The following is a 72,089-nucleotide window of genomic DNA, read 5'->3' on the forward strand; positions in this document are numbered from 1 at the left end:
ACGATAACTTTAACAGTCTAAATTCATTTGGTTATATCATATTTTTTCTTACACCTTTCAGTTTATATAACATCTGTTTAGAGCTACGTCTAATATATATATATGTTTTATTAAGCAATTTGACCTCATTGTGTTTGATTTATTAATATAAAATATGCTTATCGTTCAGGTATATGTATTATTAACTTAGTAAATGTACGTACAGCAATGTATCGGACAGGTAACCAGTTGTTCTCTCTGTACTTGTAGCATGCAAGGGTTAATTCATATTCTTTTATTTATTAATTTCCCTATTTCTTGGATATACCAAGTGTTATATTTACATCTCAGCAACATTTACGATGTATCTTCGTATGAGATGTGTATTAGGCCTAAATATATCGTGAGTAGTATGAAATCGGGGCTTTGTCCTTGGGAGGTATTTACCGGGCTTCCCAAAACGCACATCAGAAAAAAAAGAAATCCATAATCACTGAGATTCCAACACATAGTCTTTGGTCACTTTTTTCGTGAGGTGATGTATAGAAAGGTTGGGGCTCGTGCGTGGGTGGCTGGATTATTTTGCTATTAGATAAAGTTCGAACGTATGCAGTTAGGAATACACACGGGATCGTAAGACATATAACGTGCAAAGCAACCAGCAGCAGAGAGGGTGAACAGACCACTTAGGGGAATGGTCACCCTTGTGTTTAGACAAAAAAAAATAGTGACCATTCATAGAGGTCAATACCACGTCTACGATTATTGTTTGTCCCAAACAGAATTGTAGACAGGACCCTCTCTGCTGCTATGTTATTCTGAATAATCCTGGGAATCTTCATCTGAATCCTGGGAATTTGTTCTATGTTTCAAGTAATATTCAAGTTCTGATGGTGGTTTTTCTATTTTTGGATTTATGTTCTTTCTTTTTCTGTAATAGTTTATCAAACTTCTGTATCGATCTCCACCTCAATTTTTGCAAATCTGATATAATCCTCTAACGCCGTTGCTACATCCAACACAACTTCGTGGACCAGCATGAGGGTTTTTCTTTATAAGATAATTATGCTTTTTGCAATATTCTCCACGACATTTTTTATCACATTTGTTAGTGGTTCCTTGACGCAGCCACGCACAGTTGTTCATTATATTAATGATATCTTTTTAATTCAATTTAATTTTATCATCACCCCTTCTGCTGATATCAATTAAAAAATTGTTATATTAAAAATAATGGTACATCCAGAATCTCATACTGCAAGAATAGCACGAGAACGATTAGAAGCAATTAACAAATTTCTTCCCGTTCGAGATTCATTTAGAAAAAGTCTACAAGCGCAGCAAGAAGCACAAGTTGAGTACGAAGAAGAAACTAAAAAAAACTGTTTAAACCCGTCACTGCAGCTACTGAACAAGTTACAGCTGTCATCAAAGAAGATCTTCTTCCGGTATCAAAACAAACAGCAGAACAAACTGAAAAAATAGCAAGAAGAACTAAACAAACAAAGAATATTTTACGAGATCTTCCACCTGGCATAGCCAGGGAAATAGCTGCGGCTCAACCTCCACCTGTCGGCGAAGAAATACTTGAAGGTATTGGAAAACTTCGTGCTGAAGCCGCCGACGTGCAAAAAGAACATACACCTAAATTCAAGCCAGTAAAAGAAAATATAAAATTAATTGCAAAATTTAAGGAAGGGGTTGTTGAAGAAATTAGGAATACTGAAAGAGAATAATTACCCGAAAAAATATTAGATTATATATCTGACAAATCTGGTTTTTTAAAATCCCGTTATGAAAAAGTAAAAACTGAAGATCTTATTAAATATATATATCGCATACATGCAAACAAAAGACGGGTTGAAGGTGATGATTCGAAATACAAAGATCTTTATAAAAAAGTAGAAAGACTTTATAGAGAGAGACTAGAACAAGAACAAGAACAACTCTCCCAGTATCAACTTCCTCCACCTTTACAACGTAAAATAATTTCTGCGCCGGCAATGACATATTCACCGGTAGATTCACCACATGGATTTCGAAGAAGTGACTCACCTGACATATCCCCGGTCACCACTGAAGTACTTTATCCGGTGATGCAACCACCAGTATTTAAAACACCTCAAGATGAACCTAAAACAGGATCTGGTTTATGTCCTGATAATATCATTAATGATGTGTCACGGTTAGAAGTTCTCATAGGAGGAAAACGAGCTGGAAATAATTCACCAGAAATAATTAATGAAGCAGCTGATATTTGTCGGCGATTATTTCAAGGTGGTATCATGGATATCGGAGTTTACCGAGAACTCATCGATGAACTTGTTGATGACTAGTTGTTAAATAAATGGTAAATTAAAAAAGATGATCATACATAATAATCATCGTAAACCCGTGCAGGTCAGAGCGGTAAACTCACGATTACCAATCTATAAAGCTACTTACGGAGATGGACTTGGTGATGTTGTGCGGGGATTATTCACAAGGATGGCTTCAAAAGTAGCACCTGTTGCAAAACAATAATCGATGAAAGCTATCGATGTTGTTCGTCGTAAAGCCCCTGGAGCAATTGTCAAGGTTGCTGGTAAGGCGTTTTCGGCAATCAAAGAAAGACTAGCAGGATTATTGCGACGAAAACAACAACCACCAGTGAAACTGGCAAGTACTGAAATTATGGCCGCAGACGTAAGTAAAATAATAAATCAGGCTGCAAATAAAAGCTAGCGGAATTATCTGAAGAGGCAGAAATAAATATAACATCAAATTTAATAGCAGATCAAAGACTCGGTGAATCAGGAAATAATATTTCATGCATGATATCAAGAAGTGAAGTTTCCAAACCCGGTTTTCGTGTTAGACGAAAATAATTATAATAAAATGTTTAAGCGTGAATCAGACACAGCATTTGATATGGAGGCACCTGTCCTTAAAGATGAATCGGTACGTGATTATCAGTTTTATTCTTATGAGGCACGAATACCAAATCAACGTGGAAGAATTGAACTACAAGTTCATGATACAAGTAGATACATTTTACCCGCAGGGGCTTTTCTTGAGGTAGAAGGTACAATTGTAAGAACGGATGATATTAATTACGGAGGTGCAGTAAAAGTTGGTTTTGTCAACAATGGGATCATGGCGTTGTTTGATAGCGCCACTTAAAGGATCGATGGAAAAAATATCGAATCGATTCAGAAAGATGTAGACGTTGCTACAACAATAATATGATTAGCAAGATATTCTGATGATTATACAAGATCAACAGGTCCTACAATGATGTTTGTGAAAGATAACTCCAATCACCCTGAAATCGATCCGTATAATATAAGACGACCAAGAAATTTTGCCGATAACAATAATGCTGATGTGTGGCCAGTGGTTCATGGTTCTGGCGAAAATTTCAACTTGGGATTTGCAGCACGTAGAAGTATGTTGATAGGAGACAATAGAAGATTCTCATGTGCAATTCCACTATCGCATATTTTTGGATTTTGTAGAAATTTTAGAAAGGTTATTTTTGGAGCTAGACACACGGTTGTTCTTGTGCGAAAAGGTGATGATAACGATGCACTCTGGAGACCTGCTGGTGATGCTGGTAAAGTAGTATTATCGAAACTTTCACTGTGGATGCCGGTAATGACTCCAACGATCGCAGTAGAACAAAAATTAATTTCTTTCATGGACACAGGTGGTAAATCCTTGTTGTCATGGTTAACAACAAGCACAGATAGTATGCAAACTAAAGTTAACGGTCAGTTCACATGGCATATAGCATCACAACAGGGTGTTTCTGCACCGCGACATATTTTTGTTGCGTTTCAGGAAACTAATCGATTAGGCTCACAAGTTCGATCTCACATGATATTTGACAAACTAGGCATCACAGATATTTCTTTACGGATCAACTGACAACAAGAACCAACAGAAAATATACAACTAAATTATGAACAGAATCGTATAGGGCGTGCATATCATCGTTTAATATCATTCATGGGACGTGATCAAAATGTTGATACTGCATTGCAAATATCGCAAAATGATTTCAGAAATTTGTATCCGATTTATTATTTTTCATTAGAACATCTTGATCTGTCAAAACAATCTGTCGTTGAAGCAACATTGAATACAGGTTGTGTTGATTATAGAGCAATCGCGGTCATACTTGCCGATAAAGCCATGTTACTTGAAGGTGGTAGTGGTCGAATGAGAGTCGTTGATGCACCAGTGGAAAATCTTTAGTTATTCAGAAAAATATTATTTATATAAAAATGTCGTATGGTCATGTTAATGTTACTCTGACTCCTGGTCAGGTCAAAAAACTTCAATCAAAAACTACCAGCAAATGCGGAACTAAAATATCACTAAAACGAGATCAGATTGTTAGTGGTCCAAACAAATTATCGTTGACAAATAATCAGATTAAACATTTCAATAAAGCCCTAGAATCAAAGACCAGAGTTCAATTTCATCTTTCTCCGAGTGCCTTCAAGGACATGGTAAAAACAGGTGGTATATTTCCACTTCTCGCGGCTATTTCAGCGTTAATAGCTGCTGCCGCTCCAGCCGTAGCAAAGGCAGCCGCTTTAGGTGCTGTTGGAACAGCTGCTGGAATGGCTCTAAAGAAAACAGCTGGATATGGGTACAAAAAAAAGGGACGCGGCCTAAGATTACCGGGATCTCGCTGGGGAAGCGGTCTGAGGCTTCCACGTTAGATGTTCCAGCATCAAATTTTAATTTACTTGATGCTGCTAAACAATTAAAAATAAAAGACTTTAGAGGTGTTTTCATGCGAGATCAATTACCAAAACAACTGAATAAACTTGAAACAGGTATTATTAATCTCGACGAACGTTCCGGACCCGGTACTCATTGGGTATCATACGCGGTTGATCCACGTGGAATCGTTTATTTTGATTCGTACCGGTTAGCTCCACCTGTTGAATTTATCAAGTATGTCGCACCACTTCACGCAAGAACCTCTGGTTGTAAAGTTTGGTATTCAACGCTACCCACACAAACAATGACAGATCCGCCAATATGTGGCCGTGAGGTAATTAATGTACTCGACGCTATATCAAAATCATCCAAACCACCACATAAAGTCTTGCATGATTATACAAGCAACCGATTCGTTGCGCGTAAAGCGTTTTAAACAGATCTTGGATCTTAAAATATAATGGTTGATATTTACGGAAGAAGATCTTCCCGCGTTAAGAGAAAATCCGGCGATGTTGATCTGTCGAAGTTTGCGACTAAAGATGAACTTGCTGATATTATGAACCTGGCTGGAGTTGATCCAGATGAGGTTGTTATTTTTCAAGATCGATATGGTAAACTAAAAACGAGCAATATCAGATGGAATGATATAGTTCGACGAGTACTCGGCGCAGCTACAGATAATATTCCTGTGTTTACTGACAGCGGTAAAATCAGAGATTCAAGTGTATCATTTACAACCATCAGAGATCAAATTACAGCAAGTGTTGCTAATCGCGTGAAAAATACCGGTGACACAATGACAGGTGAACTTAGCATGAACGGGAACAAAATAGTAGCCGTAACAATTCCAAAATCTGACAACGCAAACAAACTATACGTCGACACCGTAGATGGTAAACTATCCACGTTGCGGGCTGAGTATGACGTTCACGTAGGCGCGTTTGCAAGATTTCGAAGAAATCATCAAAAAGCCGATGAATCTATGGATAAATTCTTCGCCACTCCGCACTCCGTTGACATAAAACTTTCTGATATCAAAACTAACCTAGACACGATCAAACGAACACAGCAAGACATCGTAGCGGGGATTCCTGAGATCGTTAATACAACCAATTTGATTAAAATTCCAGCCGGAATAACTCCTGGGCATATCACAAACATCGCATACACAGTATCATCGGGATTTGGAACATGGTCGCAGAAAAATAAAACTATCAAATATACCGCAACAGTCACTGGCGTTTACAGGGTGTCTGTGTTCAGTGGTGCAAAATTTGAAATATTTACAACGTATCTATGGCGTCATTCAACAGATAGGTTTTCCGTGGTTGTATCTGTTATATTAAATAGCGGAACCGAAGAAATATTTATCATGGAAGCAGATGATAAGAAATTAACCGCAACAGCTTACTGGTGGTGTTTGGAATTTGTAGCTGAAACACCTCAATTGGTTACTGCATAAAAATGTATGGACGGTGCACAATACAGGTACAATCAAGCGCGTGAATGGCAGGCGGCGCTTAAAGATCAAGTCGAATAATATACAGTAAAAGTAAATAAATATCGACGACGATAAGTTATCGTTGATGTGATTGTTTATTCAGTATCCGTTGTTGCTGGAACCGGTGTTATATTATCAGCGGTGACAATGATGGCACCAGTAGCCGTAACTATTTGTATTTCAGCAGCAACGACGATTGCAGGTGTGCTCAACATCAACACAAAAAAAAATATGTACTTGCATGAATGAAAAATTATCCGATTACAACAACGACGGCAGCATACTCGAAATTGTCCTCGTTGTTATCAGCGAGTCTCAGTGATGGAATTATATCTGATTTCGAGTTTTCAATGATGACTAAAATATATCACGAAGGTATCGGTATTAAAGGTACAAGCACTAATAATGACAGAATTACTTCAGCAGATCGTGACTAATACAACTCCGTCAAAGATAACGATGATCTCGGTAAGTTCAACTAATCCTGAATTTAGTATTAACTTTCCTACTGCAATTCCAGTAAAAGAAATAACATTAGCTCAATTACGGGTATATTACAGCTGGCCAAATATCAGATGAAAATCATTTCATGGTACACCAGCAAATAATTCGCTTGTATTTGCTAACAAGAACAAACCAGATGGTACTCCTGACTGGATAGATGTTGGAATACCCACTGGTAGTTATGAGATCGAACAAATCAATGAGGAGTTTCAACGTAGAATGAAATCAATAACCGGAAAAGAAGCAAAAATATCAATTAACGTTCATGAACCGACGCTGTCCTCGACGGTTGAGATACATTCTCCTGATTATGCCGTTGATATCTATCAATCCACGATAAGATCCGTACTAGGTTGGCCGGATGTCCCCCCGGTGTATGAAGGACCACCAGAACCGAAGTTAAATGAATTTCTCACTGACGATGCCAAGTTTATAACAACTCCAAAATATGAAATTTGTATCCATGGACTGATAGGGATCGTGTCACTTCGAAGGGTGGTAAAAAATATCATATAACACCGTTCTCTATTATTGATATTGATAGAAAAACTTCAACTAATATTGTTTATGAGAGAGATTTTAGATCAGAGGCTAACAAAATTAAAACTGAACACACAACTACATTAACGACATTAGCACATTTATTTAAAAACTATATCCTGGAGTATCCTAATATCAATCTAGAACATCAGATCATTGCAACGATACAACATTTAAATCAAATTGTATTAGATCTTAAATATTTTAATCAGACTATTATTGAAGTAATAAATGTTAATGATCATGCAGGTGAAGAAAAAAAATAGCATCAAACAAGCATATATTGATCATTATAAGATAACTGAAGCAGATTTATTAAAATTTACATTACCAGGATTTGAAACCGGCGAATTAATAAGATCACTCAATGGTCTTATCACGGAAAATTTTCCTAAAATACTAGCTGTGTGGAGAAAACTAGCACCACATCCAACCGTTCTTAGACATAATAATGATCCACATGGCGGCGGCAGACACGTATCTCCGGGAATTGCTAATATAACCAGCACGATCGTGGTCAATCTGGTTTGTGACGTAGTCGATGGTAGCTATCAAATAGATCTCGGAAAATCAAATCAGGCTCAACAGGGTTATATTTTATATACATTTACACCACAAGTATCCCCGGGAAGTTTAATCGTGCAAGAACCAACTAATCCTGTGTATCTGCGGTGTCACAATAATATGTTAACACGAATAAATTTTAAGTTCACAGATCATCTTAATCGCTTAATTGACATGCGTGGAGAAGAGGTTGTGATAAATCTGTATGTGAAATCTTATTTAATCCAGTAAATATTATATAATGTACCAGCACGTGAGTGTTTTTATACATGACAAAGAAGCACTTGAAAACGCCATCGGAACAGTGTTTTCACAAAACACAGAGCAATTTAACGTTAATTTAGTTATTGATGAATATGGAAGCGAGGATTTCTTATCAACACCAGAACAGTTAGATGAACTCCGTCAGAAACATATTATTGAGATCATTTGTAGCAGAGATCAGATTCTAAATTAAAGTCGATCAACTTAAAAAAATATTTTTAAATAAATAAATATAATCACTGATGGGATAAATTACACAAATTAATCAATTTTGTATAATCTGAAATAATTTATTATTATTCTGAAATGAATCAATCTGATGGGGTAATTGGTACTTAAAATTATGCAAATCAGTCAGTTTGTTAATTCTGATGGGGTAATTGATACTGAAAATTATGCAAATCAGTCAGTTTGTTAATTCTGATGGGGTAATTGATACTGAAAATTATGCAAATCAGTCAGTTTGCTAATTCTGATGGGGTAATTGGTACTGAAAATTATGCAAATTAATCAGTTTTCCCAAAAATACTACAAAAATAATATTTTATTATTATTCTGAAATATTTTATTTTTTTATGTAAATTAATTCTTATGTGATATACATGATGAGGAAAATTATATTACTACTCAGGGTTGCTTTGGTCGTTACCCGCTGACATAATTTTTCTTAAGTATCTTATGCGGGTACTGATAGTTTTTTTCGTTTCGTACTCGCTGGATAATTCCGATCTGACCTTTTCTATTGCAACAGAAAGAGGAATAAATTCATTTACTTGATCATCGTTCACCATAGCCAGTGACTGAAACATAGCTGCCTGAATCCGCTTTATGAACTTATATTGAGATGATAGAACATACTTATTTTCATTTTTAATTTCTTCTAACGTTTCAAAATCAGATATTATTTTTTGAGGATTTAGTTCATCAGATATATTAATTCCGTTTTCTTCTAGTTTTGTAATAGCAGAAATAACTTCTTTGATATTTTCATGGTTCATTATCTTTAAAATAATTTTTTTTATCCCTATAGAACCCCTATCGAGTCTTTAGCGAGTTCGTCGGGATGTTTCAAGGATAGCACAACATATACAATGAAGAGCCCCTATTCGAGTGTCTTAGCGAGCTCAGATTATGAATGATTATGGATGACGAGCCCCTATTCGAGTGTCTTAGCGAGCTCAGATTATGAATGAAGGGACGGCACAAACATATATTATGAAATGAACTTCGATTCGAGTTTCTTTTTAGCAAGTTCATTAAGTATGAAATGAAATATATACAATGAATGAATGAATGAATGAATGAAGGACGGAACAAACATATACGCTCAGCAAAATCCCACCCACAATAATCAATCCCGTGGGTGATACGAAAATATGTATCAACCACCAGTTGATATGTGGTTGAGTTTTGCTGAGCGGTGGAATTTGGCGGAGCCCCCAATTATTATAAAAATCGCAATTATGCGCAAACCACCGACATGTCACAGTCCAATACGATACCGATTGAGCCGTCCAATCTTGTTACAAACATATGCTTCGGAAGTTAATATATAGCAAATAATCATTGAAAAGGAACTAATTTCAAATATTTTCGCTCAAAATCCAATTCTGAATTCAAGAAATACGTTTATACAATATATTCTCACCAAACAAAGCTGAATTAAGGAATTTCCTATTTACTATACCACGCCATCTATGATAGAACATCCGGTCCAGATCATCTAACTGCTAGATTTTTCATCCTTCCTATGACTATTGCTAGATTTTTTCATTCTTCCTATGCCTATTACGAGATTTTTTCATCCTTCCTATAACTATTACGAGATTTCACACTCGTAAATCCGTATCCCATGGGTCAAGGGAGTATTTAGTTGTTAACATTACTCGATAAATAAATAACCACACATACGTACATAAATACATAATCACACATACGTACACAATCTCGCATTATATTTCTGCACTGAACAAGGAACATGAAACTGATTTTTAATTCCAAACACTATATAAACGTATTTCTGTAATCGATCAAATACATGCAGGATCCCTGTGCTGTACTGTAGATCTAAAATTAACCCGCCACGATCGATACAGACTAGACGCTGGATTCTGCACTCAGTAAGCTGGAATATACATGTCGGTTTTCTGTAGTTTAGATGTAATGTATATGCTGTCTATGTGTTGCGCTGTTCTAAATATTTCACGAATAGAACAGAAAATACACGAACTGCATATTTTTGTAAGTTAGAAACCGTAGATAATTATGACCATATACCGAGGATCATAAAATTACCTCCCTTTCATGAGTCATAAAATAAGTAATGTATGGGGGAAATACTGTGACATAAATTTAAAAAATTAATTCGAGGTGGTGATGATAGTTAACAATACTGAAAGGTGATTTTCTGCTTATATTTTTTGAGAAAGTAGATCTGGTTATATTTTCTGCGACGTATTTTACCACACGCGAGTTAATATCAAAATATTTTGCAGCCGCGTTCATTGATTTAAATATTATTTCTTCTCTGGTCTCTGTATTTGTAGCCTTGATCACCCTTCTAGCAACTGTCTCACATCTTCCAGTATTACCAAGTGTATTATTCTCACTCTGTGAGACAGCTTGTAAATTGGATAAACTATCATTTTGAGGATCCTCGTCAACATGATCAATAACAAGATCATCTTTGATCATCCCATTATGACACTCATGCACAAATCTATGACAGAGATAACCCTTCTTTCCCCCCTCGTATGTGAATGTGAATGCTAGATAACCATGATTATTAATATGACCAACCGGTTTTTTTAACCTGCAGTGTCTAATGACACCATTACGATCTGATTCATAGTTTGTTATGACAGGATGTGGGACAAATATATTTTGCTCCATATATACAATAATATTATTTGTTTAAATCATTGTTTGTCTGAAATCTTGATATATAATCCTCCACGGATTTTATAGCGTTTTCACTATTATTATTTTTTTTGTCATAATATCTTTTAAGTTCTCTGAACCGTTTTGCACCGTATTTTCCACATAATTCTGTTTTTCCTCGCACCCCAACACCACATCGCAGACACGGTATTGGTCCTAGACTTCTTCATCGTATGCCTTGTAAGTGCATCCAGCAAAATTCACCTCTACAGGATTTGTTGCATCGATTTACTGAGCCGATCATGAGCCATCTGCATTGAGACATTGTATATATATATAATATTCTTTATTTAAATATTTGTTTTAATTATATGAATGAATTTGAGAGATTATCCCAAACTAGGCCTGTTAAATATAAATTCAACCTCGACAGATCATCTCCAGACTTACCAGTACAAGATTTGGTTGATCCGAAAAATAAAAGTTTGATCAATAAAATTCACGACGCCAAGAAAGAATTTTACACTGATGGTGCATCTCATACATGGTCAACGTTCAAGATTATACGCCTTGACTCTGTCAAGGACGCTGTCAAGAACGCTACAATGAATGACAAGCGAGCGGCAACTATCATTAACTACATCGATGACTATGAGGGTAATCAAAAAATATTTCTTCAGAGTAAAATTTATTGTATTAGCAGAAACAGGTAGTTGGATTATCCGTGACAAATATGATCCTGTCCTTGGTAATAATAAAATCGCCATATTAAGTAAAAATTCCAGACCGGGTCTGTTGACGGGTATTGACAAACCGTATTATAAGCGAGCGTATCCTGTAACAGCGGTTATTTATGGAATCTATGAGATAAATAAAAAACCCAACGTTGATAAACTGACACCCATGAAATTTTCAAGGTTAAACTGTGTAGCAGAACGAGTAATAGATCACTTTACAAACGCGATGCGTGGAAACGGATTAACTGATTTAAGACGTGAAAAAATAAACTCGTGGGCTGATTCAGTTAAGGATACCGGAGCTACAATAATAGATGTTGCTGAGTTAGGAAAAATATTAAAATTTCCAATAACCGTGGCGACAATAACGGGAGAAATACTGTATGAATCGAAATATAAATCGAAAGGAGCTTCAATAAATATTATTGATCATAACGCGCACGCATGGACCAGCGCAGTAACAATATTTCCACGTGATCGAACTGTTAGATTTTACCCCTCAGATATGAATACGCTTGATTTTATCAACGAAATAAGTAAAAACGATCCTGTATCAGTATGGTTATTTAAAAGTAATGAGGAAGGTGGATTTGATCAGTTTGTTAGATCAAACGGTGAAATATATCGAACAGAATATCTCCACGACGAGATGAAAAATCTCGCGGAGAAGTTTTCCAAGTACAAGCATGCGGAAAATACTGACAAATTACTAACAAATTGCTTTACCGTTCCATCTGTTGCGGCTCATTTCGCTAGAGAAAGAAATTCATGGAAACCAACACGATTTGATTTACTCGAGGACGTTCACGCAAGTTGCGTCGAATACGGACACGGTGGATTATGGAATACCAAGTATAATTACAATGATGTTATTTCGGTTGATATGGTTGCATGTTATCCGGGAAGTTTTCAAGGATACGGAGATTGTTCTGTGTAGTTTAAAAGATTTGGTCACCCTACAAACGAGATGACGCGAGTGGCAATTAATGGACCATTACCTGATTTTGATCTGACTGGATTCGCTTGTGTTGAATCATTCGAGCTCAACGAAAATCTTCACAAGATTTGTTATGTTTTGGTTTGGCAGACATTTTTGTGAAAAACAGTGGGGGCCTATAGATTTATTACGATATATGCTAGATTGTGCGGTACTGACATCGTTGGTTGTCAGTGAGGCAATTATATCATATCATGCGCAGACCGACGTTTGGTTGCCCATGTCAGATTCTATCAGTGCTGATGAAGTTATTAGCAAGTTTAAGGAAAAATGTCCTGGCGTTTCCGAAGATGATATTATCAAAGAAGCTCCTAAAATTCTCGAGATTAAACTCAAAACCTCAAAAGATCTAGGTAGAAAAATTACAGGTAAATTTACTCAAGGTGGTGCATATGATCATAAAAGACATCACGCACGACTAATTCTAGATGATGCCGAGTACGATTTTATAATCGCTGATATAACAGCGAAAGATATATTTGTATATAGAGAAAGTGTTTATTTATCCGACGTAACAAAATTGGGTACGGTCGTTAGTTACATAAATGATATCTCCCCACAGTATACTCATCTAAGATCTTCCATGTTGGCTTATGTTTCTATAAATTTATTATCGATGATTAATAGATTTCCTGAGACCGCAGTCAGAGTCGCAACAGATTCGTTTTATATTTCGAGTAAATATTTAGAGTCTGTTATGAAATTTACAAGTAATGATGAACGATGGAGTTCATGGAGAATAAAAAAGGAAATATTACACAATTATACAGAATCAGCAGATGTTCCAATGAGAGATTTTTATCGCAAGGGTAATAAAATATCAGAAATGTCGAAAGCGCCATCGTTGCGTGATCCAATAACTAGATATAAGACAGTATATTTCAATGGACCTGGTGGATGCGGCAAAACGACTCGAGCAATTAATGTTTTTAGAAATTCAGATATGATCGTGCTGACACCCACACATATACTTGCACGGGAGATGAAACAACGGCAAGTACAATCGTGCACGTATAATAGTTTCTTTCGGTGGCGCGGAGATACATGGACTCCTGAACGAATGGGAGAAAAATATATACCTAAAATAATTATTTGGGACGAGATATGTACGGTGTCATTGGATACATTAATAACGTTTCTTGATTGGTTGTTGACGAAAAATACCGCTATAATAATGTGTGGCGATCATGGTCAACCGCCGCCTTTTGTTGGACCATCTCCACATGATTGGTTAAAAAATTTCGTTGATTATTACGAAGAAATAGATGATGATCATAGAGCTCTCGATGCAAATTTAAATGAATTTAAAAAATTAATCAGATTACAATCAAACAAAATTCAGTGTGAAATAATACGCGGAGTAATCTCAGAGACCTCAATGAGTGATTTTTTAAATTTATGGAGACCCAACCATTTGATAGTAGCAAGCAGAAAAATAATCAGAGACGATTTACAACAGCAGTTATTCCAGCTGCATAAAGAAAAATATTCAGAATTGCCTGTTCCGTTATGTTATAGACCATCAGATACACGAAAAGAGAATATTAATGTTGATATTCCAGGACAGACTGAGAATCAAAATCTCGTATTAAATGATATTGTCGCCGTTGACATCAGTGTGGTCGAAGATGCATTACGCGCTGACAAATCTCCATGGGTGTTGGGATACGCTATGACTATCCACTCGTCTCAGGGATTAACTATTTCTGACACACGAGTCTGGATTGTAGACGATCACATCGAGTGGTCAAATTTAGTCTATTTAGCGGTATCAAGGGTCAGAAAAATATCTCAATTACGTAGAATTATAATTCCTGAAATCGTTAATAAATTCAACGTCATCGATGATGATATAATAAGAAAAAAATTAATCGGATACAAACAATCTGATAAAAAAAATAACGCGACTTTGATCTTGATGTTGAATTTATTATTGAGTTAAAACAGCAGCTGAATAATCATTGCGCAAGTTGCAATTGTATAATGCTGAGGAGGTATTCGAATAATGATTCAAGACAATTTACCGTAGACAGAAAAAAAAATAGTCGCGGTCATACACGAGAAAATACCATGCTGACCTGTCTCGAGTGTAATCGACGTCGGGGTGCTGGCACTAGTGCTAGTTAAGTGATCGCGGTGGTAGTTGTGTATCCGTGGGGATTATTTGTAGTTGTTCACGTACAAATCCACGTTGAGGAGCAGCCGAATCTAATCTGTAGATTGCAGGTCTACCTGAGTATCTTGTCACGGTGGATATTTTGTGTGTTGTAACACTCCAAATAGGATCAGTCGCTCTCGCGCTACCACCTTCAAGTTCACCCGGTTCATATAAATATCTAACTGTAACATCACCCAATATATTTTGTTTTTCAATATCTTTTCGTTGTGTTGGTATATTTTTTTTGTGACTGCGCTAATGGGTTTCATGTTGGTTGTTGGTGTGATCTCGCTATTTAATGCAGCTATTACGCTTGGTAATCTTGCAACCCATTCGCGAGATCTTTATCTTGAATAAATTCCCTCGCGTACTGATATCCAAATAACCGCTCAGCAAGTGTTCGATTAAATCGCTCAACAATTGCCTGATCACGGTGAATTGCAGTATGACCTCGTCGTATTTTGGTATTATGTTGTTTCATCAACGATGATACTGGACCAAGAAATTCCTTACCAGGATCAACCTGTAACAGTTGTGGCCATCGCAGACCACCTCGTTGATAAATTCGTTCAAACGCATCGGCTACTTCAGATGCTGTTTTCGTTGATAGCGGCTCTGCCTCCTTATACCTACTTGCAACATCAACTACAGTTAACGCGTATTTGTATGTTTTTCCACGCACAGTATCATGTGGTAAAAATAAAGTATCTGCTTGATGAACTTCATTAGGAACACTAACATCGAAATACGCGTACTGAATTCGTTTCGGTGGTGGTAGATAAATTTGCCATATTGCCTGTTTGGATAACCACGCTTTAGCAGTAGAATGTTTAACCGCTGCTGCATCAGCAAGTTTACCAATTGCTGCTTTGCATTTCCAGTATCCTCTTGGTGAATAATAAATTGATTCCATTATATATTACGAGACCCAAACGCTAATTTACCTTTCATCGCGGATCTTACTAACCAATTAGATAATGATTCTCTAATATTTTTATTTTTTATAGAATTTAATGCATGAATTAATTTCACATCTGCAATATGCCTATCTTGTAGATTTTTACTTTTATAAGCTACATCATGAATATGACAAGCTCGATCAATAGCGTTTATTGGTTCCTCGTCTGGTTTTGGTTGATATTGATTATCAAGTCTGATATCGAGTCGAGTACCAGGACCGCAATAATTATATCCTGGTAGATGTTTTTCTCCTGAGTATTTAGCCCATGGAGTACCTGGAAACTTTGACATCAAATTAGCAATGTCACCACCGCGTTTATTAGATAAAAACGAAACTTTCTTTTTACCGCACACAGAACATTTTCCACCATACGCTATTTTTTTATTTTTTGTTATAACTGTAGCTAAATCAGTAGTTGGAGTTTTAACTTTACAGCGTAAACAATATAAATTCATGTTATAATATATATGGATATAATTGATTTCTCAACAACTCGGCATCGAGAACCTGTTAAGCATCATCCTGCGCTACCGAATTCCATCAGAATGATTATCATAGGACCATCTGGATCGGGTAAGACGCAGTTATTACTTAATCTGATAATGAGATGGTTGAAATGGGATAAGTTGTATTTGGTAGCACCATCCGCTGATGATCAACCATGTTATGAAGTATTAAAAGATTTTAACGAAAATGCAAGATTACTGGACGAAGATAATGATGTTATAGAGTTTATAACAGATATTGATGAAGCACCGTCCGTTGATGTTTTAGACGGATTTATTAATAATTTAGTTGTGTATGATGATGTGATGCTAGATAAACAATCAAATCCAGCCAGAATATTTTCTCGCGGCAGACATAAAAATACAGATGTGATCTATGTTACTCAGCGGTATACACAAATACCAAAAGTGATCAGGGACAATTGTAATATTTTGGTTGTGTTTAATGGCGTAGACACACATACACTTAGAAATATTCATCAAATCTGGTGCAGCGGTGACATGGATATAATTAAATTCAGAAATTTCTTCTCATGAGCGCAAGCTACTTCGCATGGATTTATAACAATAAATTTGCACGATCCTAGAACAAGATATCGTGTAGGTCTTGATAAAATATTTGGATAGTAGGGATGATGATAAAATTAAATTAAATTAAAAAGATATCATTAATATAATGAACAACTGTGCGTGGCTGCGTCAAGGAACCACTAACAAATGTGGTAAAAAATGTCGTGGAGAATATTGCAAAAAACATAATTATCTTATAAAGAAAAACACTCATGCTGGTCCACGAAGTTGTGTTGGATGCAACAACGGCGTTAGAGGATTATATCAGATTTGCAAAAATTGCGGTGGAGATCGATACAGAAGTTTAATGAACTATTACAGAAAAAGAAAGAACATAAATCCAAAAATAGAAAAACCACCATCAGAACTTGAATATTACTTGAAACATAGAACAAATTCCCAGGATTCAGATGAAGATTCCCAGGATTATTCAGAATAACATAGCAGCAGAGAGGGTCCTGTCTACAGTTCTGTTTGGGACAAACAATAATCGTAGACGTGGTATTGACCTCTATGAATGGTCACTATTCTTTTTTGTCTAAACACAAGGGTGACCATTCCCCTAAATGGTCTGTTCACCCTCTCTGCTGCTCAACCTGTCTTGGAAAGCGCAAACCCTGTGGCAGAGGCTGCTATTTTAAGCACTGTCATGCACACACAAATATTGTGCGAGGGTCAGGGGACCCGTCCCTGCCTGAAGTGCGGCATTGGGGTAAAATCACTTAACCAGCTTTGTCAGCCCAGTGGTTCTGTTCTGTAGTACTATCGGGGCGTAGGGAGAGATCAAAAGCGGTCATGTGCGCCCAGACACCAACCGACACCGAGCCCGCAAAATAAATGGATGAGATACTCGCTAGAATTTAGGCAGTCCCAGTCAAACTCACCCAAGAGAAATTATTTTCAATTGAACAAAATTGTCGCTCACCCCAAGTATAAGCATGCCTAAAATTTTACAACTATAAGAACGCGCCGAGCAGCATAGTTTCAACATGCCAAACAGCACGAGGAAAGCTGACGCCTTGGAACTTCCGAGGCCCATCCTGGAGTAGATTCCACTGCCGCCACGAGCGCAAACGTTTAAACAATTCAGACATTTGTGTGCCAGCACCGTATTCCAATTTAAGGGGGGGGGGGGGAGGAGGGGGGAGGGGGAGGGGGAGGGGCAAGCCGACATCATTTCATTGATAGACTCGCATGTACAAAATCGTCTTCGTGTTGAGGAAGAGAAATATAAACGGTGCACTCCGAGGAGGTTTAGTACGTTCGTGCAAGGGCACAGCAATCGCAAGTACCTGAGTTTGACCGGTACGAGCGGCGAATTTATAAATTACATGGCCACTATCCCATCCACCTACACACCGGGTAAGGTCGCTCGATAGCTGCTGTCCAATCTAATCCAATAATAACACAGAACACAAGAGAACAAACAAGGTGAATAGATGAGGTGACTGCATATGTAACACTGCAAGTACACAGGTGACAACCACTTATAGGAAAGTCATATATACATATCCACGGGATTAGAAGAGGAGAGCTTGCTTAAATGTGTCTTAAGCGTTTCCATCATTCTTTGGAATCCGTTTTGAATATACAAACCGATAATGAAATGGTAGACCATCAAAATCAAATTTAGATAGATGCATACGTAATATCTGTGAGAAGAAAGTTTGAGATTGCGAATAGATATATTTGCTATCCCACGTTGGCGTGGGATAGCAAAGTTCCAACGGAGCTCAAAATTGTCCTATCTAATAATGAAGCATAATGAAGGATTCTTCTTCTCACACTTATGAATGAAATGAGGGTTGAAGTAAATATGACGTGTGTGAATGCTAGTGTAATTTTCAAATAGCATACACACTCTGAAAAGTTAACTGTCTTTAAACGGCGTGAAAAGTTAGGCTTACACTGAACTGAATTTTGTCGGAAGAATAATAAAACGTAGAACTTTTATTCATAGTGAATGAAATGAATATATTTATAGTGAACGATTTGCTTTAATTCATATTGAATGAAATGAATATATTCATAGTGAATGATTTGCTTTAATTCATATTGAATGAAATGCTTTTTCGCATAGACCCTCAGCTGATATTTACAATATTAGTCCTAAAAATCTCATCACGTTGCCATAGGACAAAGATGTATTTTTCAAGAGTTATACTTGATGGGAAACATGATTTATTCACGATCCCTGATTACGCAATGTTTTCAGTTCTATGCATATAATAAATCTAATCTCTACGGGTAGAATCTTCAGTTCAAATGACGTGTATTAGACATGTTCTTAATATCGAATCGAAGAGGATTTGCTATTTGAAGATAGTATATAATTCTCTATTTTGCTCTGTGTTTTTGGTCTTAAATATGCAGCTCTCGTCATTTGTGATCATAAACGTTATTATTTAAACCTGATTAGGAATGTAACATGTTAATATGTAAATAAACGGAATTCGATTGATTTGTAGGACAATATAATTAATGTGTTTATCTGACGTCACTCGTTGCAAGGTGAGGCTACTCAATTGCTTATTAACTACATTGACAGCCAAAATGGCGGCGCACTATAATCTCTTATTTAGTAGATAATCTCTTTCAATATCGAAATTTCAGAGCGACAATAAATTAAATCGCCAATTCAAAATGTAACAGCATCGTTAAACCTAAATATTCTCCTTTAGGCCTAATAATAAAAATCTCATCAATTGTTTTCCCTTCAATTATTTAAAATGGATAAAAGGTTCAGGATCAGCCTAATAAAAAGTCGTTCAAGGTGACCGGTATTCAATAATTAATGGAAATTTAACATTTGTGGAAACTGGAAATGTGCGGGGACTGAACGATGCGGACAATCCGGTACACATGAGACATTAAGTCTTGGCTTGGGACACTATGGAACGTTTGAATGGTTACTTACGTACAATCTTGGTGACTAATCCACATACTTACAAACTATCATACAATCATGCTTACCATCCCACATCTCCTTACTGATTAACATCCATTTCTTACTGGCCAGTACACACTCTTACAATTAAATATCCATTTGTAGGATCCAATATTTACTTTTACAAGAAGAAAAGATACCGAAAGTTAGGGATAAGTACTAATCGTGAAACACAATGCAATCCACTATCTCACAACCGTACCAACACATTTCAATTACGTGTGGATATGTAAATGTGCCAGCCCTCAAACAAACACATACGCACACGAAACAACAGGAACTAGAGAAAATATTTTATTCATAGTGTGTGCTTGACATTTGTCTGTGATTGAGATAGAAATTTGGCCAACCTGACTATTGCCGTGTTTTTTATACCCGATTTTTGTCTCGATTCTAAGAAGTAAGCAATATGTTTACATAAATTTAAGTTCAAAGTTTGTCTTTGCTTACGAGTTGGATGGAAATTTCCATCAGTAATTATCAATTTTCCAAAACATTCTGTTGCGGCATAGGTTAGGTGACAATTGTTATATAAAGAGGTTTTGTAAACGAAGACTTCATTTTTGGAAATACATGATCAGAGTTTAAAGTTTTGTCCAGATATAATTTTAGACTGATAATTTAAATCATTCATTGGAATTACAAAAGATTTCATTGACTAGATTATTATATCATTTTGGGATTTTTTTCTGAAATCATTCAAAGCCATTATGGATTACCCCATTGTGATACATCAAGACTATTGGTACAGCGGGAAATTCAAGATCATTGGTAAATCAGCATATTCAACTCAAAGACCATGCTCCGCACGCCTCACATACATGAGCCACTTGGTCACCATCTCAAATGTTCATGGACGCAGAGAGGCTAAAATGAGGCTAAATAATTTTACTCACACAATGAATCTATCATTGGGAACAGGGTGCTGCTGTTACGATTACTGGTGTTCCTATAACAGCCCCCACTGCTTTAATCGGAGATATTGTTATTCTTGCTATTGTTGTTCCAGTTGCATTTGTTTCCGCCATTGCTTTGTCTCTTCATTCTTCCATCATAGGCACCACCAGCTTTTTCTGTTCTAAAATGGACCATCTCCTGTTAGGATGTAATTTTGCTATCTTTTTATCCAGTCTGGGAGGTATCGTGTGTTTTTCCAAATGTACAAGGCTTTCACTCAGTTGTCTACTCTGACTCATGTATTCTTCCTTCTTTATTCTTGATACGGGATCAACCTTGAAAGGCATGAGGATTTTTCTTACCAATGATCGTTTGAGGCCAAGTTAGAAATGACATTCCGAAGTCGCAATGCGGCAGCGAAATGATGAGATGAAACGCCAATGTAACTAACATTGTTCAGTTATGCCCAGTTCTTTCTAAATCAATCAGTTGTATGTTTGACATATTTTAAGTGTAATTAGCTATCAAGTAAAAATTTGCCTGTTTCATTTCGATTTAGAATTTAGTGTAGAGAACATACTTAGTATTTCTATCAAGTGTAAATCAATACGTGATATAAGTCACACTTTCGATGCTTTATTGATGTTACATATTTTTTCAGGTTTTTTATTTAATAATTTTGTGCTATATTTTGGTTCGAAAAGGTCAAATTTAAAATCTTTCAGCCATTTATGATTAAAAAGGCGTTTGCAGAACCAAATTAAAAAAAAAAACAACATACATTTAGATATTCTCGGAGCAGACAATCCCTGATGATTACCTCTCATGGGGCTGGGTTGCAGGTGAACTAGCCATTTACCTCCATCCTCAATGTTTCTTCACCAGGCTAATAGTTCGAACTACATCCCTCCAACGTTGGGCTTTCAATTGAGTTAGCTTTCTCCCTCATTATCAGTATAGTTGGTTGACTGTTCGTTGCACAGGGTTACTTCACATATGTCATCAAGTCCCTGTCTAGGATTAGTTAACTGTACGCATGTATTACAACAATGTCCGCTTGAGACCAAGTTAAGAAAAAACTTATTCCCGGAGGTGCAAATCGGCATCGAAATCAACAATTGAAACGCCGGTTACACTTTCTTCGTCTAAATCTGCCTGGTTCATTTTCGAATGATGTAACAAGTCATTTTATTTTCTCAAGATTTTTCTCTTCTTGCCCATGCTTCTTCCAGATAAGACTAAACTATTTTTCTTGACTTATCATCAAACATTAAGACATTAAGACAACAAGTGATGGAACTAACTGAATATACGTACGCAATTACCCTGATTTTATAGGATGGAAAATAACTCTCGTCACTGCCTTTGTCTTGGGTGACATCAAATAACCACAAAACAATCTCCTAGGGCACCGAGTGACCGAGTGGTTTAAATCTTTCACCGTTACGGATCACTGCCATCACGGGTTCTTCCTCCACCATTTATACTGGCCGCCATGTTTAGCCTATCTTGTGCTGAAAAATGGCGTTAAAACCCTATCACAACAACAACAATCTCCTGCATGATTATGGTAAGAAATGCGGTGTGAACCGTTGGAACCTGGTTGCTTTGTGACTTAAATAAGATTCAAATACGATATCAAACATGTCTTGGTGTCAATGTTAGATTCAGACGATCTTGTGTATAACTTCAGACTGTCTCGGCGCCTTGTATCAAGAGACATGGTAGCAATGGGAGTGGAAACAGTTTTGATCAAATGCTCACTCTAAGGCTGCATAGGTGACGTTGCCAATTAATATTTATGTCACTTACATCAATTTCGACCGCTCCGACGGCCTATTGGTTAGAGCGTCCGCCTCGGATGCGGGAGGTCGTGGGTTCAAACCCCGGCCAAGTCATACCAAAGACTTCTAAAAATGGTACTAACTGCTGCTTCGCTAGGCGCTCAGCATTAAGATGTTAGTATTAGGACTGGTCGGCCTGGTGTCAGGATAATGTGACTGGGTGGGACATGATGCTACATGTCTGCGGCATGATGCCCCAGTGCTAAACATCACCTTAAGCTGCCACACTGCAGACATAGCGATATGATTGGAAAATTGTTAAAGCTGCGTTAAAAATCTAAATCACACACACACAGACACACACACAGACACACACACACACATCACTTTTATCAACGTTCCAGACACATGAGTGACTTGGGTTCTGCTATGTGCTAAAATATATATACAGACGTGCAAGAAGAACAATTTTAAATTATTGTTTCTGTTTATAATGATTTCAAATGATAATTTTTTATCATTTATATTATTCTAAACGTTTGTTCAGTGGATGGTTATGACTGGCCGTCCTCACAAATTCATCACGTACTATGACGCCTTCCAGCCGCAACACATGCATCTCTGGGCTTCTATACAAAGGTTTGCTATTGAGGCGAATAAATGGAGTTAAAGTGTATAAGAAGAAAGGCTCTCCCTCTATGTCGTATGTAACCGCATTCCGCTCTCTTTTTACCCTGACCAATCAAACTCGCAAAACAGATGCATTGTCTGTAAAGTGGCAATATCCGCGCACAAATCTACTACAGCTTTGGTGAAAGCTTATCTGTGTAATACTATTCATACGTGACAATATATTTAACTTTTCAGTTGCATACACAAAAAATGGAGAACGCTAACCTGGAGCTTTCGTCCCAACGCTAAGGACTTCATTAGCAGACTGGTGTGCTCTCTACTATTGGAATTCACATATCACAATAATAGCATCGATCCGGATATTAAATTCACCATCGAAAAAGAACGAAATGGCGGATTATCTTTTTTGGACACAAACATCGTCAGAAACAACGACGACACATAGAAAATTACGGTTTATCGTAAACCTACACATGCCTACCAGTACCTTGATTTTGACTCCAACCATCCATTATACGAGAAACTTGGGGTGGTCAGAACATTACATCATAGACCCAAAGTTGTGACATCTTATCGAACAGGTTTAAAACAAGAACTAGAACGTGTCAATGTTACCCTCAAGATGTGTCATTATCCGGAATGGACGATTAAGAAGGTTTCCACTACGCTCAACGCTAGTCCGAATGACAATGAAGTGGAAAGTAAACCAACTGGGAGAATAGCTTCGAAAGGCAACATCGTCCTACCATATGTAAAAGGGACTTCCGAATGCCTGAAGCGAGTTTTCCAACGAAACAAAATCAATGTATGTTTCAAACCGTATCTGACCCTATGACAGATGTTAGTTCACCCCAACGATAGTCTAATAAGAGATATATTTGTGGACCTATCTATCACATTAAGTGTGAATGACAGGATGAAAGAACATTGAGATTTCATGACTATCAAAGACCAAGTTCATGCTCGTCTGAGGTATGATGGCACATCCACAACGTTTGCCCTGGCTCATACTGTCATTTGGAACTCCGTAAAAATCCTAGATCGAGAAACGAGCCTGATTCTAGCGAGGAGTTAAGGAATCGATTTACATCCCTGCGCACAAACCGACGCCGAACAGGGACGGGGGCCGTTACAGTGGGCTGTTACAGTCTGCCGCATATATGGAACAATCTCTTAACATCACTCACCATTTCATCGAGCGATGTTGACAGTCAGTAATCACAATAGTCTGCTGATGAAGTCTTGAAGAACACTAAATTATTAAACGCTTAATTGAGATTTAAAAAGGCATTCTATATAATAGTTATTGTTTGTAATTTACAATCACTTGACTCTGATAACGAGCAACTCTGATTACAGTTAACTAAGTTAACCACAAGACTTGTCTATCCAAACCACTAGGATAGGAATCTTTTCAATACCCTACGTTACACGTAAGATGGGTTGCCTAGTTGGATTTGATCAAACATATATTTTTAAAGTAATATTTGCTTGAACTGGCTTAAGGTATCGATCATTGTAATAGGCTATTTTTTTCAAGTTTTATTTACGTATGTGAGCGATGTAACAAATGCCCTGACATATTGACTCCTTTGCCCTTGACCAGAAATAAATCGAGACGAAATAAATTATAATATTTTATTCAAATATACCGTGCTTGTGATCAAAAGTGTCACACACACTCGTCATATCACATGATCACAGTTAGAAAACACATCGATTTAAAAACCATAGTAGCTCTTACTCTTCCTCAAATCAAGCATAATTAGAGAACTAATGCAGATAATATCAACATGCATTCAATATATGTAGTTAATTGGATATCTTTTGTGATACTACGTTCTAGCCGTACACAACTAAAGATAAGATTTCAAATAGTTATTTTCTTTATGGTTAAATGTCCCATTATAATGTCCATTAAGTTAAACGAGACCATAATGGTAATTACTGTATTTAACAGTGAAAGTAACTTGTAATATATGTCATTATAGGGATCTGTGTTGGCTAAGTGTTTAGCGTGCCGGACCCACGATCGAAAGTGTGTATTGTCGAATCCTATCATTGTCTGAGTCATATCGTGGTGTGTCTTTATGCAAGGCAATTTACTACAAATACCTTAGCACTAAATAAACTACTTATGTTGATGTGCTGTACAGCATGAAACCAAATAACACTCATATATATCATTCCCATAATTGCTATTTTACTATAAATAATTATTTTCTCTTTTGCGAACATTTGCAATTAATTATTCATTAGCGTGCGTATACTTAAAATGATTATTTGATGCATGTTTGGTTTATCTTACTTGCATCTTAAATAAGATGAGTGAAATAGATATTTAAACTTTCAATTTAGTTAATTTTTTATCTAATCCTGACAGAGTAGTCGGACGCAAAGTTCTATACAATTCTTGGGAAATATTATCTTATGGAATAAACAATGTGACAAGCGCTAGAGGTATAATAAGGAATAAGATCAGATGTCCACTTCCTGTGGCCACAGAGATACCGTCGTTTTTCACTAGCGAACCTGTCGTAGTATTAACTGTTGTCGTATTAACCGTCGTATCCGGTGTTGTAGATATTCCCGCAGTTTCCTTCATATCTGAAATCACAGTTAAAGATACAGAACATTTCACTTAGAAATTTGACAAGTCACAATGAATGATTTCTTAATATGGGAATATGTTTGTCAGCACATGTATATTTATTTTTAATATACACCATGCATGTCACTAAGGTCTGAGAAAGTATTTATGCTGTTTGCTCGCATTTTTGGCAATATAAAATTATTAGATATACATACAAATTTACCACCATTATTTAAATAAATAAATCTTGACTTATATGCTGGAAAACCGGGACGACGTGCGAGGAACAAACATATGTTTTACATTTCAACCTTCACCGGAAATATCAAATATGTGTGATGTTCCATTGTGAAGTAATAGAAGCGCAGTACACGTTGAAATTTGTGGAATGTGATTGATAAATTCCTATTTCACATGACAATTTATGAATTGAATTACTCTAGTTTAAGTTACTCTGAATCTGATGCTGTTAACGATATATAATACTAGTCTAATAATACGTGATACTACGTCAAGGACAGGTAACTTGTAATGATGTGTGTGTACTCGAGATGTGAAGCTTGTTGATGCAATAGGAAACAGTTTTCAGACGGATCTTTGCAGGGGGTCAATGAGAAGTTGCATTTACTCAGTGAATTTGCACTGATGCAAGAGGCTTGGAAGGTATAGTTCATCATCAGGAATAAGCAGACCATAATGACATAAGTTTCTGCTCTATCCTCTCTGATTTGCTTTTGCATTTTGCAACGACATAGAAGACGAGACATTAACTTGGATACTTGTTTGAGATGTTCCCGATATTCCGAAGGGAAGTTTTATTAAGAGGTATAATTCCTGTAGTTTTTCATCTTAATGTATTTTTGTGTGCATCCAGCAATAGGTCACGAATCTCATTTAAGAAAGGTTATGCGGCAATTTATTTACTCAGGTGACCTAAACGGGCGTACAAACATAAAACCCTATAATCACCGTTAATAAGTACAATAACTTGGAATGAAATGCCAGGGATGAAATTACAGCATTAAAAAGAATAATACTTAAAGGACTTGGAGATCTATTTCAGATAAAGCATATAGTCATATGAACGTTTTAATTTGTATGGATAAATATCTGAAGACGTTATTCAGTCATAAAATATAATTTATTTGATCGGTAAAAGCTCTGAGCGATCGGATTTACTAAACAACACAAGAAACAAATGACAGGACTGATTATTTCACATTGCACATACCTATATATCAACAGCTTATAGGAACGTCATTGCCGGAATGGGTGAAGAAACTGAAGCCAGGTTTAATTAGAATAAGAAATACAGTAGGCGTTTCTATTATCCATTTGAATTTTTATCGGATACACAAGGAGTTAGTGGAAAGATAGACAATCAAACTAATTGAGATATGTACATTCATTCACATGTGAGATGTTACGGCAAAGTGTAAACAACAAAATGCACATATTCTGAACAAACAAAACAGCCATAAACATTCCCTCAACGTTTATCTTTATGAAAATTCAATAATAGTAATAAAAAAAGCTTCCTAAACAGCTAATTTAACGATGCGTTGGGTAACATTGCAAAATTAGTGTGTCGGGAATTAAAACCAATATATGCAAAACCTTTATCTTCACAATAATAAAACACATGTACCATCTGCAAAGAAAAATTTATGACAAAATTTGAGATTCCGAAGACCGTCCACAAAAGGTACGATTATCATGATCACTTAAGGGGTAAATAATAAATGTCGTTTGAATTATAAATTACTCAAAATGAATATCATTGTTGGTTCATAAAATGTATTGTCTTGATAATAATTGTTCATTAATATAATTATATAGATGGTGCCGATGAAATTGAAAAACTCATACCGAACTAAATTGTCTTAAGTAGGGATTGCATAGATTATATGTGGCTAGGAGAAAGAAAAGAAATAACAATTAAAAAGACAACCATATTTGTGTAACAGCTGAACATTCATGGTACTTTTTGTATAACAACTGGCTAGACATTAAGTGATGCATAGGTTACAAACATTAATTAAAGCCTTTGCAAATATACAGTCATATTCCCCAGTGGAACGTGTTTCAGATTACTCGATATTCATATTCAGCATGTGATGGGACATGTTATCCCTAAAAGCATTTTTATATGTAAATGTCAAATAACCAAAGAAAGATACACTTATACTATGTCACATTTTGTAGTAATTGGGGAAAAAATTACAAACTGCGCCCTACAAAATATGATATGTTCTTCATGACCATGAGTAAATTAAGAGGTGGACTTAGCATGGCACTACATATATGCTGAAGCAAATTATAAATGTCACCAGAACAAATGATGGTGAATACGGAAACGTCAAGGTCGTTTATAATGTACCTGGTACAACAGAAGTCTATCAGAGAATATTTGAATGTTCCAGTGCCGGCTCGTGAGATTATAACAAACACAGCTCGATCATAAAAAATAATGCAGATTTTGTTTTGCAGTTGTTAAATGTGACGGGAAAACTGAGTTGCCAACGTTGTATCGTGGCCTGGACTAAGTTAAGGCATTTATTGAATCATTCGAGATCGGCAACAACTTGCCTCACCCGCAGACATAAAAAGTATTCTGATGACACGAGTTTGCACCAAAACCCATTGTTTGATCTGCAGCGAACATGACAGTTTCACCGACAAATATGTCATATCACTGGCGGGTAACAATGAGCTGCACTCAAATGCTAAAAACGAGGCTGAGAAAGAGTTCTTCAAACTTACGAATAGTACAGTCTTTGGGAAAAATATGGATAATCATCCAAGAGAATACGCTTTTATCATGCCAGTGATAGTGAGCAAGACAAACGTTGCAGGTTTTCAGCAGAGGTATATTTTCGTTGCTGAAACTAATGAGCAAAATACTTTATTCACAACCCCGATAATGAAAACGTGACTGGAGCTAGGCATCTAATAAAATGAATATTTAGAAATGTCAGTATTCGGGGTGTACTTTACATCGTAGGAAGGTGAATCTAATTACCTTCAGCATTAACCATCAGTTATTTTAGTTCATACCTCTCTGACTGAAAGAGTCTGGCATTGTCAGTTTCAAACATGGCAAGTTACATTTGCAATTCTAGTGTGACATTATCACTGAATCCCTACAGCCTACAGACAGAAAGTATAGCCTTTAGCTGCCATCCTGTGAAGACGCTATTAAGAAGAAGAAGCAGTGATGTCATCATTCATTAAGATTCCCGAGTATACTTTTAATTTAGCTTTTTATTTTATTAGTGTCTTTTCAGTATTTTAATTTGTTAGAATTGTATTCCCTTTGATAGGATTTTCAGCGGATGATATAACAAGGCATAAAGATAACATTATAACTGTTTTCTAACCTTCGTGTAATATTGTAATAAATTATGACTTGCCCGCAAAGCAAATTTTAAAGAGCTTATCATATTGAATCAAACAGAATACTATTAAGTTTAACTGCTCAGCCAATACAATTTCCGTGAATGTGTTCTAGGTCTTCTCGGATTTGACTGACTCAACGTTAAACGTTTCTGATAGATGTCTTTGTTGTTGTCCGACTTATTTATGGATTTAATCAGAAGCATCGATGTTGCACTTGACTAGTGTAGAGTGCTGTAAACAAGATTTAATTGAAAATAAAAAAATCATGTATAATGAAATCTTTTTAAAAGGGATTTAAGGGACAAGACATTTTGAATTGTTTTGTTACAATATTGGGCAATACTTATAGTTGGCGAACTGACGCGATGAATTGATAGAAGGGGCGACCGATGAAGGAATATATTTTGTGATTAACGGGATAACTTGATTTCTGAAGAGATACAAATGAATCGCCATTTCCAAACGGAGAAAGAGAAAAATTAAACATTTAAATCCATCTTATCTTAATTTAAAGAGTGCATGGACTGTAAATCTAAGCGTTGTGAAGATGATCGAAGTAAAGAATAAATGGAATGATATGCGCATGAACTCAATCGCCAGTCAAGAGGAATTTAACAGCTAGTAACACTTGTCTACAATGTGTTAGAAGTCGTCTGCTTCAGATATAAAATGTGCTATTTATTATGGATTTTGTTGTGCTTAATTCAAATATGACAATTAAAATAACTGATTGGCTACTGTTTCCAAGATACTTAAGATTTAACTTTTTACTTCTATATATATTGTGTAGATAATAGAGTTTTAATCATATATGGTAAACCTAGGTCTTGTCATGTGTTTATGGCTGCTTTACATGATAATATTGCACCTGTCCTGTTTATATAACACTTTAACATACAGCAAAAGGGTTATATAAATAAAATGTGTTATGAAACAAAAGGCAAAAATATATTATATATATATATAAGTAAATAGTTTAGTACTTATTCAGTGTCTACTCGGTGATTCTTGACTTGTCTCTTGTATTCATTAAATGGAACATCTCGTGTCACTGTCCATCGATAGTCTGCAAGCATTGATGGGCCCCATTAGCCCATATAGAGTTTCACCATTGTTGCGATGTCCTGATGAAATCGCTCGCCGTGCTTGTCGCTCACTGCTAAGCAGTTCTGTTGAAACAAATCTAGATGAGAGTGCAAACATGTCTCTTTAGTGATATGTTGCAATCAAGGCTTGTATATGCCTTGAGGAGGTTTCCCACTAACTCAATGTAGTTGTCTGCCTTGTTGTTTCCTAGAAAATATATTGCCACTAACTGGAAGGTTTTCCATGCCGTCTTTTTCAATTGCATCATCTCAAAGATGTTCATGAATCTGATGACCATCAACGACACCTTCCTTTATCTTAGCTTGAATTAACCTTGGACATGTTCCACGGAGGTACTTGAAAGTTGCTTTATGGTTTGTCCATGGCCTTGACACAATTCTTCATAAGACCCAGCTTGATGTGCAAGTGAGGTAACAAAATCTTCCTTGATTCAACAAGTGGTGGATGTTGAACACTTTTTCTCTCAGTACTCAATGACTGTCGGAGTGGCCAATCTCTCTCGATGAAGTGGGGATCTCTCGCACGACTATCCCATTCACAGAAAAAAACAGCAGTGCTTTGTGCATCTAGTCTGCTGATTCAGCAAGAGAGGAAGAACCTTCAAATCGCCACAAAGCTGCCACTGATGTTGCTCATTGTTTATGCAACTCAACATCTGTTTCATGTTTTCATAGGTTTCTTTCATTTTGACTGAATGGCCAACTAGAATTGATGGCAAAATATTGCCCTTATGAAGCAAAACAGATTTAAGACTCGTCTTCAATGAATAAATGAACAGTCTCTACACATCTGGATCATGAACGATGATGAGGGCTGCCATAACACCATCGATGTTGTTGCAGGCTACAAAGATCACCTTCCGTGAAGAAGAATGGCACATGTGCCTTTTGACGGTCACGGAATGAGGAAACCCTAATATCGCCTGCCAGGAGATTCCACTGCTGGAGTCTAGAGCCCAACAGATCTTTCCAAATCCCTAACAAAATCATTCAGTTCACATTGTGTTGTGAGGTGTGGTTCAGAGTAGAATGATGGGAGAAAATATTGGTCATGTGACATTAATGGTTCAGGACTAAAAGTTTCATCCTCTTCATCATCCTTGTCTGACCCAAGTGAGAATGACTCTGGTGCATGAGGAACTGGCAGTCCTTCTCCGTAGGATACCTGCCTGTTTGTTAAATACACGGTACACTTTTTCTTCTTTGACACACCTTACCCAACTGGAGGCACCATGCAAAAGTAACAATTGCTGATATGACATGTTGGCTCACTCCAAATCATTGGCACTGCAAGAGGCATATATTTTTTTTCCTATTCAACCATTGGCAAAGATTTGTTGCAAAAGTGTTCCAGCACATGTTTGGGGCCCACCTATTGTCCTGATCTCCAATTATTCAGCCAAAATAAAGGTGACAGGCTTGCGTAAAAATAGTGGCTATACTGCGCTTTTGTGATGCAAACGTCACTTCACCACAAACAAAGCAGACGGTATCTGCATTGTTCACACAAGTACGAGGAATCTTGCTCACTTTGGCTAAACAGAAATGTGTCCCTTTGCAAAATCAGACATCGACAAATAAGAAAGCACGACACTGTATGATTTCTAGAGCTGATAAAGGACAATTTGTTCAGCAGAGTGACGTAAGCTTAGTTATGATTGCATCAGCCAAGACGTCTAAAAATAGTTTTACCTAAAATGAAAGTACTGTTCGAACCCAGTCCTAGATGTATTTATAGATCACGTTAAAGATGTATTTTAGTCATTTCTGGTTTAAATTGAGATCCCTTCCTTTATAATTCATTTATCCTCCGCCATTCCCAAATCAAGGGTTGTATATACTGACCAATCATCATATCTTTAAAACTGGAGCTAGTCAAAAATTTTAAGCATCATTCTCGTTCCCAGTGACCCACAATTAGTAAGGTTTTACTACATTTGTTTCGGAAGCATTTTTGCTGGGAACCAGATAATTATCTGCACTAACCCTCCGGTTTCTATTTGATGTCGTTAATGGCTTCCCGATTTTTTTCAGATTAATATATATCAAGAAATTGACAATTGAAGGCACCAACGAGCGCTTTATTCCAAGCTTCAACTGTTTGAACAGTTTGCTACATTTACGATAAATGAAATGAACTGAGATTCATTCCGATTTAGTATATGCTATTTTTCCAATCAGTGATTAAGGTGGATGGAATTGTATCATCATTCTAAAGTAAATATCTTGATAGTAAAATATACAATTTTTATATTGCTCTTTTCTGACTTTACAGCGGTCTTGTTAAGCAGACAATTCAAACTTTTCACTGGTGTTCATGTATGTAATAACACAATTTTTAATTCCGAGGAAACAAAGAGTCTTAATGTTCCAGTATATGCAAATAAAACTGAATATTCTTGATTATATTTTTTTAAAAAATTTTAACAGAAAGGATTTATTGCGAGGTATGGTGCATTGATGTGACAAGAGCTGAAATTCTGGGAAGAAATGGCTCTTTTTCAATAAAGGTTAATGAAAAGGCTTAATGTTTTGTTCGAGAACAGAAATATCAGGAGTAGAAGTTTTATATATAGAATTAGTGACATTGTCGAATCAATCACGGTCTAAGATTGGCACTGTCAGTAGCACAGCAATTTCGACACATAGCTGATAGAAAATATAGTACAACAAACAAGTACAATACACAATAATTTGTAGTTTCGTGACGAAAAAACAGAATGATCTGATTAATTATCCATGATGTATACATCCCTGAAAAAGGACGTAGTGATCAATCAGATTTTGATAGCAAGAAATGAAAATACATTCTAAATCTCTTTGCTAAAATAAATTTACACTTAAAATTATACTTAACAATATAAATGCGATATGTGAAGACAAATGGCATGCGGCATATGACATGACAAGATATCATCGTCAAGGCCAGATTATCTAAACTAAGCACGAAACATTATAAATTCAGCAGAAGAGTCTTTCTGCGGGCCGGATTAATGAGAGTTCACTATGTCTTGAGTACGTTTATTAACGACCTAATTGAAAAAACGGGCAAGACTGCTTTGCATTCGAGTTTTGTTCCTGAAGAGTTTGAATTTCAAACCCATAGAACCAATTTATTGCTGACAAAATATCTTTTTTACAAATTACCTCCGAATTATTTTAAAAATAACCCCAAACTTATCTCACTGAATTATTTTCAGCTTATAGAAACATAAAAAGATATTTTGTGTAATTCTTTCGATTTTATTGCGAGTTGTTCTGATTTTAAAACAATATTTGCTCTAAATAAATGAAGTGTTTCTTGTTGTATTTTGTCCCAAAGACTCTCCTAACAAACATGTGTCCTTCTCATTGAACCATATAAGTATTTCATTGTAACCTAACGTCTGTATTTGTTCTGAGAATTTTTTATTTATTGTATTAAAATTGACAGAAAAATATACTTGCAACACCTTTTCTCAACCGTTTTATAATACAATATCCAAAGCTTTTACAACAGGTTCAAGTGTGATCAGTGTGGTCAGGTAGCAGAAATGGTAACAGGGGAATCACGAGCCAGCTTATATGACCACTGACAACATTATGCTATATCCTTTACCGTGGGAATTTCTTGTCAAAGCAGAACAAAACTTACCATTGACGAAGAAGAGAACTACAAGTGTGCAGAACACCAGAGACATCCTCATCTGAAATAGAGAAAATTGGAAATATGGAAAGTTTTAATAAATATGTTTCTGCATAATGTAACTATATAAAATGAAGTTTTACGAAATATGACGATTTCCTCCTTGCAACTTAATATGAAATGCTACGAAATATATGAATACAATATGATTAAGCAGAAATAAGCACACAGAATTGTGATTAAATATGACTTAATTAAAAGGCAAAATATTGAAGGACATCTCTTACGTACCTTAGCAAAGTAAGCAAGTTGACCAAGATTAGACAATTACAACCACAATTCAAAAGAGAGATAAACTGCAATGATTATCCCACAACTGACAAGCGGTGGACAATTTTGTATTGATTATATAGCCTTATGAGTCGTCATGGTCACGATGATTAAACACTAAACAAAAACAAAAAGGTTAGGATCAATACATTTGCATACAGGTATTTGCAATACATACCCAAATATTATCCAGAGAACAAGAGACAGGAGCTTGAATAAAATACAGTTTGAAAGATCAAGAAAGAATATGATGCTCACGATAAAATGCACAGCTATTAAAGTTTATGATAGTGTGTGTGTGTGTGTTGGATTTTTAATGTAGCTTTAACAATTTTTCAGTCACATGGCTACGATGTCTGCTGTGTGGCAGTTTATAGTGATGTTTAGCACTGGGGCATCTTGCCACAGACATCTTGCATCATGTCCCACCCAGTCACATTATCCTGACATCAGGCCGAACAATCTTAACACTAACTTCTTAATGCTAATACTCACCCTTACAATTAAATCAGCACCATTTTTATAAGTCTTTGCTACGACTCGGCCGGGGTTCGGACCTGCGACCTCCGGCATTCCTAGCGTCGTCCCAAAAACCTGGAATGAATATTCTAAGTATTTATTGAAGAAGCCTGTGTCCCGGTTAGATGACTTTGACAATATTGTTAGTGAATAACGTCCTCACATATTCTTATAAGTGATGACCTAAATACTCCTATTACAAATGATGACATTATGAGGAGTTTATACTTAAAATCAAAAACAAACCCCCATACCAGATATGATACTTACTCGTTTTTATCAGTGGATGTCTGAAACGACCTTACCATTCATTAAGGCTCTGTTTAACGAACTCTTTGAATCTGGCTATTTCTTAAACAGTGGAATAAGTGCCGTTGGTGCCAGCACATACGGATGGGATGGAAGCGCTTGTCCCCCCCCCCCCTTATTTCACCTCTAAACATATTTTAACCTACTTCCATAAAACGTAATAGCTATCCATTACATGTTTGCCTCCCTCCCCCAAAAATAAGTCTACGGGCGCCTGTGAGAAGAGCATCAATTATCTGATATTTAGGTACGATGACATAAATCAAGGATTAGGCAATTCAATGCTAAAAATGTGATATTAAAAATTCACATAAGTGCTTGTATTATAGTATATATAAAACAAACTGCATTTAAACCGAAAAAAATAATAATCATCATGCAGATTATCATATATTTTTAAGACGTTATCTGCTAAAGTCAGGTTCCCATCGCTAATGCTGAACACAGCGATAGGTAGGCCGTTGGAGTGAGAGAAATAATTTGTGCTATGAACTATGCCAGAAACATAAAGTTTACATGTAGAAGATGAAATCCATTTCGTTAGTGAGTTTTCAAGATTATGGCCATTTAAGCGCGAAATACGTTTATGAAGTTTATTATCTCTATCCGTCTGTGGAAAAAAAAAATGTGTATCCCTCATGAGTCACAGTAATAATTATTTATTATAATTAATTAAAAGAAATGTTTCTTACTATGTCAGTTCGGATTTTCGTCTTAGAAAATCTCTGATAAATCATACGAATGGTCAATGATTTACTTCGTGGCAGTAACACCTTGATAATATAATGCACTGATTGTTTACAGCAAATTATGCATGCTGGTGTTGAACACTACACTTAATAAATGTACACCATGGCGCATGCTATATTTACTTGTATTTTAAAATATGGGCCAGTGGAATAAATAACTGAATACAGCAGCAGCAGTAGTAGTAGTAGTAGTAATGTATTGAATGTATTTAGCACACGAGGGTATGGAAACAGCTCGAAAATATTGGCTAGCAATAAAAAATAGATTGTTATGTTTTAACGCATACGGTATTAAGCATTAAAACATCAGTGATCCGGGTTATCTAAAGTGGGGCTCATCACGACATAAATTAATGCACACATAATCCTTCTAATCTGTGCGAATTAAGGATAACCCAGTATTGACTGCGAGCCATCGACTAAACTGCTTTTTCTTCCATTTCACAGTAGTTTGTCACATGTCATTAACATTACGGGCCACGTGGTGTCTTTGAGTGAAATATAATATTCAGTCTTTAATCTTGCATGTCAAAAATGATGTAAATATATTGAGCTTTTACCTGCGACAAATTAACATAGGAGACACTCTGTGTACATTGAAGAATTTAGAATTGCGGGACACTTGGATGACTAATGGGAACTTATGGTTAGAGCCACCTCTCGGGATATGCAAGAACTGAATATTAGGGAAAATCTGGCCACATTTGGGACATTAGCATGGAGCTTTCGCCACTATGGAAAGTCCCATACTTTTGAATGGTTACTAACATAGTCTTATTAACTAATTCACATTCTTACGAACCATCACACAGTGTTAGTGACCAACTTGCATCTTGTTTCTGATTAGCATCCATTTCTTACTGACCAGTATTCATACTAACCCATACAATTAAATCAGAACCAACAAAACACGAACGGGAAGGTAGGGAAAAGTAATAGTCACTAAATGCACTTATTGGCAAGGTAGCATTCACCTATAGCAACTGGCTAAAATTAAAATATGACAAATTGACCTGCAAAAAAAAAAAAAACGCAACATATAATGGAATTTACAAAATAATATGAAGAGGAATTTATTAACTTAACTTTTAAATGGAAACCTATTTTTGTAAACAAATAATATGGACCAAGAGATTTTGTGTGTCTTTGTGTATTTAAGAAAACTTTGTATAAGTTGCCTATTACTGGATCATTCTATAAATAAAAATCATGAATTCCAAAGATACATATATATATATATATATATATATATATATATATATATATATATATATATATATATATATATATATAAGCACATTGGTTGTATTTGTCTTTGGATGTTAATGGGATACAACAAATAAGAAATATAGATTGCTGAAAAGAATGTGTTCTCTACAAATCAAATACACCTTTTGACCATCAACCACGTCTCTTTTTCTTTCACTTTTGCACAACTGATAAATGTGATCATATTTATTGCACCAAGAAAACGGCGCCAAAACTTATTTTTCTAATCATGCTGTCACCATCCAAGAACGAAAAAAGAAACATCTGGAAGCAAACGAAATCCATTGGGATCGCTTTCTCTGATTAATTCCGTCAATGTCGTCGTCGTCACCATCACTCTCATTACCATAAGCAGCGACACTACCATTGCTATCTAAAGGAGTTATCTTCATAAACGTGACCACTACCGCCACCACTACTACAATCATCATCTTTACTAATCAATTACATTAACATTGATCAACATTCTTATAATCATTATCGTCATTATCGTCATCATCATCATCATCATCATCATCGTCATCATCGTGGAACGACATGCGAACTGAATTTAGTCCTTCCGATTATATGGTACGTGGAAATTAGTAAAGTTTCTAAAATGTATTATTGTTTTTCCTCCAGATAAGGTTAAGCAAGTGAGAGATAGCAGGCACATAGGAGTCCACTGTTGCTAATAGTTTCATGTTTTAGGTTTTCGACAAAACAATCAGTACGATAAATTTTAACCCATCCGCATAAAATGACAGACACAAAACTGGCCTTCAATATTACCTTCTGCTGGCCAATAAAAATATGACGTATGGCATAGGACTGTCTCTTTATAACATACCGCTCCGGTGGCCTAGTGGTTAGAGTGTCCACCTCGGATGCGGGAGGTCGTAGGTTCGATTCCCGGCCGAGTCATGCCAAAGACTTACAAAAATGGTACTAACAGCTGCCTCGCTTGGCGTTCAGCATTAAGAGGTTATTGTTAGGACTGGTCGGCCTGGTGTCAGGATAATGTGACTGGGTGGGACATCATGCTACATGTCTGCGGCATGATGCCTCAGTGCTAAACATCACTATAAACTGCCACACAGTAGACATGGTAGCGATATGACTGAAACATTGTTAAAGCTTCGTTTAAAAAATTCCAAATCACAACAACTCTTTATAATAACATTAACAGTTAGCTTGCATTTCTTAAGCACGGTTTTGTTGTGTTGGTTTTGATATATTTAACTCATTCTAAGTACTAATCCAGAGACACGATGGGCTCAGGCTATTGTCAAATGATCGAAGTATTGCGACGCTAATACATATTATTTTTTTTGTAAATATTATTTACATCAAATCAGCTGCAGTTTTGAGGGCATTTCGATCTGGCAACTATTTATAGCTTATGTCCCGTTGCAGCATGCAACTGAAACAGCCTAAGACGTAACGAATGCTTCTTCTCATACAGAATCAAATTCTGCTCCTTCTATTATTTCGTAGATACTCCTCCTATCTCCTTCGCTTGTGCCTTCTCAGATATCATTATGAATAAAGTTATAGAACGGTATAATGTGCACCTATATGTTGTCAAGAAATACTATCTGGTAAAGGTAAATCTTTACTGACTGCGAGTGCACGAACAAATTCCCCAGCTATTTGATAATTTCCAATGAGATCGTATTCTGTAGGGTTCATTACAACCATTATAGGCAGACTTTTACACTAGCAACAAGGGAATGTAGACCTCATTTCAGAATTCGTACAGACGTTGGTCGCCATATCAAAAGACAAAAAAAAAAAAAAAAAAAAAAAAAAAAAGCTAAAAGAAGAATTTATTTTGTTTTAGGGTACATGTAGAAAGACTGCACTAGACTGCTCATGACTGGCTGACGAACTTTGTGGAATTATACGGCACCTATCAGCATATGATAGGTTCTATCGTCCATGGACACACTAAGATGTTGATCGGTTGGTCTCCTCACGAGTCCAAATCTAAATTTACCTGGTCACGAGTTCAGCACAGGAACCGCAGCTAAATGGAGCAACTATAAGGAAAAATAATGAATAATACTGACAAGCATACTGGCTGAATTTGTGTTTCAGGTTATCAAGCAAACAAGGTGCTGTTTAGCAAATTTGCTAGGGAAATTTATTTTCTTGTGCAAATTTAATTTCTGTAAATGTGATGAATAGTAAAATACAACCAAAAAAAATTAATCTTGAGAAATATCGTTTACGAAATCTGTAGAACTCCAACATATGTGATTACTTTTTAAACTTTTTATCGTGATATTTCCGATAATATCGAATTCGACTCCGAATAGCAAGCATCGAACACAGTGTAAATGACATACAAAATTAATATAAAGAAAGATAGTAGAAAGGAAAAACGATCAATATATACGAAGACAGACGCATGGGCACACGAATGGTAGATGTATACAAAGGAAGAGATTAACATAGATAATTAGATCAAGCGATCGACGGATTGAAAGAAGTAGTATAACACTGAGTTTTGCAATTGCGTTTTGGATCTAAAAAGCTCCTTTGAAGCCTTTTTCCTCAGTTAGTACCGGTAACATGTGCTCTAAATGGAAATAAAATATTAATGATCGATGCTTTATACAAATATTAAGTAGTTAAAAATAAAAATGTATTATTATGAAAGCGAGCAATGTTATGGTCTCTCATTAAAATGTAATTTACCCAATTTGCTTTCTGAGTCACTTAAGTCTCCTCAAAATAGTGTTACCTCTAGGTTATGTGATTGAAATGTGTCTCATGAAATGACTTTCTTTTATTTTCATGTTTGTTTATATTTAGATCCATTATTAGAATTCACATTAACATCACCTGTATCGGATGAGCCTAATATTTAAAAATGACCATAGTAACTACTGACATGCTAATTAACGCAGACAATACAAATGACATAATTACTATTGATGTGGATGACCATAATTACTATTGATGTGGATGACCATAATTGCTATTGATGTGGATGACGATAATTACTATTGATATGGCATATTCTTTCAGACTATACAAATGATCACAGTTACTACTGATATTAAAAAAACAATTGCAGACAATACAGATGACCACATTTATCATTAGTGTGACAAATTAATGCAGACTATACAAATGTACATAACAATGACAAGAGCTATTACTGAGGTGGCAAATTAATTCAGCCTATTGAAACGATCATATTTACTATTGGTATGGCAAATTAATGCAGAATGTATAACTTTCAGACGTGTACAGTTTATGACATTCAAATCATCAAGATGCTGCTTTAAAAGTCATTTAATTTCTGTCTTTGCTGCAAGAAACATATTCATTCCTTGTTCCATTTCCAAAGTCAGTTGAGTTGATCAGGTTTTTAAAATGTGAATCACGAATACTTTGCACACACACACACACACATACACACATCTTCCCACAGTTAATGAAATGGTGAACCTCTACATGTATATACTTAATAAAGATGACAATGTATGGAAAACTAGAAAGAAAAGAAAATGGTAGGAACATTCTTTTATAAAGACCTCTAACTTAATGTATAATCACGGTCACAAAGTTTCCACCTTGCAGAAAAATATCTTTTACAATAAACAGTAAGAGACTATTACGCCGCAATAATCTTGAGTACAGGGTCCACGTGGCATGCAATCGTTCTATTGTGTTTAAGTTCTAAGGTAATAGTTTTATATCTTCTAACTTTTAAATAGGAATCCAAACAACACAAGTTGACATCCGGTTAATTTGAGTATATGTACAAAAGACTAAAATCGTGTTACTGACCGTTTAAACCAGGTTCCCAAAATATTTTCCAATTATACATTTTTATCCTTCTTTAAATTAAAGTTCACCTTTTTAGATCTTTTTTAACTTTATGTAAATCATGCAGTAAATCCAACGAATCTTTGTTTTGTATAACATAATTATCTTTATTTTAATGCACACAGTATGTTTGTACACAAACACGTGCACCCTATTCGTATAATACAAATCTTGAGTATCCAGTATTTTAGTACAAGAGCAGGCAAAGAAGAAACAGTGTGTGTGTGTGTGTGTGTACAGCAAAGGAGAAAAGCGTCACCACAGTATATTCTAATTTCGTGTCGACTTTGGATGCTAGCTACATCTATTTCTATGCTTGGAAGGACGCAGGATACGGTATCAAAGCTCAGCTCTCAATTACAATCGAGCAGGGCAAAGCTCTGAAAAAATTTCATTTCCTAAAGTGTCGAATTGCGCCATGCTTTACTTTTACTTGCACTTAAAAAGAGGCAAACGACTAAAGAAAAGAAATGGTCAATAAATGTACCACATATTCAACAACTCAAACATGTTACAGTTCATCCGGCGACTAAAGAGAACCCATAGTACAACTGCACATTGGGATGTATTTTCACATGTTCCAATTCATCCGGACCCTATTGAGAAATTATGGTACATTAGAATACTGGGATATAATTTCATATCTTCCAGCAGGAAATTTTTTGGGTGTTCTCATAATTTGCCTCGTATTGTCGCTTTCTTTAAACAAATATCAAATTCTTACCCTTAAGGCAGCATGAAACAGAAATGTTCAAAGTTACCAAACCTGAATTTTCATTTAATACTCAACTTTGAATGTATCTCGAAGCTTGATGATTATGTCATACATAAGTGATATGCAATTGTCGTGATAAGCTGACAAGCCACCTGGTGTGATATCTGCACAATGGGGTATAACTAATGCTTTGATCGTTAACTTAAAGTCTTCCTGTGGTTTTGAATTGATATGCAAAGAGGAAAGGTCAAATATTGTCGACTACACCTTTCAGATGTTAAGGCAAGTAGTGGCTTATTGTTTTGACCGTATAAATTTAAATTAAATAAAAACACTTCAGGCGTTTATTCAAAAACAATAAATTCTTATGTATGTATGTATGCATGTATGCATGTATTTATGTGTGTGTATGTGTGTGTTACTTATTTTATTAATTGACTCAAAAATGTATCATTCTCTTTTCTAAAAATGTAGTTCTAAAGCTATTGTGTTTTACAAAAAGTAGGTCAACAAAATAGGTAAACTCTAATCGTGAGCTACGGACCGCTACTGAAACGTTGTAAGCAGTTTAGACTAGGCCTGTAATCGTTATTTTAAAATGGTTAAATGTCATCTTAAATCAGTTAATACAATTTCATATTGACGGTGCCAAGCGCTTTTTCTTAATACTAAAACTGTTATCGATGGGCAGTGGATTTTAATTTTCTTCGACATTTAATATAGTAAACAGTTCATGCTATATTAACCATTAATAACGTAAAATATTATACAAATATAAATTGTATTCGATTTGTAAAATGATGTTTCTCTATCGTATTTATAAATTGCTGAAATAATATTGGAATTATATAGGAAAAGTTAGGCTACTACAAAATGCTGACTAATTTTCATAAAATTCAAGCCTTCTTGTTAATTTAGTATAATTTCTCATTGCACAGAAAAAGAAATAAAAAAGCGGGGTCCGGGAAGACGAGTGATCTAAAGCACACGCCTCTGCCGATCTCTGCCATCTCACCTCTGTTGGTTCGAGTCTGATGCTCAGCCTATGTGAGCATGTGAGAAAGTTTGCCGGTAGCATTCTTTGATCGGTAGTTCTTACCGGGGTTTTCCAAGTCCTTAATCCACCAGTTACAATGGCCGCAATGAAAAGCCTATCATGCGATGAGAACGGCGTTAGACCTCCCGAAAAACAAACAAACTTTATAATTCGAGAACTTTTATCATTTAATTATTGAAAACATCTTCATTATTATGCAGCCTTTGTAACTGTATTGAATCAATGATAGATATGCAATAATGAAATAAATATTGCACATATTCCATCGATCTTAAAAAAGTGTACTAGAAAACATTATTGCATGGGCAAGTCCTTTATAAGTCATTAACGCTTACAAGCAGCTACTATGGCAGCAAAAATATCTAAAGAAATTAATGATACCCTGTATAGTCCTATAATCTGGATTTTAATCTTTTACCCTGTCTTTTTATTTAAAACACGCTGTATCCGTCATTGTTTTTAAAAGACGTGCATGATCCCATCTCATGTAGTATTCTGTGGATAAGCTAATATTATGACTTTTGCTGTTAGTCTTAATATGTGGCATGAAATATCAACCTGAATAAATAAGAGAATAGCAAACCAACGCACAGCTTACCATTTACTACACAAAAACGTCAGACACGTACATTTACTTTATATAAGCAAGTAATTTAAGTAAAATAATCTAAAAATTATCGAAATTATTTTAATATTGAACAATTAAGGCAAACCCAACAATTTTTTAAAATGTATCCAAGGTACTGCATAGTTTGTCGACCATCACTCAGTAATTAAAATAAATAATTTGAATAAATGATTTCTGACCTACCATATCTGGGTTCAGCGGAAATTGATTCCACAGACTGATGTAAATATAGGAATGAAAACATTTCTTTTACCTTAACATTATTTAAAAACCTAAAACGCTTATTAATAACCATGATGTGTATCCAATGTTCTCTTCTAGAGCATACTATGTTGTACATAAAGCTTATTAATAACCATGATGTATGTCCAATGTTCTCTTCTAGGATATACTATGTTCTACATAAAGCTTATTAATAACCATGCTGTGTGTCCAATGTTCTCTTCTAGGACATACTATGTTGTACATAAATCTTATTAATAACTATCATGTGTGTCCAATGTTCTCTTCTAGGACATACTATGTTGTACAGAAAGCTTATTAATAACCATTATGTGTGTCCAATGTTCTCTTCTAGAACATGCTATGTTGTACATAAAGCATATTAATAACCAGGATGTGGGCCCAATGTTCTCTTCTAGGACATACCATGTTGTACATAAAACTTATTAATAACCAGGATGTGTGTCCAATGTTCTCTTCTAGGACATACCATGTTGTACATAAAACTTATTAATAACCAGGATGTGTGTCCAATGTTCTCTTCTAGAGCATACTATGTTGTACATACATCTTATTAATAACCATCATGTGTGTCCAATGTTCTCTTCTAGAACATACCATGTTGTACATAAAGCTTATTAATAACCAGGATGTGTGTCCAATGTTCTCTTCTAGGACATACTATGTTGTACATAAAGCTTATTAACAACGATGATGTATGTCCAATGTTCTCTTCTAGGACATACTATGTTGTACATAAATCTTATTAATAACCATGATGTGTGTCCAATGTTCTCTTCTAGAACATGCTATGTTGTACAGAAAGCTTATTAATAACCATTATGTGTGTCCAATGTTCTCTTCTAGAACATGCTATGTTGTACATAAAGCATATTAATAACCAGGATGTGTGCCCAATGTTCTCTTCTAGGACATACCATGTTGTACATAAAACTTATTAATAACCAGGATGTGTGTCCAATGTTCTCTTCTAGAGCATACTATGTTGTACATACATCTTATTAATAACCATCATGTGTGTCCAATGTTCTCTTCTAGAACATACCATGTTGTACATAAAGCTTATTAATAACCAGGATGTGTGTCCAATGTTCTCTTCTAGGACATACTATGTTGTACATAAAGTTTATTAATAACGATGATGTATGTCCAACGTTCTCTTCTAGAACATGCTGTGTTGCACATAAAGCTTATTAATAACCAGGATGTGTGTCCAATATTCTCTTCTAGAACATGCTATGTTGTACATAAAGCATATTAATAACCAGGATGTGTGCCCAATGTTCTCTTCTAGGACATACCATGTTGTACATAAAACTTATTAATAACCAGGATGTGTGTCCAATGTTCTCTTCTAGGACATACTATGTTGTACATAAAGCTTATTAATAACGATGATGTATGTCCAATGTTCTCTTCTAGGACATACTATGTTGTACATAAATCTTATTAATAACCATGATGTGTGTCCAATGTTCTCTTCTAGAGCATACTATGTTGCACATAAATCTTATTAATAACCATGATGTGTGTCCAATGTTCTCTTCTAGAACATGCTGTGTTGTACATAAAGCTTATTTATAACCAGGATGTGTGTCCAATGTTCTCTTCTAGAACATGCTATGTTGTACATAAAGCATATTAATCACCAGGATGTGTGTCCAATGTTCTCTTCTAGAACATGCTATGTTGTACATAAAGCATATTAATCACCAGGATGTGTGTCCAATGTTCTCTTCTAGGACATACTGTGTTGCACATAAAGCTTATTAATAACCATGATATGTGTCCAATGTTCTCTTCTAGAGCATACTATGTTCTACATAAATCTTATTAATAACCATCGTGTGTGTCCAATGTTCTCTTCTAGAACATGCTGTGTTGTACATAAAACTTATTAATAACCAGGATGTGTGTCCAATTTTCTCTTCTAGAACATGCTATGTTGTACATAAAGCATATTAATAACCAGGATGTGTGTCCAGTGTTCTCTTCTAGAAAATGCTGTGTTGTTCATAAAGCATATTAATAACGAGGATGTGTCCAATGTTCTCTACTAGAAAATGCTATGTTGTACATAAAGTATATTAATAACCATGATGTGTGTCCGATGTTCTTTTCTAGAACATGCTATGCTGTACATAAAGCTTATTAATAACCATGATGTGTGTCCAATGTTCTCTTCTAGAACATGCTATGTTTTATATAAAGCATATTAATAACCAGGATGTGTGTCCAATGTTCTCTTCTAGAACATACTACGTTGTACATAAAGCATATTAATAACCATGATGTGTGTCCGATATTCTCTTTTAGAACATACTATGTTGTACATAAAGATTTGCCATGAACTACATTATAAAGAAAACACATAAGTTACACCATAACTACTGTACCCTCAATCACACACAAGGGTCAAGCACACAAACAAATTTTAATATACATAACATAATACAAAATAGACTTTTTTCTTGTTTTCCTTATCCGAACTGTATATGTTCTATATTTGTGCAAAGTATTGCAAAACTATCACCAAACGTGGCATGCTGCAATTTCTAGATACTGGGCAAGTTACAAGTACGGGCATTACATATAGAAAATTTATTGCTGGATTGTGATTTGGATTTTGTCTGGATTTCTCAAATTGAATGCAATATTAAACTTTTCTTATTCATTAATTAATTCATTAATTCAGAGAGCAGAACGCTATTTGTAATCTGTAATCTCCGAATATATTTGTAACTATGGGTTTCTACATCTTGTCTTTTAAATATGTTTGATGTTCGTACCAAATTCATTTGTGTTACCAAGCACTCACGGATCGACTCATATCGTGAGTGTCTTACATTCAAGTTCATTTTCAGAGAAATTTGTCAGATTCCCCCACTAGAAGCATAGCTTGTGCATTCACTTTTGAGCTTTATTTCTTATTGTAGATTTGTACAAAATATTATTTAAATAACATCTTCCTAAATTCCTTAGAAAATAAATGATCAATGAAACAATCTCAAGCTCACAAACATTTGTACGGGCAGCATATGAAAAATAATTTGAAAACTTAAACGTTTGTCTAATATTTGCGACTACAGACAAATATAAAAATGACTTAGTTTATATTGCACTGTTAAAAATTGATTTCGCTTGCTCAATATTGTTCCTCAAGGAAAAGGCAACCAAAAAAAACCCCACAATAAAGCACAACACCCATAGCCAACTAAATATCAATCTCATTAATTTTCAGAAATGTTACATTTTTCCAATCTTTACTGATAACGCTCAGGTCCGGTATAGTAGAGTAAAACAATGCGTGCAATATACGTTTTATAATACTGTTAATTCAAGTTTACTGAGTATGTAGCTGAAAATATATTTATGTATGCAGCAGATTGTGTAAGCAACATACATTTTAACGGTGAGAATAAATGTACAAATTAAAACATATGACCAGTGTGAGCACTCTTTTATCAGACTGTTTATAGCTGAAACCCTAGTTCTGAACTTTGACGACATCATGATTTTTACCACCCACCCCCAAGTCCTCACTCGGGTTAGTCTAAGAAAATATAAAAACAACACTTTGTTGAGTCGCATATACAGTTGCCTGAGCTGCTGATGAAGTTTATCAAAATCAATAAAGATTTATCGTGGAGCGGATCCTGCTGTCTGACATCTGAAAAACCTGATCAACGAAAGTGATTTCATCCTCATATTACTCGCTAAGACAGCAGCGATCAAACAAGAAGCTGATTTTGCTGCAGCAAAGATAGGTCGCATTTGTGTACGGTCGCTTGATCAAGATCGAGTCAAAGATCATTATCATCTAATTGGAACGTTCAGCACATAACAACTATAATTTGAAATATACAATTGGTTCCTGCTGTCTTTCAACATTTCAGAGGATATCATTCTCATATTATCGTTGAAGCCAATACTCTAGATGTCGATCAAGAACCTACTGCGACTTACAAACATGCAAGCATCTGACGCAGAAATATTTCTTATCTCTGTGTTTGTTATACTGACCTCCGACTTGCCCGTTAAAGATTTTTATCCACGCGTAAAGATTTTTATAAAATAGTAAGTTCATTCGAGTTGTGATGCTCAATCGCTGATATATCTGAAATAGACTTTTTTGGTATCATTATCGACATCAAACACGTTAATATATCCTATTAATTTGAGATTGTTTTGTTTTCCAAACGTTGGAAGTTGATTCTCAGCAATCAGGAAAGTCAATTTCGTTAAAAATATTTATTGTTAACATGACAACTATAATTCGATACTCTGTCAAAGTTTTCAGCTGCAAATAACGCCGATAATATAGTTCAATGAAAGCACCTGTCGTCACTGTTCTTGATATTTACACAACATTTTGATACTTCTTGTTTATCTGGCAGCCCGACATATGATCTACTTCGCAGCGGATTATATAATATTTTTGATGTTGTGTACTCGCCGATTTTCTTCCGTATTTCCGGAAATATATTATTTAGCATCGATATCAAATCTGTCCCAGTTAATATTCGACGAGAGTAGGATTTGATAAAAAGATCAGCGAATTTCTCGAGTTGCTGTCGTTGAGATTCTTGAATCCCAGAAGATATATTTATCATAGAAAACTGAACATAAAACTGCACTCTTATATTCAGACTCTCGATTGTGCGCGAGAAGCTTGGATTTAATTGTTGGCGGAAGCAGAAGATACTAACTGTAGGCAGAAAAAATTATGAGAACAAGTTTATTATCAAATTTCTATCTGTTATCGAACCCAACAAATGCAATTGCAATTGTTTTAGATTGATAATTTTTTTTTTGTCGAGAATAAACTTCGTTTTGCGATATCACTCAATTAGAACATCGCTATATAAATATTGGGTCACATTTCTCTAATAGCCTGGTACGAGAATGTCAATTAGGGAAATATAAATGTTATTATTATAAGATGAACACAATTATGCTTAATGGACTTAAACCAACGGTTAGTGAACAGGAGATATTCTACGTTCACCAGAAGTGCAACTGCTATGCTGAAAATATGCCCGGGGTGGTGATTAATCATATTACTAAATCTTCGTTCGGAATTAGAAATCCAGCGGGTTATGCAGTTCCAGTATCAAGATGATAGTGATTACGTTGAAATGTTCTTACACAAATTTATTTTTACTTGTTTTGTGATGAGATACCAACGGGAATGCGATTGTATCATGTGAATGGACATGTCACTGACAATAATATCGCCAACTTGCCATTGCAAGATCCGTAAGAGACTAACGACAGAGGTGTTTTCAGAAATATCTGAACAATAAAAGGTATTGGTCTTATTAATAATAGTGGGTATTTGCAGGTCATGGTGAGAGGTACACAAACTAATCAATATTTATATTAATTTCATAGGTTCGTGTTTTAGCAACAAACCTTAATGCAAATGAGGAAACAGCATTTTCATCAACATCAGCAGCAGCTAAGCATGTTAATATTTTTAAGGCATGAGTAAAAAATGGTGCTGATGGCATCACAACATCCGCCTTCTCAAAAACAAGTGACGATAGAATTTTCTTTCATAACAAATCAACTGCTGTTTAAAATGTTTGTGATAACGTTTCTTGATAGACTGAAATCAATATTTTAGGTTGAAGTTTTTTATCTTATTCAACTAGAAATTATCCGTATCGTCCTCAACATTGCTGAGCAAGATAAAAAAAACACAAATTTCTGTTCTACTCTAGCATTGCTGTCGCAGCGTATCACCATATTGTCTTAATAATCATCATTAAATTAGGGTGCTTTGCATTCCACTGCTAGCAGTTTATTCGCAGATCAATTATGATAATGTTTCTGAAATCTTCCTTTGTCAAACAACAGTGGGCCCATTTCATAACAGCATCCCTGACATATCAAACAAATATTTGTATTTCGCAAGTTCTGATACCACAACATCTGTTAGTAGCATACCAAACACCGAGTAAGGATCGTATTTAACGATAAAATTCACATATTTTTCTTTTCTGTATTTTTCATTGCTCATAAAAAAACTTGACATAGTCGAATAACAGGAACATATTTAAGATTTTAGCTCTGACGATGATTCTTATTTCGTCCTCAGTTTTATTACAGTAATTAGATAAAAATCTTATGTATAAGCGATGTCCCAAACAACTTTTTCGCTTGTCACATCTTTTCTCTGATATCGATCGTGATACTGTAGAGTGCAAGCACTCCGAGTGTGAATTACATCAGGATATTGAAAACCTAAAAACTGTTAGCAGTATCAAGTTCGATCTAGAAACGTATTTCATGTCGTCAGGACAAATATGCTGATGAACCAGGTATGATACCTCAAGATGAACAAGTTTATGTCACGGTACAATGTAATAAATACACCTTGCTAATAAGATTAAAATTGTTAATTTTACTATCTCTGAGCATCAGATATTCTGGGAGATGTTAAAGCAGTTCTTGAATGGTAAACAGCTAGACGTGTATGGTCGTCAAAAAAATATATATTTTTGATTTTCTGTTTGCTAAGATTTTTAACCTGATGGGAGAGTGCGAGCACTCTGCACTAACAACAACACGAAGAAAACGTTTGATATCATTATGCAGGCCAGTGAAACTTAAGTCTGTCTTTATGAAATTCGAAAAGATTTATAGTGACTGGATTGCTAGCGATTTAATTAAAGATTTATCATATCTCTAGTTGGTGTCCAACTATTAAAACTGTCACTATAACCTCTCCATTTAGCTAAACTTCGCTTATCTTTCCTTGCTATTACTCGCTCGATGACGAATATATCCTACTCTGTTTACTGCAGCTCATATTCGTAAAATCTTCCAATAATTTCGTCTCCGGGATTATAATTCCGGCTAGATCCTTCAGGATATACGGAACAGGTATTGTTGTTAAAATTTTATCCACAACAAATTCTTTCTCGGACCAGTTTGGAGTGAGTCCGTTTTCGAATGTTTTCTTCACTAACGAAATTCTAACACGATCACAGACTTTAAACATGTACCTAATCTCATTCACCAGCAATGGATTTTTAACTGATTTGTTGGGCGACATTCCAAGTGTTTTATGTTTAGTGTTATTGTAATCAGGTACAATCTCAGGCAGATCATGAACATACCTGCTAATGTTTTAAGCTGTGAGTTGCTTATACATCCATTCTTTTAACGTGCAATTAGATCTCTCGACGTTGTCACATTTTCCTTCAATTCCAGTTATGTACTTGATTTTGTTCTAGAAACTGCTAGAGTTGCTTTTTTGAAAACTCCGCTCCATGATCAGTCCAAATTTTGTTTGATTTCTTTCTGTGTTGATAATAATACCTAGCATCGCGTTATAGTCTTTCCTGTTAAATCTGCAACATGTGCATTAACGCGTATTTACTAAACACATCAACTACGTTCATCAGTTACCTTTCGATGTCGTTGTACGTAGCAATATTCGACATAATGGCAAGATCTATCGCCCAAATGTTATCAACTGCATTTGCGACAACCTTTCGTAGAGGAAACTTTTGTGTGGTTTGTGAAGTTGAGAAACGAGCGTCTCAAGTGCAAACGTGCTTTGCACTCCGCCATCTCCGAGCAGAGACTGAGACGCATCCGCCTTACCATGCCGTGTATTTTGCAAGCGGCATTGTCCCAATGCCAAGTTTATATTATGTTCCATTAATATCTTGGACTAGTTTACGATTAATTCGCTCTCGCAGCCGGTGAAATAAGTCGCCTTTCGGATGCATATCATTTAGCTAATTAATCATAATACGATCACAACCAGATTTATCGTTTTCGTAGTCACGTTAACTTATATCGTGACGCACACCGATTTCATCAACCTAATTATCCTGTTCTCCTTCTGGACTTGGATTGTCATTTTCATCAATTTGTTTACCCAGCGGATTCCAAGGACCAGTTTACCTATGAAATGACAATGTCCATACTTTGCTGGGTCTCGGGAAATTGCCAATTAACTTATGAATATCTAAGCTATATCAGATTACAGCTCGTTGATTACCACAAACACTTTTCAGTATTAGTCTGTTATTTTTAGTTGTTTCCATATGTTCTTTTGTGTTTACTGTTTTACTTCTGCACTTCAGGCAATACGTAGTCATTTTTCTATACTGCTATGTTAGATAAAAGTGCCATTTTTGTCGCTTTCCAAACTTGGTTTATTTGTAAACTTTATTATAAATTTCAGATAATCACCCATACCTCAAGCGGACTGCTTCGCACTCGGGGATGCTTGTATCCCTGACATTTGTTTGACAACAATATCCACAAGCTGCAATTTGTTCCAACTGACTGAAGTTGATTAGAAGAGTAATTATTTTTTTGTATTTATTCGATGATAGCACATACTGTTTGATAACAATACTCCGAGGTAGACCAAACTAATAAAACAATTTGTTGTTGCAAAGTGCTACCCAATGTGTACCAGATCCATCATTAAAATTTTTAATATTTATTATACAGCTTGCTGCAGCTGTTGGCAGAGAGTGGAGCTCTCCTTGTGTTGATTGGACCACTAGCGATCTGAGTTCATCTTTTGAAAATACTCCGATAAATTCGTTGATATCTTTCAGTTTATGTAGAATCTTAAAGTTGTTTAACGGCGGGTACCAGGTAGCATTAGTTTTCTCCCACGTCGTATTCGTAAGTAAACGTTCCCGTTTTCCGGCTAGCAATGGCCCTATGAATCAATTAGACCACTTTTCATTTTATTCTTTGCTGTTTCGTTGCTGTTTTACGTTTCCCAGGCATTGCTTAATTTAATTGTTAGACAAAATCACTAGATTACTGTTTGATACCGTCACCGGAAAGAGCCTTTTTAGTTGCTCTGGATATTGTATACGACGTCCAGCTATTTCTAATATTCCTAGTACTGGCGCTAATTTCGGTAGTACCGTTTTTACAATACTTGCTACTGCAGGTTCCAGAAAACCAACACTTTTTTCTTTACTTCGAGCCATTGCAGTAACTTGTACTGCTAATAAATTCAAAACGGTTTTTGCACTCGTATTGTATTGATTTTTCTTTGCTTTAGTGTAAGTTTTGCTGGCAGAACGCCAAGCTTTCCGAAGTCTGTCTTCAATGAAACTAACTGTCGTTTAATGATAGCTTATGTTAGTTTTCAAACTTGTCCCGGCGATACGTTTATCTCGTGTATAATATATCTTCTATGTATTTTATTTTCTTTTTAGTAAAAAAAATCATACCGCCGTCATTTTGCCTTTTGTTAGAAAATCAGTAAATTCCGCTGCAGCCTAGAAAATCAATACACTCTTGCTTTAGAGTGCAAAGCACTTCAAGTTCCGAACACCTCACACACCTGGTTAGTGATACTTTCTAGAAAAATCAATACATTCTACCGCTTGTCTGATACAAATTGTATTGCTCACACTTGGATAGTCATTCTGCCCATGATAGAATCGATTGTAATGAATCTATCAGATACAATTGGCACATAAGTGTAATAATTAACAGCTCCTGGAATCCCTCCCAATGTCCATATAATCTCCATATCACAGGTTGATCCAATAGCTCGTTCAGAGTGTTTTCATACGTCAAAGTAAAATATCGGATAAAGTTTCCTAAACTCTTGGAGTGAAATTGGAGATCCACTTTTAGAATCCTGATACTTTTGCATTGCTTCCATAAGATAGATGTAAGCACGAGATATATTTCTATAGCTAATGCTGCAGCATTAGCTGCAAAGTTGTATTCGATTGCTTGTTAGGATAATGTTAAATATTTAATCTGACAAATATTCGTTTGAAACCTGGACTGTTAAATACAGAATCGTTTTCTAGTCGATTATTAAGTATGTCTTGTCGCTGAAACACGATAAATATGTGTCCTGGTAACCGCTCGCTTGGCGTTGATGTTATCAGCCATATTTTATCAGTCGAATTTGGTGATGCTGTTTGATAAGTTTTATTTTGCATGAAATACAATTTCTTGGTAAACGTAGTCAACTTCGCCTCAGGTTCGATTGTTATATCGACAGATGGAACCACTCGTGGCATCCACAGCGCTAGTCTTAAAATTACAAACTGAAAATTATTAACAGCATTACCAGGAGCTGTACCAGCAACAGCAACAGTTCTCATAAAACAATCGCTTTGATCAGCTCGTGCAAGTATAAACGTATATTTTATACCGCGAAATCCATTATTATAGTCGTTTCAAAGTCCAAATATTGTGCTAAGCTGCATCATAATTGTCATTTAAACATGATAGTATTAATAATAATAATAATAATAATAATAATAATAATAATAATAATGAGGACTTTGTATAGCACCAAATCTTTAGTAGCTCTAAGCGCTTTCAAACATTAAACACCTAAAACATAAGAAATAAAAAAAATCATATATAATGATTGCAAACAACAACCACCATGAAATTAGAAAACATAAAACAAGCTGAAAATATTTAAAGTAGGAAACATTATTAGGTCTTATATTTATTTTTCTTGAGTTATCGGCAAATTTTCGTGGTTTAGCGTTACGCTTATTATATGGTTGATTTTGAACAACAGTTTTATTTATTATACTATTTGATACTGCTAACATTGCAGCTCAATCACCCACGGCTCCAGGAGGAGTAATGCAAAGAAAATTATAAGCAGCTATCAGCGAACTGCTTATAACATCTGCATTTGCATGTGCAGCTGGTGCAGTAATTCCAAATGTAGTGGAGTTTGCGATATTAAAATATCTTACTGTGACTGCTCTTGTAGCTGCATCAGCTCCAACAGCTCCAACATCAAGTGTATCAAAATAAACAAACTCGATTGAAACTGTGTTTCCAACTCCAGTATCTTTAAACCACATCATATTTGCTGTAAAAGATCGAGAGTAATCACCGCTGAACGACACAACGTTAAGAAGTGTATTTGCTATTTGCAAGTACATATAAGTATCTTCTACAGTTTGATTAGCTAGATGATATCTTGCGCTTTTGAACAAACTCCAGTCGTAATTCACGATTGATACTTGATCATTAGCGGCAATGTAACGACCTGTTGCTGTTCTTATACTTCCACGTACTTCAATTACTGCTTCATGTGGTAATAGAAACATATTTACATCGTGTATATTAACCGTCCTGATGCCCTGCTTTTCAGGCTCGTTTGAATTGTCGTCCAGATACTCAACGTATTCAAGTTATGTTGTTATCTGTCGTAATTTCCTCGGTCCGGTCAACGTATATTTTCTTCGACATTTTATATCTTCTAATTGATGGATGAAATCCCCAGCGTTTTACACTAAAACGCGGCAACATCAACAATCCGCGACGCGGTTTGAGGTCGTGTTTTAGTTACTAATATTCTAATCATTTAGTGACGCCTTAGTATTTTCTGATGTCGGTGATATTTATAAATTCCATGTGCTATAGGCCTATCGCTTGCAATAGGTGCTCTTGGCAAAGTGACAGGCATTCCGCACATGGATTTTTCATCAATATTGTGTCCTACTGATGTACCTCTTCGTTCTTTCATTTTGTTATACAAAACTGTCTGATAAAATTGAATGTTGTCAGCTAGCTAACTGATTGCAGATGCAGATAATACAATTCCAGCGTCGTTGTGATAAGTGATATTTGAATTTCGACACTGACAGGACTGTAGATTATCTGTCTTGGATTTAGTTGCATTAGTGAACATGGCGGAACGTCAGTACTAAAGGAATAAATTGGTTATCCTTGGCTACCTCGTGCTGAATGCGGTCCAGTTACAATAGAGCGGTTTATTAAAATTGTGTTTATTTCTGTGATGCTGACAGATAATGCACTAACATAAGGTATTGTTGCAACTGTTGCAGATCCATGCTGTTGTTTACTGAATCCAAGTAATGATCCGATTGTATCTTGTTTACTGAGATCGATGAACAGGTTGTTTTTATTTAGTGTTACTCTTGATCGCGATATATTATCGCTTGAAATGAGCCCAAAATGATGGGATACCGCTGCTGCTAGTTGTTATAACATATTTTATTCTTCTGATGAGATCTGTAACGTTGTATGCCCCTTGTGGTATCTTAACATACTTCCAGTCGACAACACCTTCTTTTCTTACTCTAAATGTAAAATCATCATTGATTTTAGCTTTAACATTTGCCATTGAGTACTATGCTGTAGCTGATACTAGTCCTATTGATCATCGCAGTAAAGTTCAAAAAGTAGGCTGCAAAATATAGAAACGTTTGCACTGTCCGCCATAGTCTGAGATGAGTCAAGCAGTAATGTAGTTGATAACATTTTTTTTTATCTGACAGATAAAATTTGGTGTGCTTTGCGGTTAATAAATCAAATCGCCGCGAATTAATTCGCTGTGATAAGATCACTATGTAAAATATAGTATTCGTCGGATGTTAGAAAGATTATCTCAAATATCAACCATTTTGCTGTCGATTTCTGTGCTTAACTTTCCGGCTTCGTTTGGTGAGATTAATAGCATCAGTCAATTAACCATTTCAGATTGAGAGTTAAAGATTTTGACCCCTTTAACTACCATTTGTACTTTTCCAGCATCAACAGTTTTTTTAGTCATAGTCTTAAAATTATGTCGTGCTTCATTACCTGAAACACATCTCTAAGTATTTTGAGACACTTTCGTGTAAATATCAGCAATGGTAGCATTCGTATCGTATTACAAGCCTCACCAGCCCCTTAAGATGTGTTTGCGTTATTTATAATAGATTTAGCAATATCTAATCCTTCTGTCATTTCCTTTAGATCTTTAAGAACTTCCAAATTTTTATTAAGAGGCCCGGTTCTCACTTTGTTAAGAGGAAATAATTTTTTAGAAATAAAATTGTCCTCAAATTGATCGTATAAATTATATTTTGTTTCATCATTAACATGACTCTGATAATAATTAATTAATTTTTCTTCATCTACTTTTTCAATAAATTACTTCTGCTTTTCTGTTCTGCTCATTAATATGTTGTATAATTTCTGCTTCTCGTGCAGCTGAATCGCCTACTCTCCCAATAACTTTCTTCTGTTCTTCTTCAAGTATACCAAGTAATCCTCCCTCCAATATTTTTTTTTTTATCTTCAGGTGATACAACAGAAAAATCTAGTTGTTTGCCAAGTAAACTTCAGTAAATGGTCTAAAACGTTTACCAGTTTCTTCTACAGTCTGTTGATTACCTTGACGTTCCTGTTCAACTTTTTTCTTAAAGGCTGCTATCCTTGCAAAAAAAAAAAATCTTTAGAACTTCTAATCGTTTTGCGTCCATTTTTATAAGTATCTGTTAGATTAATTTTTACTGTCCAAAAACATGTCTATTCCACATCTGAACATGCTATTTAGATCTCGTGCTAGCTTATCAAATAAAAAGAAATTCCCTGAGCAGCAGGCTGCTTCGACGCAAGCATCCCGTCAGTTGCTTCACATAAAGCTCAGCAAATTGTTCTCGTCTTATAGTTTGTACGCCATTGTTGTCGAGTCCAGCAAAATAAACAATCTGTATTCACCTGATAAATCGATCGACGTTATAAAAATATTGTGCCAGATAAAATGCATTACATTTTCTTTTTCGCGACAGTTAAAAATAAGATTTTATCTTATCCATTTCGCTGTTGCTTAATGGGATGTCATCAAACAGAATTATTTTATGCTAGCTCGGCAAATGGTATCAGAACTTCAGGTTGTTTTATGATAAATATATCATACCAATGCGTAGTTAATTTTTTAATTTTTCGTTATACGCGCTAAGCAAATCAGATTTGTCTTATTTTAAGACGTCTTTAAGCAACAGATTCATCAGAAAGTTAGTTTTGCCTGATCCAGTTTGTCCTACTATCAGATAATGACAATCTGGAATGGTGATGGTTGTGTTGAAGTTTCATTAATGCTCCGTATCAAAGTTAATTATGCTCACTCTACAATAGGTATTCACAAACATTTATCGGGCGGTCAAAGTTAAATTTATCAGGCGGTCAAAGTTAAATGTTATCGTGCGGTAAGAAATAAGAATGAGCTATTACAAAAAAATTTGTACATTAATTGAGAGCATAACATAAGAATAAACTACAACCCCTGTAGATGGCGCAGACATAACAACTTATCTCAAAAAATCTGGAGACACAATGGCAGGTTATTTAAGTATGTCAGGTCAGGAAGTGTTAGGCCTTAAAACAACATATCCGCCTATCAACGCAGATAACACACAAGTTGTAACTTAAGGGGATCGATAATAGCAACGTGTCATTGAGAGGTAGAAAAATTACTGGAAATATCAATATGAATGGGGAAAAATTAAATCTTAAAACCCAATAACCTCCTTCTAACATAAATCATTCACAAGCAATACGTCATGAAAAGCTTAGTGCTGTCGATAATAACAAGTTGTCGTTAATTGATAAGACAATGGCCGGAAATTTAAATATGGGCGATAAATTAATATTTAATACGCGGCTTGTAATACAACGTTGATGAGTAACGATTTTGTATCTAATGTAATGTTTATCAAGGATATTTTTTGTAATACAATCCGGTGATACGATGACAGGTATGTTAGATATGGGCGCTAAGAAAATAACAACTTATAACGCATCTTACAAATAAACAGTACGTGGACGCTGAAATAAGTGCAGCATCAGCAAGTACAATACCTGATACGGATGCCGCTTATCTCAAAAAAGCGAGAGACACAATTACAATTATGATTCAGCAAGATAACTTCTACGTATGTACCTGCTACTGCATTTGATCTTGTGAATAAACAGTAGGAAGATAGTGTTGTTGCACAGTCGCTTGCGATTGGTGGTAGATCCAAACGAGCTAAAATAGTGTTGGTCATATCTGGCTGAAGCTATATATAGTCGTTGGGGTTTTGTTGCAACATCATCAAGTTATCGGAAAAAAATCCAGGTCATGTGCTTGCGTTTAACAGCCTTATATCGGACGGGTTAGAGTGGATCAGAAACGGAGAATCAAATCAACTTTTGGATCAAAATACACTGTCCAGCGGCCGTAGCGATATGGAAATTTCAATTCCCACGTCGACTAAATGTGAACTGATATGTATAGGATATTTATTGGCCACGTCAATACTTTCACCAATGTATCCTTGATCTTGCAGTAACATCAAACAAGTACTCGTATTTCCGGATTTAAGTTAACATCTCTGAGGGTCCATATCAAGTTTTGAGGATGTTTCAGACATACACAGTTAACGAATTAATGTCATTATAATCAGAGTAGCAAAAGAGTTTTATAATTTTATGCTAAACCTGTAAACGGAGATCGAAATAGCCAATGTTGATCAGATAGACCCAAAGAGTGCTGAGGAAGCAAGAACAACAAACATAATTGCTCAAGTGAAAACAATAACTTTAAATTCACCCGGTTTAAAAGAAAACATCGACAACTTTGACAGAGTTAAAGGAATGAGAGGCCCTTAACTGAAATACGTGATCAGAGACTGCGATATAATTAACAAATACTGACCGGTAAGTGACTATTAGGAACGGCGATTAAAAATTGAAAAATTGTTGAAAATACGTTGATTCAGCAAAATATAGAACTTATTTTACGATTGACAAATCTAACCTTGTACAAACGCAATATCATCATTGTAAAAAGCCAGAGAAAGAGCGACTGAAAAAAGACTTGTGATGAGCTTGATAAGCTTGCTGAAACAAGAAAATACAAAGTTTTTTTAAAAAAATTGTAAGCTTAAATATACATTTGTTACAAGTAGAATATTTCGCGTGCAATATATTAATTATTGTAATAAACAGAAATGGAAAATATAAGCTCAAAATTACTCGGCTAACAACAGGGTATCTAGTAATAGACTCTTTCACCGGTGATAAAAAGTATAACATATAACACATTAGTACTGCACTAAACGCAATATCAGAAACTGAGCATATGATTGAGTTATGTGATGGTGTTGAACGAGATATATCTTATCAGGAGCTTGACGATATTACAACTGTAGAACATAGTATTCATAATCATAATTCTAAAACATTTGCGCTGCCCAAATACTTAAAAATATAATCTTTTTATTTAAACAAACGTTTGTATATGTCTCAAATAAAGAGCGAATAATGCAAATATAATTATAGTTTTGATTCTTTAATCCCACATTTGACACTTGTCACGTATGGCAACTCGATGTCAAAGTGGGGTGTTTCAAAACATTTGTGCCAGATCCAGCTGTCAGAAAAATTTCGAATGAGAAAATGCAACATAAACATAAATGACAAAATGTCATGTTTTAGTTACTTACTATCGTATTCGAATGTCCTAAGCATGTATCCTTCGTAAAACTGCGAATCATATTACGGTTGCTTTCAGAAGCTCACCTGCTTTCTGTCTGAACTTCCACTAAATATTTATTTAGTTGTTGAGTAAATATGTTTTATGTTTACTGGCCCTCTCTGATAGGTATCGTACCCGGGTGTTGGCATCCCACTCAGAGTTTTCCAGCCCATTATATCATACGTATAGGTATAAAATGAAAACAATTGTTTTTATCAATAGGCTCTCTAAGAAGGAAGCTGGAAAGTTACTGACAGACGCAAAATACAAAAATGTAAAAGAGTTGATTGTTGGATACCTACACCTCTCCGTTAATGACATAAATATAGAAGTAGCAGATATTCGTGGTCTTTTGAGTCTTGCAACAACATATCAATTCTCAGGCAATATCCTGTACTTACAAATTGTACACGGGGCTAGTTAGGTTATGTGGTTAGTTAAATCGATGAAGCAGAAGATATTTATCATGACAGAGTCAATGATATTGCTGAAATACCAACAATTTTTGATACTTCGTTTTCATTTTCAGATCGTAAAGTTTTAACAGATACCAGATATAATGATATCCAACCTGAAGTGTATGTTAAGTTCAGAGAATTTATTACTGATCCTATTAATAGCAAACGCATTGCTATGGTTGATAAAGCCACTTCTGAAAATACCTTCACTACGTCAATTTAAATAATAACTGAAACAGTTTCATAATGAAAAGAAATAGATTATTAATTTCAATCATATCTCATCAGGTGTCTCAGACAATGACAAGGACGAACTGATCAAATACTACAAATATTGTCATAAAAAACGTTACTGCGTCATACGAACCAGGAAACGTTATAGTAAAACAATAGGCGTGCTGAGTTACATTCTAATCTTACTAACAACAACTGGAATTGCATCAGCGGCCGGAATGTTAAATGCATTACTCCTGATAGTGTCAGGGGCAAGTATTGTATTATCAGAATAAATAAATGATAGAGCCTCAATAAGAGAAAAAAATACTTCTTTTAAAATATCATTAGCTACATACAATAAAATTCGTAATGTAAAATATAATTAGCTACATACAATAAAATTCGTAATGTTAAATATGAATAGCTATATACAATAAAATTCTTAATCAGCGTCGAGCTTATCTAAGAGGTGAGACGTATATTGTGTTAGAAGTGATACATGAGCTAAAGACGATTTACTGTGCAATACAAAACACGATACTCGGTAAAGAAATTGTGTGAAATATATACTATGGAAGATATTACAGTAGACATTACTACGTGGAAGATGAAACGAATTCTTTTACTGTGGCAAGCATATGACGATTATGCTTAACAATGAAAAATACAGCCCGCATTGTAAAAGAAGAATTAAGATAACGCTCTTTCTGGTTAGCACACACAATTCAGAGTATTGTAGTAAAATTGCTTTTTTGATCACATACTCACTTTTTGATGATATCGATAATCTTTACAATCAAATGTCACAATATAAATGCACAAAGATCACAGTGGATGACAAATTAAAAACAAATCATGTGACATGGATATATTATCAATAGGATAGAACCTGGTTATCTCATCAGTGGGAAGTTTAATCTGTACTTGTTTTGACATGATGATGAGATATGTAATAGCAAAAGCTGATACGTTAAAGATATCTCGACAAGTGGTTGTGTAAAATTGTATGTGAATATAAAAAATATATAAAGTAAACATTTGTGTAAAATATAAAGCAAAATTCGCAGTAGTCTTGTATGAGGGGAGTTTTTGGATCAGCCCTATTTTGTTCGATGACGATAATTATTTGCATGATAGGTTCTCGGGTTAGGTAAACAATGATGAAATCGACGCTGTTACCGCAGCAAAGTTGTTTTCGTATTCATTTGGACTAATCCAAGGTGATAAGTAGGGAGGGAAATCATGACGTCGTCCAAGTTCGAAAATAGGCTTTGTGCCAGAAACCGCCTTATAAAAGACCAGTAGTTTGGTGTCATAGTGCGAAATAATTTTATATGTGAATCTCGGTTTATCATGCTTTAGTTTGGATGTGTTGTGGCAAGATTTCAAAATGAGTCAACCTTTCACTGTTATGATATTCATACAGTTGAAAACAAAATGTTTGAAGAGCTGCTTTCACCGTAAGATTCTTTTAATAAACAGAGCTTGTTCTATATTGATTGAATTTAAAATATGGCTGATTTTAACAAAAGGAATTAATTATTCTCAAAATTACGCATGGTCCAATCATTCATGGACAAAATCTCTCCTACAATTTTACAAATCGAAAATGCCTTCTCCGATTCATCATATATGTATTTATCTTGGTTCATCTTAACCTCCCTTTCAATAACAACCGTTTCGAGTTTCGAATAACAAACACACACACACACAAACATGTATATATATATATATATATATATATATATATATATATATATATATAGATATAGATATAGATATAGATATATATATATATATATATATATATATATATATATATATATATATATAACTCTGGTCTAGGTCTTTAAAAGTATTGACCAATTTAAATGAATAGTGCAAAAGATGGAATGTTCGAGTGAAAGATTTGTTAAAAGAAGATTAAAAATAGTAAATTTCGACATAGTTCTTTAGAAATACTTTTATATGGAATACACAGTCTTAAACTGACAAAAAAGACCAGGTAATTTCTGCTTCAACATGATGAGCTCCAGAGATATCATAATGAACAGGATCAGATGTCCACCTCCTATGGCTACATACATGGCCCCATATTTTGCTGGATTACCAACGTTGTATCTGGTGCCGGAGTTGCCATCACATCTGAACAAATTACAGGCAGATAACATTTTAATAGGTTATTTGGAAAACATGCTTGTCAGTTTTGAAATATGTATATTTAGTTTATATCTTTGGTTTTGATAGTAGAATCGTCTCATCAACAATAACAGAGTAATTAATTAATAAAGTTATATAGTTAATAAATGACCTAGATTGATTTGTTGAATAATCTATTGTGTTCTATCTGATGTCACGCGTTGCAAAGTAAGACTACTCAAACACTAATTAAATAGTTGGCTACATATACAAATGCAATCAACGGTAGTTCATTCACATTTTTCATAAATGGTTTCTTTTATTACCGTTTTGGATAGCATGGAATCGTATTACAATTCTGGTGCAAATATTTGTATTGTACAATGTGCTATATATATTTTCTTTTTAAGTAATTATAGGGCGAGCTTCTTCATCAGAAAATTGAAACTTTTCACTTGCTCAATTACATACAAATGTTAATTCCATATTTCATACTGCTGTTGCTATTAATTAGCAAAAGTCACATGAATGTCCTAATAGTTCGGTGTTGTTAGAGGAAACGCTAACATTAACTCCGTGGAAGAATGGTTCCTTAACGTTCCTTTGTGTAAAAAACTGAAAATCGTTGATGCTGTTATTTCTAAAATGTTTTAACAGAAAGGGTTGATTCTTTAGAAAGGTGCTTTGATGCGAACAGTATATAATCTTGTTTTTTCTCGATTTCAATAAAGGTCAAGTATGCAAATAGGTTTGACATGTCGTGTTAAGCAATATAGCAGGATAACAATTACATATATAATTAGCGACATACGTAAGACCTTCCTTGTAAGGTTGACAATGCCTGTTTCTCAGAAAGGTCGCTGCACACAGCTGAGTGAAATGTGCCTAACAAGCTGTAACACCACAAATTGCAATTTCTTGATGAAATTATATTCTTTAGTTTGTCATTGGTATATCTGGCTGAAATAATTCAGATGATCAAAACTCTCTTGATGGCACGTTATGCTGGTTTGTTCCAGAAGAAATCGAATCTTAAAACCATAAAATAAATGTAAAGAATGCAAACTGTTGTTAAGATATTTTGCTTAATTGAACTCCAAATGTCTTTAAAAGTGATTTCGTTGATTTCCTTACTGCTTATGGAATCGATTAGGAGCGATATTGTCTGTAATCTTGAGATTTCACAGAGAGTTCTAAATCTTTTTTAAATATATTTACTCACGAGCACAATAGAAAATTTAGCTCCAAAGACTCTTAACAAACAAGTGTCGTTCATATTGACTTCAAGAATTAATGAGAGCGACCTGTTCGAAACATGTCTTCCAGAGCGTCTACGAAAATGTCAATTTCACACTTATAATTCATATATTTTTAAGAACTTGCCAACATTTAATCTTGTCTTCAGTTTAGATCAGATGGTTGAATGCTTGGTGTTTATACCAAACGTCTCTAGTTCAGATCTGCTTATATTTTTCTTTCTACCTGTCGTAATAATTTTTCCGAATCAAGCTCAGTTTGATTTGTATTATTAATTCGTGTCACATGCTTCTAGATAAACCCATCACTTTTGGGTTTTCTGTATAATGCTAATTTATACTGTTTAAAATACACTGAACATTATACGTGCAATAAAGCAATATATTTAGCTTTTCCCTCGGGCAATGCTAGAAATATGTTTACGACTCAATGGTGTTTGACTAAGTACAGAAAGAAGAGAAACCAGCAACTTTATTCATATCAGCAAATATATTTCTTGTCTAAGTTACAAAAGGAAACTTTAAGAACAACTTTCAATACGATTTATATTTCAAATGACCCTGACAAATCTATTACATGTTCTAAAGTAAAGAGTTTTCCGAATGAGTCCGAATATTGAATATTCTGATGTGTCCAAATTGTAACCAAATTTTGTAATAAAGTCTAGATCTTGAACTTAAATATTGGTAAACAACTTTTAACAAAATGACATTAGTCAGGTAGGCCCAAACTCATAACCTCAATTATGGACAAAGGTCAAGCATACAATACAAATTAAATATACTTAACACCTCCCATCCTCACGAAAATAAAGATTTATGCAATAAAGCTTTGCACATTATTATTTCCATACACGTGAGAGTGTACTCGCATTCCTTTTTCCTCGATGTAGCTAATCTAAATGTTGTATTGCTGCAACAATAAACTCATCTTAAAAATCGCGTTTCTGTTTTTCATTTCGTTAATGAAGAAAGGAGGATGTGTGATCACTGAATACAATAGTCGGTAAAAGAGTTGAACTAATAATAGTTCAAAGTGTTGAAAAGCCAATATCAAAGCCAAACATTACTTCTCGATTGTGGAATAATTTCTCTGGTGCTCCTTGATCTTTTAGAAAAATAGTACACTGGATGATCCACACCATTTACGTAGTCATGAAACAGCAATATACTTAATCACGGACTTCTTGCATCGACAAATATGTTAAACAATTGACTGAAAGTTAGCGATAAAAGAACTGGTGCTCTCCTCGGTAAGGCATTTAATTTAGTAAAAGCCTTCTGACATTTTTAGATCAGTGAAACTTTGATGTCGTACTCAACAAATCGTTCAGTTGTTTAACAATTAAGGGAAAATGTGAGCACAATTTCCGATAATATCCATCAATACCCAAAGCTCGCATCATTCGTCATTTACTAACAGGTACATGGAAGTGAGGGATAGCCCTGACCTTAATTTGAGCACGACAAAACTCACTTCGAAATTAATTTTGAAACTGTATCGCGGAGATGATCAATCAGTTTCGGAATGGGTCTAAAATGGTATTTCCATGTACGGTAGCAGATGATCATGCAATCGATATAAGCTTCACAATTATGTAGACCAGCTGTTAGTCTGTACATTAAACCCTGGAAGGTTGGTGAAGAATTTTTTCTACCAAACGTTATCACTTTATACTGATAAAGTTTATCTGGAGTTGCAAATGCCGATATTGCTTTTCAGTGAGCATAATTTGCTAGAATCCTTTTAAAAGGGCAAACTTATTTGTATTCAAAGTTTTGTCTATGCAGCCATCTATTCTTGGCATTGGAAATTATTTTGCTTTGGAGACATTGTTAATTTTTCTGTACATCCGTACACATGCATAATATATATTCTAATTTAGGCAAATTAATTCATGGTGATTTCCAGGCACTATTACTTGGTTGTATCAAATTATTCACGAGCAAGTACTAATTTTCTCTTTTTGCAAACATTCCTGTGTGATAGGATTAATCCCGTAAGGAACTTGATTGAAAGGTGAAGAATCTACAACCTCATTGTCATGATAGATTTAATTGTTTCGTGTAGAAACAGCTGGAAACAAGTGCTGACATTGTTGTCTTAGTTCATAGATATTGTAGATGTACACCATACATATCAATGTTTCTGTTCTCAATGCCTCTGCAAATGATCACAATTATGTGTAGCGTTACTTGTGAGGAATTATTGTAGATACTTTCAATGTGTGTCATTTTTGTAAAGAAATAAAATATTCTTGAAAACTGGGATGTTCTAGATAAGTAATTTGAAACTGAGAAAGTAATATTTCCACAACAAATTTTCCGTACAAATTTAAAAATTATTATTAAAACAATAGCTCGATAATGAAAGTTCGAGTTTAATGACTACCTTCCAGCGGTGTTGTCAACATGCTGCACAGACTTGCTCTGCCACTCGTCAGTCCGAGCCAGTACAAATCTTTAATGTGTGCAGTGCGAACCTAATATTAATAATGAAATAATTATACAACGTATTGAACAGAGAAGTAGAATAAATCGGGTTAGCAACAGCAATTATAATGGTCAGAATAAATTACTGTCTGACCAAATTGAAAAATCTGAATATCGTGGAGTCATAGTGCGAATTAATTAAAGTTTAGTATGGTTTAGTTCGGATGTGTTATTGCAACGTTTCATATTGAGTATGGTCACTAAAATCAAATAATTGTGATCGAACTGTTTCGATATCGACAGAGTTAAAGACGAAGTGTTCGCAAGCTGTTCACTCACCGTCAGATTCTTTAAATAGACACAACTTGTTATATAATGAATTTTTAACTAATGCTGATAACAACAAGCCGAAACATTTATTTTCAAACAATAGCATTATCCCGGCATGTCCAAAACCTGTCATATAATGTTCCTGTACATGTTGTATATATTTGTTTTCGTTCACGCTAACTTAACAGTCGAAACTAATTTGATTATAGCATTATAGCATTCATTTCCTTACTACATCCCCTTTCCATAACAACCGTTTAAAGATATGTCTAATTTATTAACAGTATTTCCCTTTAGGCACATTTGTGCGTCAGGGACGCACGCTGGAGAAAATTGACGCACACATTTTGTTGCCGTGCGGGTTTTTCTGACGCAAAGGATTCCCCTCTATGATGTGATCAGGATTTATTTAATATTCAATGCATAGGACGAGGGGTGGCATCGTGTATACTTCGAGCATATGTATTGACTAGTTTCCAGCTTTGTTTACTCCCTGTTTTGCGTTCCTCTATTAGCATAGCGGATTACAACGAAGGGAAGATACAAAATAAGGAACCAGACTAGCATAGGCATTGTTATGACGGAGTATCTTCCTCTAATCTCGCGAGTACTCGCGCGATTTCCATCTTGCTCAGCAAGATGTCATCTTGATGTTTAACATCAATGCTTGTTGCACTAGAAAGTGATCTCCACTAAGAATCATTAGCAAAGAAAGTGAAAGAAGCACACCGCAAAAGAGTAACTGTGGATCTAACTTAATGAACAATGGAGAAAATAATTCCCTTGACTGGAATACGGCACATCCGTTAGGATTACCGGTGTGACTTCTAATCGCGAAGACTGCAAAAGTGAATAATCCTTTCGTGACAGGGTTTAAGAATTTTAAAACAATCTGCCCTCGTTCGCCACAAGATATCTGGAGAACACATTACAACCCAAGACATTATTTCACAACAAATAAATTAGTAAACTTGCCGAGAGAAATGTGTTTATTTGGATTACACTGTCTAGGGGTCATTGCAGATTTTGTTGGTTTTTAACTTTGCTGCAATAAAAGAAAGATCTTAAAGTTCAAGTGTAACTTATTAGAAACAAGATGAATCATCAGCCGATTTGATTTTTGGATAAATGTGTTCTAGGACGAAGTACAATGAAACCGATGATAGTGCACATTTTATGACAAACAGTAAATTAACTGCCGTTTGGTTAAAAAGATTTATTAGGCTTTTTGCATTGGCTTATATGTAATGTGTTGGTCTATAATATTGCTTCAAAAAGATTATATGAAGACTATTAAAAGTACTATTTTAAAAGAAAAATGTACTAATAAAATTATTCTTTCAATGGACAATGCATCTGTTTGTTAATTGTGCATGCTGGTTTATTTGTATGTTTAGAGAGAGAGGGAGCGAGAGTATGGTGTGCATGTTGCAATATCCTATTTCAAGCTGAAAAAGTATGAGTCAGGTGAAAATTTGTTAGTATATTTTTTGACCCCCACATTTTTTATTTGACCCCCAGTTCTGACACCAAAATTTTTTTTCTCTCTTCATATATATATATATATATATATATATATATATATATATATATATATATATATATATATATATATATATATATATATGAAGAGAGAGAGACTCTGTCTTTCCATATATTACATAATTACATATGTATATGACATATGAGTTTTTCATGTTACTGTATTGCAGTCATAATGCTATGTTTAGCGATTTCTGGTGCAGATCCTCAAAACGATTGGGTATTTGACTGGATATTGAAAGTGATGAACAAGTCAAAAGAAGATTTTTCTTCGACGACAATTGTGGTATTCAGTAAGCTTGGTTGTTGCCAATAATTATATAATTTACCTATAGTGAGACAACACTAAAAATGGTTTGAAAAATTAATTTATTGGTATTCGTGGGTTTCGTTTGATGAAGTACAACATATCAGCGTGCCAAGCCCATGTGTGTACGTGTGTGTGTTAAATTAAAGTTAAGCTTACAGTATGCAATAAGTAATGCCAACAAGTAATGCAACAAGTAATGCCAACAGTATCACTAAATATTCCAAATATGTAGTAAATTGCATACCTTTTGCAATAATGCATTATAGTTCTCCAAACAAAAGATATTGCAGCTGGTTATGTTCTTCACGGGTAAATTATAGTGTCCATTTACGTAAACAAATCTATATGGTAATTAGATCATTAAATCAGAGGAAAGAACGTGTAATATTTCCATTATTTTGCATTATCCAATAAAATATCGTTTCTCTGCTGATAACGTTTGCACATATTCATTAATATATGTCAAATCAAAAAAGTATTATTTGCTGCTTGGTTGATTTATCTTGTTTGCATCTTCAGTAAGACAAGTAAAAGGTTAGGTTGCAATTATAATTTTTCTGATTTAGACAGAGTTGTAGAAGTAAATTTCTACATATTTCTTGATAAATATAATTTCCGGGGTACAGGGGGGACTGGGACATTAAACCGTATTTCTATTTCAACACGATTAGCACCAGAGGCATAATGAGGAACAGCATAAGATGTGCACTTCCTGTGGCTACAGATATAGTTCCACTTTTCTGTGTTGTAGTATTAGTTGCAGCTGTTGTTATCGATGTATCTCCTGCCAGCGTTCCGGTCACTTCTGAATTACAATGAAAGGTACAGAACATTTTATTAAGATCTCGGACAAATCATCATAGATGATTGATCAATATATAAATGTGTGTGTGTGTGTGTGTGTCAGTTTAAGTATATGTATGTTTCCTTTACATCATTAGATTGATGGCAGAATAGTGTCAAAAAGCAATAATAATTTAAATCGATTCATGTCATTGAAATCTGGACAAATACATAGCTAATCATTTGTTACCAATTATTACAAGATTAAATGAATCGATGACATAAAACATTACCACTGTAGATTAAATACAAAACGAAGATATATGCTGGAGTACTGGGAAGCGAGGTAAGAGAATCCAACATATGTTTTACATTAAACCCCCCTCAGGAGAAACGCGCTTGAGGAACTAAAATCTAATACCTCTGACGAATGACTATCAGTGGACAGCAAAATACAATGTGTATGATGTTCCACTGCGCGGTTCAAAGAAGTAGCTTAGAGCACATTGAAATTATTGGAATAAATTGTGATTTCACATTTGAAATTAACAACCATGTTTCTCTAGTATAAGTTTTCCCTAGCCTGATGCTGTATACGAGACATAATGTATCCTAGTCAAGGACAGGTAACCGGTTTTCCTATGTGTACACGTGGTTATGAACCTTATCGCATGCAATAGGGGCCATAGTTCAGATGACTTTCTCTTCGCCGTAGGCGTCAAGACGAAGCTAAATTTAGACTAGTATCCCTGTTTTTTGTACACTGACGAAAGATGGATAGTGTGTATATCTTGGAGAATACAATTTACCAACGGCACAAGTAGATCTCAATGGCATACCTTTCTTTTTCCTTGGACTGTGCAATGCTTTTGCGTGATGTGTGATGTGATTTTCATTTTTAACGTAGCTTTAACACTTTTTCAGTCATATCGCTACGATGTCTGCAGTGTGGCAGTTTATAGTGATATCTAGCACAGGAGCATCATGCCGCAGACATGTCAAACCCAGTCACATTATCCTGACACCAGGCCGACCAGTCCTAACACTAACCTCTTAATGCTGAACGCCAAGCGAGGCAGCTGTTAGTACCATTTTTGTAAGTCTTTGGTATGACTCGGCCGGGGATAGTACCCACGACCTCCCGCATCCGAGGCGGATGCTCTAACCACTAGGCCACCGGAACGGTTCAGTGCTTTTGCATTATGCAGCAACAGAGCAGGCCAAACATAGTATAAAAATTACGAGTATATACGAGTTTATTATTTTACCTTTCTTTAAGTTATGAATTTGCGTATTTCTTGGAAATGACCTGTGTTATATTTACATGTCAGCGATATTTACTACGTACCTAAGAAGACTATTATTAAGTCGATATAATTCTAGTATGTTTTAGCTAAAATTAAATTTAATTATTACGTGCATGCACAAGAGGTTACGGATCATGTATAAGAAAGATTCTGTGGCATCGTAAAATTTGACAAGTTGGTTCTGTAAAAGCTCTGTGTGACGAAAGTTACGAAACCTATCAAGAAACAGTCGAAAGGATACAGAAATATGACAAGACTGAGTATTTAACATTGCACATACACGACAACCACTGGTATAAAAATCCTATATACATCAGCCTGAACGGGTTTAGAAGAGGAAAACTTGCTATAATTTGGCGTTTCTGTCATTATATGGAATCTATGTTTGAAATCCAAACTAACAATGAAAAAAAAAATACCATCAATATACAGTTTAGATACATATATTTATTTGATCATAACTGTCCGGGATACTGTCTTTGATACGTATGAAAGAGAGAGAATGAGAGAAAATGAGAGAAAGAGAGAGAATTATTAATGTTATGAGACAGAACGGATAGTACTATCCATGAATTATATTTGAGAATGCTCGATAACAGTAAACAGGTTAGAGAATTTTTAATTCGTACTATGCGGAGATTCGAACCCACGTCCGCGGGAAAACGGCACCCATCGCCTTGGCTACACGCACCTGCACATATTCCATCAAGACTAAATAACAATAACTTAAACAAAAATGCCAATGCCAATAAGAAAACGTCTTATCTAATAAAATGCAATTTAAGAACGTATAATTGTGACAGAAGTAGGATGCGTGCATTGTCGACGTATTAGAGGTGCCCCATGGGTAAACGCACAGGGTGAATAGAGAGGGTCCTGCAAATTGTTAACAGTAAAATGCAAAACAACCATACATATTCCTCATTTTATTTATATATACCTCAGATTAGTTCAGTACATATATGTACAGTATGGAGCACTTCGTTAGGAAATATTGCAATATTTACATGTGCGGAATTAAGACCAATGTATGCAAAACCTCGTTTTTTTGAAAGATGATAGATATTATAATTCGTATATAATTGAGATCAGTGAGAACAAAACAATAATTAGAAAAATTGTCTAGATTGTGAACACGGTCACTTAACAGGTAAATACAATGGTCCAACACGAAAGAGTTGTAATTTTAATTACAAATATTCAAAGTATATATCTAGCTTGATTCATATCTTGTTTTGTTTAGACAATCATTTGTTCTTTAAAATAGTGGTTAAGATGATGACGTAGTAAATATTCATTCCAAATAGAAATGAAAAATATGCTTCATTCAGTAAGGATTTCAGTTTAAAGGTTTATAACAGAAAAAAGTACCAAAGCTAGAAGGAACGCCAAGCTTGTTAACTGCTTTAGATTCGTAGTAGAGTTTGAACAATTGGCTAAAGCTTAGAGCGATGAAGTGTTATAGAAAGATTGAAATAGTTGGCAAAAATGCGGTTTAAGTATATCAGGAAACGTT

At 35.2% G+C, this 72,089-nt stretch overlaps 2 long non-coding RNA genes across 2 annotated transcripts in view; both read right to left on the reverse strand.

Moving 5' to 3' along the window:
- Positions 1–24,765: 24,765 nt before the first annotated feature.
- Positions 24,766–34,257, reverse strand: LOC149774438 (uncharacterized). Its single transcript, XR_016416831.1, has 3 exons — positions 34,156–34,257; positions 33,874–33,925; positions 24,766–25,748 (listed from the first exon to the last, which is right to left on the reverse strand). It is a non-coding gene; the product is annotated as an uncharacterized LOC149774438 (long non-coding RNA).
- A 34,268-nt stretch (positions 34,258–68,525) lies between these two features.
- Positions 68,526–72,089, reverse strand: part of LOC149774439 (uncharacterized) — a 5,993-nt gene continuing 2,429 nt past the window's right edge. The window contains exon 3 of the long non-coding RNA XR_016416826.1: positions 68,526–69,288. This is a non-coding gene — a long non-coding RNA (uncharacterized LOC149774439). The remainder of the gene's footprint in view (positions 69,289–72,089) is intronic.

This window comes from Sinohyriopsis cumingii, unplaced genomic scaffold, assembly GCF_028554795.1.
Source record: "Sinohyriopsis cumingii isolate HCF-2022 unplaced genomic scaffold, ASM2855479v2 utg000229l, whole genome shotgun sequence".
Lineage (NCBI taxonomy): Eukaryota > Metazoa > Mollusca > Bivalvia > Unionida > Unionidae > Sinohyriopsis > Sinohyriopsis cumingii.